This window comes from Rhipicephalus microplus, chromosome 1 (assembly GCF_043290135.1).
Source record: "Rhipicephalus microplus isolate Deutch F79 chromosome 1, USDA_Rmic, whole genome shotgun sequence".
Lineage (NCBI taxonomy): Eukaryota > Metazoa > Arthropoda > Arachnida > Ixodida > Ixodidae > Rhipicephalus > Rhipicephalus microplus.
Window position 1 is genome coordinate 254,216,163 of NC_134700.1, and position 72,089 is coordinate 254,288,251.

At 44.4% G+C, this 72,089-nt stretch overlaps 2 protein-coding genes across 2 annotated transcripts in view; both read right to left on the reverse strand.

Annotated features, from left to right (window-relative positions):
* Positions 1 to 16,652: 16,652 nt before the first annotated feature.
* On the reverse strand, positions 16,653 to 37,295 carry LOC119186795 (motile sperm domain-containing protein 2). The gene is made up of 8 exons (XM_037435206.2): positions 36,944 to 37,295; positions 27,142 to 27,288; positions 23,657 to 23,743; positions 22,467 to 22,621; positions 19,669 to 19,729; positions 18,582 to 18,620; positions 18,059 to 18,183; positions 16,653 to 17,100 (listed from the first exon to the last, which is right to left on the reverse strand). The coding sequence occupies exons 1-8, from the start codon at positions 37,059 to 37,061 to the stop codon at positions 17,041 to 17,043; spliced, it is 792 nt and encodes a 263-aa protein (XP_037291103.1). The 5' UTR covers positions 37,062 to 37,295; the 3' UTR covers positions 16,653 to 17,040.
* Positions 37,296 to 70,622: 33,327 nt separating this feature from the next.
* The window catches only part of LOC142814590 (uncharacterized), a 5,733-nt gene continuing 4,266 nt past the window's right edge, over positions 70,623 to 72,089 (reverse strand). Inside the window, exon 3 of the mRNA XM_075893608.1 lies at positions 70,623 to 71,315. Within this exon, the coding sequence (XP_075749723.1) occupies positions 71,034 to 71,315 (282 nt within the window). The 3' untranslated portion in view covers positions 70,623 to 71,033. The remainder of the gene's footprint in view (positions 71,316 to 72,089) is intronic.

Below are 72,089 nucleotides of genomic sequence, written 5' to 3' on the forward strand. Positions count from 1 at the left end.
TACCCTTTACTTCTAAATATCTGGCGGCGGCTAAGGCCACCAAGCCGTAATACTTAGTGAACCAAAAACTAGATTTACTTATGTTGAGGAGGTGTAGCACCACCGAGCGAGTGCCACGACACGTGCCATGGCCTCCGAGATTGATCTCGTAGCCATGCACGTACAACATAGCGCTGACGTCACCAAAGAACTAGCGCGAACACCAGGCGCCATAGAGCGACGGGGAGACGAAGCACACACTGCTAGCGCCAAGGTAGCGTTGACTCTGCGGGAGTGACGTCAGCCCTTCCCTCACCGTTCATCAAGGTGTACACAATGAGTCAAATGATAGGTCAACTGTTCGAAATGCGCCAACGAATCCAAGCACCGTCCTTCTAGCTCTATTGAGAACCTAGCTATACACTACCAGGGGTCCGATTAGGCCCTCAGTTAGTATAAATCAAGTATTAGTTGAGTAACCCTACGCTTAGGTACAACGTACCTACTAAACGTCGTTTTTTAGGCCTTCAATTAGGGCGAACCAATTTATTCGCTTCTATTGATTCTACGCGCACCTATTACCATTCAATTAACTTGACTTAATTGTCCGATTGGTTGATTAGCTGACGCTCTTGTATTATGCGTATCATGCATCCCTCAGCGCCTCCTTTTCATTTTGTTATAGTTGTGTTTGCTTATTCATTTTTTCTTGGACTTTAAGGAATAACAGACTCAGTTGTGAATCAGCTGAGGTGCTCCGCGAAGAACTCAATTTATTGGTTCTAGAGCCATAAAAGAGGGTCGCATGGCTTGAAACGCGCGACCCAGATGACGTTTGGCTGCGATCTTTTAGCTCGGTTACGTAAAGGCCCGACGGACGACGCTCAACCCCAAAACGAGTCCTGAAGAGCATTGATTGATTTGTGGAGTTTAACGTCCCAAAACCACCATATTATTATGAGAGACGCCGTAGTGGAGGGCTCCGGAAATTTTGACCACCTGGGGTTCTTTAACGTGCACCTAAATCTGAGTGCACGGGCCTACAACATTTCCGCCTCCATCGGAAATGCAGCCGCCACAGCCGGGATTTGATCCCGCGACCTGCGGGTCAGCAGCCGAGTACCTTAGCCACTAGACCACCGTGGCGGGGCGGTCCTGAAGAGCAGAGCTCTATAGATCTGACAGTGTTATGGTAGGTGTGGCTCTGGTCCATCTACATTGTCAATGCAAATAGCAACGGCTGGATGTTACGTGACAGAAGCTTGGTCTTCCTGAAACCCGTCACGCAGACTGGAGAAATGCTAATCATATTTAAACAAGAGACACTGCTTTTGGCCTAGAGTATCCGAGCGAAGAAAAGAACCACCGGGTCTGCGTGGGACGCACAGCAAAGCTGGAAGAGCGGCCTCTCAGAGCCTTTCTTAAACACTCTTTGGGTAGCTGCTGCAAGCACACTTGCAGGGTACCCGCTACGCCATAAATCATTTTGTATAGTAGGCACGCATTCACTATGCCATTCTTCGTCATTCTTTGGAGAAGCGTGGTAACGCTGCACACTTGCAAGGAGCTCAGTAAAATTTTTTCGCTCTGTGGCTGATGACGATGAAGAATTATGCTGGAAGCTCTTGTAGTCCCCACAATCCCCTACACGAGATATGCGCCACAGTTTTATGATGGTTGTGTTGTATTTATACGAATTAAGCTGACTTGCTTCTGCCAATTCTTTGGGTGGAAAAAAGTTTTCACTCAGAGAAACTCCACTCTATCTTAAACTTATCACTGATTGAAGTGAAAGTTTCATTATTTTGGAGTTTCCTATTTTGACTAGGTCACAATCGGAAAGGTTTTATTGCGCTGGAAACGTCCTATGAGGTTAAGTTGAATATTATCAACCAGACATGCGCGAACATGAGTGACTGGTGCCACTGAATAAGCCAGTGACTCGCACAGATTAGAAATACACGAGAAAGAAGGTTCTAGTTCCGTAATGTTCCCGTTTAAATTGTCTGTTCAGGCATTAAGCAAAACATATGTAAATAACGCCCTTGGTATAGTATCGATCGCGACTAAGCAACATGCGGTATAGAGCTTCTCCGGGTCGGAGAAAGCCCCTTAAATGTGCGTGGGTAAATAACGCCCTTGGTATAGTATCGATCGCGACTAAGCAACATGCGGTATAGAGCTTCTCCGGGTCGGAGAAAGCCCCTTAAATGTGCGTGGGTCACGTAAAAGTGCGTAGGCCGGGTCGAAGGCGCGAAGTATATCCGTCTGAAAATATCACGCCGGAAGAACCGCTAGGTGCCGCTTGAAGGCGTGTAGGTGGATCCAAGTATAGGTAGGCGTCATCTGCAGATAGCTCAGTTCAAACCAACAGCTGTATGTGATACCAAACACTATTTACGAAACTGTTTAAAAATACATATTGAGTGCACTTCGGCTTATCCCCAAGGCAGTTATGCCAGAAGAAATAAATCATACATAAGTTTGTTTGTGTACAAGTCTGTTTATGTACAAGTCTATTTATGTCTGTTTATGTACCCGAGTCTGTTTATGTAGACCACGGCGTAAAACCTGCAGATATAACGTCGACTTGTACTTCAGGCAAACTCTGCCTTGAAGAGATAGCGCATGATATTTATTGGCTGTTTTTTTTTGAACTTCTCAAATATATTTACGTTGTCGGACATCTTTAGAGCCATTGCATTTTGCCATAGAGTATGTGAGACTACACATGTACCTATAGTGTTTTCTTCACTGATCCTCCAGTCTCTACGCGCTGCTGCAACAGACCCCGTATAAGTTTACAGTTGCGTCGCACTTCTTTGTGTATGCAGTTCACATCGCCATTATTCCTTGAAAGACTTCCATACATCGCCGCGTCCTCGCGAGTTTAGTACCTGTGTTTACGCGTCGTATTGTGCATTAACGGCCTGGCTTATGGCATTTCTTGTGAACATTGCTGCCTTGCAAAACAAATACATTTTGAACAAGATGAAAGTACAGTTAAGTGTAGTCATTGAATGTTTTAGTTGCCACCCATTTAATTGATTACTTCCATGAGGCGGCGCTTCAAGCGTTATGCTACACCAGAGCAGTTCATCTATAGCTTGCTTTTGTGTGTTAGGAAAAGTGTTTAACGATTTAGAGCACTTGGTACTCTACTATGGGAGAGCTTAAATTAGTCCCGTGGGCAGAGATAGCTGCTGTCACATATGGCTTCTCTCAATGTGGTTTTGGGACGTTGAACGTCAATAATTATTATTACTTGTAAAGCTAGGACCAACTAAATGCAACAGCTTTTTTTTTTCTTCGGCACTTCATGTATACACTTTCACTTGATCGGTTCTCATAGCATCGACCTAGAATATATGCAAGTGAATAAATGAGTGTGCCTTTTATTTTTATTCGATTTCACGACACAGCACTTCAATATTGAAGGTGGGCATGGGAGCAGCGTTCGTGAAACCATGCCGAAAATTCTTCTCTACGCCGCGCAGGTTTTGCTGACCGTCTTTTTCGTCTGGCCATTTCGTCCTACGCGCATCGATCCTGGGCAGGCCTTTCAAGCCTCAACTGGCGATGACGTGCTGGATATCTACAATCGTGGCTGCGACGGTATCAACCTTCGACTAAGCAACTCGACGTTCACCCGGAACACGGCCAAAGTGACGGCGGCAGCACTGTGGCGCACGGATATAAACAAGCCACGCAGCACACTTGCCTTTAGTGGGCATGGGAGCAGCGTTCGTGAAACCATGCCGAAAATTCTTCTCTACGCCCCGCAGGTGCGTAATCAATTCTCACTTTTCGCACAGCGATCTAACAATCGTTTTTTGATACTGCTCCCATGCCCACAAGTGCTTTGTGAAACATTGCTCGATTGCGTTGATGTCGCGCTGTTGCTGCTTCTGTCAGGCGACATAGACTAACCCTGGTCCTTCTAAACCCCGAAACCAATCCACAGCTCCCGACGAACCTCAGGATGCGAACTCGGAGCAAATGAACACAATGCTTCAGATACTCAAAGACATCAACGAACGGACAATCGCATTAACTAAGGGGCAAGCGGATCTTCAAACAGATATCAGAGAAATCAAGTCCGGCCAGCAGGCAATAGAAACAAAGCTGGTTGACATTTTCGGCCGTCTTGAATGCTTAGAATCAAAGTCGGAAGTGATAGAGCAGATGAGTGGTGACCTGGCGGCTGTCAGCGACGCTGCAGAACGCTTGATGTCGCAGCAGGACGTCTTGCAATCTCGCCTGGACGACCTAGAGGACAGGTCACGGAGAAGTAACCTGCTCGTTCATGGCATCCCGGACTCGCGGGAATCGTGGCAAGACACAGAGGAGAAGACGCTAGCTGCACTATCAAGTGCGACAGGAAAAGCCATTACTGGAAACGATGTCGATCGCGTTCACCGCATAGGCACCTTTTCCAGCTCCAAAACTCGTCCGGTCATCATTAAATTTCGCAGCTTCAAGATGAAGGAAGCGATTCTTTCCGACCGCGCTGTTTTAAAAACTAAAGACATTGCGGTATCGGAAGATTACTCAGTCGCAACTAGGCAGGCTTGAAAGAAACTTGTAGAATTCGGCAAAGGCCAACCCCCACTCTCCCCAATTCCAATTGCGCTATAACAAACTAATAATAGATGACCGGTGCTTCATGTACGATACCGTGTCTGACAGCATAAAAGAAATAAAACGGGCGCCACCTACTGCGCCACTTCCCAATGCCACGTCCGCCGCACCACTTTTGGCGAGTGCGTCTGCGTTGTCCGGCAGGCCTACCAGCTAGGAACACGCGAGGGGAGCTAGAGCACCGATGCCATGTGTCTCCGTAATTCTAGCAAATACTCGCAGTGTAACAAGCAAACGGGAATCCCTTAACTCTGTCATTAACACCGTTAGCGCAGACATCGTAGCACTCACTGAAACATGGTTGCACACACACATTCGTGATAGTGAAATCTTCGACGTGTCCTGTTTTAACATTTATCACTGCGATCGCACCTTGCGTCAAGGCGGTGGCGTATTACTTGCTGTCAAAAAGTCTTATCCATCTCACTTAATTCACGTTCACACTGATTTAGAATCTGTATGGTCTTGCGTTGACATTGGGCACCGGAAATTTGTTATGGGCGTTTGTTACCGTCCACCTTCATATCCCCCAACGTTTGTGTCTGAACTACACGATGCGCTGAATATTGTTTCTACACGACACCCCACTGCTCCTATATTCCTTATGGGTGATTTTAACTTCCCACATATTTCTTGGTCCTCGGAAACCCCCGCATCCAAACCACCTTCATCTCAAACAACAGAATTTCTCAATCTTTGTTCATTATTTTCTTTTTCCCAGCTCGTTTCTGAACCGACTAGAACCACGCAAGAGACCGCGAACATACTAGATTTGATATTAACTACGCACGCTAATTTTGCTTCCCCGATTTCATACTTACCCGGTCTGAGCGACCACTCGCTCCTTTCATTTAATATAAACGTTCCACTAAGCAAGGCTACGACCTCAACTAAGCAAATTCGCGACTACTCAAGAGCAGACTATGAAACTATTAACAACGAACTAGCTTGCTTTCTGGACATTTTCTTGTTGCATTTTGATACGCGTACCGTTCAAGAAAACTGGAACCTATTTAAAAATAAAGTTCAAGAACTAACTGATAAATACATCCCTCTGCGCACAATAAATTCTAACCCGGAGGCGCCTTGGTACAACAAGCACTTAAACAGGCTGTCTAATCGAAAAAAGCGCTGCTATCGTCTGGCTAAAAAATCCCCGAGTGATTACCGATGGAACGCATACACAACCGCCAACAAAGCATACATTGCAGCAGTAAAACTTGCCAAATCACACTTTCTTCAGCGCACCCTTCCTTCTATGCTTATTAACGACCCTAAAAAATTTTGGCGTGTGATCACTCCTTCTAAAACGAATAGTATTACATTGACTGGGCCAGATGGTTCCATTATACCCAGTAGCGAATGTTCTTCCCTACTCAATGCAGTTTTTTGCCAGAACTTTGTTGTTTCTTCTAACCCCTCAATACCTGAACTTCAGAACTGTAATTATCTCTCCATGGACCCCATTGTTACTGACCCAGGTGGTGTAAGTAAAATAATCCAGTCACTGAAACCCTCATCAAGCCCCGGTGTTGACCTTATTAATACGAAGTTCTTAAAAAGTACTGTTGTGTATTCCTCTATTATTTTGTGCAAAATATTCCAGCAGACCCTCGACACGAGCATCCTGCCGGCAGATTGGGAAGTCGGGAAGGTGGTGCCACTCCATAAGTCTGGTGACAAACACACGCCTAACAATTTCTGACCCATATCACTAACAAGCATTCCATGCAAAATTCTCGAACATGTAATTTTTTCCCATCTGGTCAAATTTCTTGAATTTAACTCTTTCTTCTCACCCACGCAACATGGTTTTCGAAAGAAGTTCTCGTGCGAGACCCAATTGCTTTCATTAACCCACAAGCTACACTTAATTTTAGATCGCCGTTCATCCGCTGATTGTATTTTCCTCGACTTCTCCAAAGCTTTTGACAAAGTGTCTCACAAACTACTCCTTTACAAACTAAGCAAGTTAAATCTAGATCCTAAGTTGTTTGCATGGATTGAGTATTTCATTTCTAATCGTTTCCAGTTCGTCACAGCCAATAACTATGACTCTTCACCCAGTTCTGTTCATTCCGGCGTTCCCCAGGGCTCTGTCTTGGGACCACTTTTGTTTTTGATATACGTTAATGACCTACCTAGCTGTGTTCTCTCTAATATTCACTTGTTTGCAGATGACTGTGTTATTTTTCGAGAAATTAACAACGATAACGACGTTACGGCACTGCAATCGGACATTAATGCAATTTCTAACTGGTGTGAGCAATGGTTAATGGAACTTAATACAACTAAATGCAAAGTCTTACGCATTTCAAGAACAGCCCTTTCGACGGGTTCCTATTACCTTAACAACACACTTCTTGAACCTGTGACGTCGTACCGATACCTGGGAATTCACATAACAACTGATCTTACCTGATCGCTTCATATTAATACCGTTATTAATAATGCTAATCGCCTGCTTGGCTACCTTCGCCGCAACTTCTTTTCAGCACCTACCTCTTTAAAAACACTTTTGTATAAATCATTGGTTCGTTCTAAACTCGAATATGCATCATCCATTTGGGACCCGAGCCATGACTATCTGGTGACATCACTTGAGCTCGTGCAGAACAACGCAGCACGTTTCATTCTCGGTAATTTCACCCGTGCGGCAAGTGTCACGTCCATGAAAAACTTGCTTCAATTACCCACTCTAACTTCGCGCCGCAAACACTCTCGCCTCTGTCTCTTTCACAAAATTTACTACCATAATTCGCCCCTATTCAATGAGTTAATTACTCCTCCTTCATATATTTCTTCTCGTATGGATCACCGACACAAAGTAGGAACAATACCATGCAACACCAATGCCTTCTTTCAGTCATTTATTCCTCGGACGTCACAAGATTGGAACCGCCTTCCCGGACTGACCGCCGCAATCGAAGACAACCATCAGTTTCGTGCAGCACTAGCTAACATTGTATGATTAGGGCCCATGTATGTTTGTACTTATCTGCTTACTACTTTTGTTGCTGCTTTTTAGTTTTTTGTATAACCTTGTAACCCACTCCCCTCTGAAATGCCTGTAGGCCATGAGGGTACAAATAAATAAATAAATAAATAAATAAATAAATAAATAAATAAATAAATAAATAAATATTTACTTTGTAAGCAACCCTGTAAAACGCTGTGCCAAAACACGACGCTTAGTACGGGAAAGATCGCATTGAACTTTTCGCTTGTTGCTTTTTTTTTCGCTTGCAGGGTTCAATTTGTTTTTTGTTTTTTTGCCTTGTCACTCCAATGTCGTTAGGCAGAACATGGTGCTTGTTGCGCAACCCGGTCTTGGCGCAGAACCTGTGCTGCAACTGCGCACAAAAGCGAGCAGCCACTGACGGCCGCCTTGTATACGTAATACCTCACTGCCCTCTGTCGGTCCCAGCCAATTGACTTCGGTGACCGCTGTTCAAACGAAGAGTCTTCCTTGTCGCTCAGTAGGGCATGCTCCTTGCCTATACCAGTCACTTATTTCCGGTCCACCGCATTCGGGAGCAATCAAAGCACAGTAGATTCGCGACCGCGCGCATGCATGGTGGCATTTGCACATGTGCACGTCACCTGCGAACTCATTATACCGCGACCGGCCAACACGCAACGAGGGTCCCCCGGTACAGCGCAGTCAGCTTTCTTTCACGCTTCGTTCCCCGTTTGTTTACTCTAGGTGATGCGTGCGAATTTTCCTTGTCTGCCGCAGCTTCGGTGCTCGTCTGGCTTGGCTGTCGAGTTGATGAAGCTTTGACGTGGCGACCCCCTCGCTAATGCGGGCGTTTCCGGACAATTTGCTTGCGGGTGTGTCACGTAAAATTATGCGCGTACGCTGTAGAAAAAGAAAAAAAGAAAAATGGCTTCGCATTAGCGAGATGGTAGTGACGTTCGTTAATGTTAGCGATCAAATACAGCAGTCAGTGAAGTAGGTGTACTAGGTACTGTCGGTAGCTTACGATTGTAAAATAACAGCGCAGGTAGCGAGCTGTGGAATGGAAAAAAAAATCTCCCAGGGTTTTTTCAGCATACTCATAAGACCATTCGAAAGCGAAATCTATCTCTTTTTCCATCTGAGTCAAGGGAGAGAGAGAAATAATTTAAAGGAAGAGACAGGGAGGTTAGCCTAGACGAACTGGTTTGCTACCCTGTATGAGGGTGGGGAAAAGGGATGGAAATAGGATAGCTATAGAAAGATATAAAATAAATTAGAAAAAAAAACACATGCACACACATTCTGGGAGTTGCAATCACAGTCGTTTGGACAGGCCGGTTGAACGCAAGAAGCGCATGAGCGCCTTCACAGCCTTCTTCTGCGACATAAAGTCCTGTCGGCAGCGCAGGAGTCTTTCTTCCGAAAGAGGCTGGTTGTCCAGTTCATCTAATGCATTGCAGAGTGACTGTCTCTGCGAGCAGTATTGTGGGCAATCACACAGAATGTGCCAAGTTGTTTCATCACTGCCACAATGGTCGCAGGCAGCAGTGTCAGCCATTCCTATGCGGAACGCGTACGCATTGGTAAATGCGACGCCCAACCATAATCTGCACAGCATAGTAGCGTCTCGTCGGCGTAATTCCGGAGGAATTCGAAGACTGATAGTTGGGTCTAAAGTACCTAACCGTGCATGGAAGAAATGTGACTCGTTCCATTGTGACGTGGTGTGCTTGCGAGCAAGCATGCGCAGTTTCCGTGCAGCGTCAGTTCTGGAAAGCGGAATTGATATTTCATCGCTTTCAGTATGGGCAAAACGGGCAGCTTGATCGGCCCGTTCATTGCCAATTATTCCACAATGACTTGGCAGCCATTGAAAGGCTATTTCATGTCCTTCCTCAATGAATTGGTGAGTCTTTTCTGCAATCTCAAATACCAGCTGTTCGTACGGGCCGGGGCTTAAAGGAAATAGAAGGGATTGCAGTGCCGCCTTTGAGTCACTGAAAATTGTCCATTTTTGTGGCTGTTGATCGCTGATAAATTGCAATGCGGCACCAAGAGCTGTGAGCTCTGCTTCCGTTGATGTCGTAAGGTGGGAGGTCTTGAATTTTCTTGCCGTGTCTATTATCGGTATAACAAATGATGCCGTTGAACTCTTCTGTAAAACTGAGCCGTCGGTGTATACGTGTATACAGCCTTGATACGTCTCGTATAACAAGAGCAGAGCAAGCTGTCTAAGAGCAGGTGACGACATATCTGCTTTTTTCTTGATGCCAGGTATAGTTAGCCTGATATTAGCCTGAGTCAGGCACCACGGAGGAGTCAAACGCCTGGCGGCGGGTGTGAAGCATGTTGGCAAAGAATCGCGGTATGTGGTGACCGTTTGGCAAAATGACGAACGTGGTCTGTCTGCTGGTAAAGAGGCTAGGTGGTGGCAGGGTGTCCGAGCAATATGCCTTATATGTGTCCGGAGTGCCTCAACGTCGATATGTGTCGTGATGAGGTGGTCACCGGCGATAGCTATAGTAGCCATTGTTGACGCACTATGAGGCAAGCCGAGGCACATCCGGAGTGCCTGGGATTGAACACTCTGTAGCGTTCGAAGGCTTGTTTTGCTTGCATTGGTCAATGCCGGTAAACTATACCGCATGAAACCGAGAAAAAGTACTCTGCACAGCTGTAGCATTGCACTGGGAGACATTCCCCAAGTCTTCCCTGCGAAGAACTTCAGTATATTACAGATGTTCATTAACCGTTTCTTCATGTACGAAACGTGATCGCTCCATGATAGATTCCTGTCAATTATGACGCCCAAAAACTTGTGCGATCGAACGTATGGTACAGTTTGACCATTGATGCTTATAGCTTACTTACCCATAGGCTTTCGTGTAAAAGCTACGAGGGCGCATTTTTCGGAAGAAATTTCCAAGCCTCGATGTCGGAGGTAGTGTAATGTTTCAGTGGCAGCTTTTTGAATTCTTCCTCGTAACTGCAGGCGTGTTACAGCCGATGCCCAAATGCAGATGTCATCTGCGTACATTGATAGCCTGACCGTGCTTGGCAGATGCTCAGTGAGAGCAATTAACGTAAGATTGAACAGCACAGGGCTGAGTACGCCACCCTGGGGGACGCCACGGTGGCTGTAATGTGGAGAGGTTGGACCGTCTTCAGTGCTCACAAAGAAGGATCGCATTGACAAATAACTACGTATCCTGCGATACATCCGACCACCTACTCCTATATCTTCGAGAGCGGTGAGAACAGCTTCATGCGTAACGTTGTCATACGCCCCTTTGACGTCTAGGAACAAAGATGCGCAGAGACGCTTACGGCCTTTCTCGTGTTAGACATAAGTGACCCGGTCGACTACGTTGTCAATCGATGCTCGACCACGCCGAAATCCTGCCATGGCATCTGGGTAGATGTTGTTACACTCCAAGAACCACTCCAGGCGTCCCAGGATCATCCTCTCCATAACTTTGCCTACACAACTGGCCAATGCGATCGGATGATAAGATGAGAGGTCCAACGGTGACTTGCCTGGCTTCAGAAGTGGAACTAGGCGGCTTGTCTTCCAGCTTGGCGGGAGCGTTCCATCTTGCCAGGATTTGTTGTACAACTCCAAAAGGAGGATTCTCACGCGTTCACCCAGATGACACAAGGCCCTATAAGAAATTCTATCGGGCCCTGGTGCCGACGTGCGTCCACACAAAGCTAGTGCTGCTCTGAGCTCCACGATGGAAAAAGGCATATCCATGCGGAAATCCAGTGTTTGTGGACAGTTAATCGAGGGCAATAGGCTATTGGGCACTGCGAGTGGCTCAGATACTCTGGCACAGAAGTCTTCTGCCACGTCAATGCTGCGTCTCCGTTCAGAAAGTGCGAGAGCCCTGAATGGTGACCACTGAGTGGGTCTTGTGCGGAGACCTCGTACCGTCTTCCACAATTGGGATAAAGGTTTTCGTAGGTCAAGTGACTCACAAAAAGCAGTCCAACGTTGTGACTCGAGTTTATTTATCTGGTGCTGAATCTTCTTTTGTATACGTCGAGCAATACGTAAGTCTTCTATTGCCTCCGTGCGTCGGTATCTTCGTCCAGCACGCCGTCGGATTGCTCGAAGTCGTTCTAGCTCGATGTCAAATTCCGTTACTTTGGGAGAGCAGGTGAGGGTACACGTAGTATCGTGTATTGTGCTTTTAATTATCTCCTCTATGTCGAGGGTTATGTTTGCTTCAAATTGCTCTTCCATGCGAGACTGGAATTTCAACCAGTCCACTCTCTGAACACTGTCGCATATCTTAGCATGGGACAATCCTTCGATTTTGACGTAAGTGGAAATGTGGTCACTTCCATGCGTTTCTATGTCTGGAAACCACTCAGCATGCCTGACGAGGCCTCGTGAGACAAAGGCCAGGTCAAGGCAGCTGCTATACCTTGAACCACGTAGGAAAGTTGGACTGCCTTCATTTAGCAAGAAAAGTTGGTTGTCGGAGACGAAGGACACCAGCTTTCTCCCTTTCACATTGGTCTTCGAACTTCCCCAGATTGTGTGACGGGCGTTGAAATCGCCACTTTTAATGCATGGGTGAGAAGTTGCTGACAGGATACCTTGTAGTCTTGTATGGTCAAAACGACTTGACGGAGAGAGGTAGGCACCCACAACCGTGATGGTAAGTCTCCATTTGATCTGAGTCTATGTATTGAATCTCCCTTCCCACCTCCGAAAGGTTTCTGCGCCTAAAGTGGTTCAGCACTGCCTCCGTTATTGAAGGCATTGCAATCTGTCTGCACTTCACCTGGTTCTGCATTGCCCCCGAGATGGGCGGCTCACCTCTAGCCAAGCGACGATGTCGTGTGATGGCGCCATCACGTGACCTCACGTTACGTCACGACAACATATTGAGACGTCATCACGTTAATGCTGATTCTTCGCAACGTTTGTGCGAGCGCCCCTGACTTGGGATGTCGGCCGCCAATTTCCGCCTTTGATGAGGCGCCTAAGGTTTTCACTTTAATAACGGCATTTCACACTAAGACATGGGCGGAAAACAGTATGGGTCAGAGAGGGAGAAACGAAGGTAAGTGGCACTCGCCAGTACTAAGAGGAAGTTATTCAGGTAACGCATATAGATGGCCTTTGAGAGCAAGATAATGAGCTATAAGCGAAGGAAGGCATTCCCCCTAAGGTGAGGGATTCGATACACTCACGAGAAGTTTCAAGGTGAGGGAAGTGCCGTATCTCAATTGTAAACCATGTGAATCCGTTGCATCTTTTGCGGTACAATTTAGTGCTGTCTCGCTTTGTTGTAGTTATTGTTGGCATTGGCATTAACCTTTATCATTGTGCTCTCTCATTTTCTCGTTTTCACAATACATACGTCATTCGTTATGTAGCTGTGTTCGATGTAGCTGTGTATGTTTTGTGTCGGCGTAAAGTTATCAACATTTTCATTCATTTTTGCATAAGTTAAGTAAAGTTGCATCTTCATGTTCCTTAGTTTTTCGTACACCCCCTTCTGCATTATAGCTTGTATAAGGGCAGTAGGTAATAAATATGTAATAATAATAATAATAATAATAATAATAATAATAATAATAATAATAATAATAATAATAATAATAATAATAATCAGCCTGACTACGTCCACTGCAGGACAAAGGCATCTACCATGTTCCGCCAGGTATCCCGGTCCTGTGCTTGCTGCTGCCAATTTATACCCGCAAACTTCTTAATCTATTAAGGTATCAAATAGATTAATAATAATAATGAATGAATGAATGAACTTTATTTAAAGTCCGGCAGTTTCCACCGGGCGAGGTGGGGAAGGAGGGGATTAACCCCTGTTCCTTCCCACCCTCCATTGATTATGATCCCCGTGCTGACCGATTTGTGAATCTGGGGTGATTTTTCTGTCTTGCATAACAAGTCGGCCACTAATGAAGTATCTAGACAAATAAAAAATAGACAAACAAGAACACCAACACTGTCGTTCGCCCTTTTCCTCCCTCCCCCCCCCCATTTATTTCGTCTATGCTCTTTATTAGAAGCCAACATGTCAATGAGTCATTGTCAATTCTTGTACTATTGCCTTGTTGAGTAGATCCCACACAGGGAAGCGTAGCACACCGGAAAACGGCTTATATACGCAGCCACGTATAACGTATGTCTCCCCCCCCCCCACCCCCTTGATGCGCTCTTTTCCGGTTGAGCTCCCTGAGAAATTACTCAGCGTAACCAGAAAGGGCAGAATTCCGCCTGGCTAGCCATACTTGTATCATCACCACCACCGCTGCAACCGGTACTGTAATAAGCTCACTGCGATAAATGTGCGCCGAGCGCGTGATTACTTTATCAAAATTAAGGATTTTAGGCCAATTGTCCGAATGTTTCTCTCGTCGACTCGGCCAGCCTCTCGTTCAGTAAGGTCGGTTGCGGACTATCTTGTCAGTATAGTGCAGCAGTGTTTACTTGGCTTACTCCATTGCTGTAGGACCGTGTGCTCAGATTTCGGTACACGTTAAAGAACCCCAGGTGGTCGAAATTTCCGGAGTCCTCCGCTACGGCGTCTCTCATAATCATATGGTGATTTCAGGACGTTAAACCCCACCTATCAATCAATTGGCTGACCCCAGGAAAGGCGCAATAAAAAGTGGCCCGATGTAGAACACGCTGACATGTTAGATTTAAGCGCGTCAGTTGGAAGACCGAGTGACAGACGTCATCAATGAACCCGCTTTAAACTAACCCGCCAAAAATGGCAATGTGCTTTTGATAAAGGCAGGTCCTCGTATTGGCCGGCCGTGTTCGAGGCACTTTATCTCTGTTCATTTGAACTATATTCAGATTGTGTTTCCATTCAGCAGCTCCCACGTTTACATTGGATGTCTGGGAGCTAGAAGGCTTCAGAGATAATGTGTCGCGCGCGCTTGTTATCCAAGGACGCCATATTAAAACCGTGGGAATCTGCTGTTCTTTTTGTAGGCGCAGCGTTCTCTTGTATTTGCGTAAGCTTTTTTTTTTTTACCGCAGTATTGCATATTCGGGTGAGTTCGTCACGCAAGACGGTAAGGGATAATGCCTGTCACTTGAGGCCAGGCCAGCCATTGGGCTGCATGCAATGACGTAAGCAGCAGCTGCTGCTGCCAGCTAAAAATGACAGAAATGCTCTTCCTGTTCGGAGCAAGGGGAAGACGTGGGTGATGCCTCTCCTGATGACGCAACTGGTGGCTCACACGAGACACCCACAAATACAGTAGTCGTTTTACCGGGCGTATAACATGACGTGTTGCCTCGTGTGACATCTTTACGTTCGTTCACGTGAAAATGTCCGGACATTATATGACAAGCGACGGACTGTATATCTGCTTCCTCGTTTTTCTTCTCTTCACGCTTTTTTTCAAGCATTTTTTTTTTTCGTGAAGCGTCGTCTGGCATGACAGTTGACAGACATTACCGGGGAAAGGGCGATTTCCACGCCGGAATGGATCATATACTTGTGCCGCATATAAAGTGTACGCTAACGTAGTCACATCTGTTTGCACGGCTGTTTCGCGCAAAGAACAAAACAAATAAACGGAATAAACTAAAAAGACGCGTTATTTAAAATCTGGACATCTGGAACAACCCTATACGTGAAGCCTTCAGTTGATTTATATTTCGTGCATCGCCGCTTCGTTCATTATTGCATAACTATGCGTCTCTGCATTATCGATGTTTTCATTTCGTGCGCTGCTTTCAGCGATGGCGTTATCTCGAAGTCACGACTTTTTTTTTTCTTTAATTGTGGGAGGTTGCTCTCCAAGACTCAGCTTTATGCTACATGGTTGTGAGCTGCCACACTCAACAAATAATGAACATTTGCAAGTCGCCGAAGATTTAAGACATCGACACAATTAAGACAGGTACAATGCACGAGTAAAAAGTTTTTTTTTTATTTTCTGATATGAAAGTATATCTTTTATACACAATCACAACTTCAGGAGCCCACTGCCACCTATTTTGACATAATGAATGTCTGCATATCGATTAAAATTTCCAACAGCAAAACAACAATGTGGTTCACATAAGACGGAATGCTTGTACGAAAGGCTTTTTTTTTTTACAGAAGAACGCTGCAGTGCAAAAGTCAATTTCGGGAATAATGAGTTCAGGAAATTCAGAAAATATATAATATATTTACATAGAATCATACACTTAAGCATACTCGACTCACTGTCGTTTGATGCTGCTGTAATCTAAAATAAAGGGGTAGATTATGCCAGCTGTTTCTGTTAAATATTTTAGGTAGCAAACTTATTTTTACATTTTAATAAAAAAAACATTCATTTTAAATGTTGAAGCAACAATACAGTGCTTGCAATATATTACTATACAGCGTTTGCACTCGATTGGTATTTATTTCATGCCAATAAGTTTTCATCAACTTCAATGCTTTTCAATTTGTCGAAACTCAGTCGCTATCAAGTTGAAGTAGCCATTCCCGACAGAAAAATTAGAAGTACGTATAAGTCGCGTTTAATACATGCGCGCAAGCAAAAAAAAATAATATAGAAGAAGCAGCTACGGCTAGCTATTGTTTCTCGATTCATGTTTTTTTTCCTTCGGATGGCAGTCTATAGTCTTTATCACAGCGCTGAGCGTTGCACGTGTAGTGCTCCGTGTTAACATATTTTGAGATTTCACGAAATCTTAGAAACGTCTATAACAAAACGAGGTCATCCTGCTTTTTTCCCCATAAAGCCCACGCTTTAGAAAGTCGACGTAAACATATGCACAGTAAAAAAGAAAGAAAAAAACCATCTAATATTCAACGCTTGACAGAAAACAGCGAAATTTCCAGCCGTTGATCATATCAAAGAGAGTAAGCATGACGTAGCAGTAGCAAGAGAAGATGAGTCCAAGACGGCTGCTTCATTTCGGTAAAAGGTACACGCAGTCCAATAGTAGCTTTTTTTTCTTTCTTTCTTTTTTTTTTCAAAGCAGCATTGCGTTGCCATTTAAGGTGGAGATTTATATATATATATATATATATATATATATATATATATATATATATATATATATATATATATATTCTTGGCGCTGGAACCACTCCCAGAATCGAAACGGCAGTAAATGTGGGATTGATAAATTTATAGTTTTAAGAATGAACAACAGGAAGTATATTTCTATATTGTTCAGCAGCAACCTACTTTTCGTCAGAGGTGACCTTTCTGTACACTGTTTTCGTTTGAGCAGTTTCAATAATACATCGTATAAATGACCCCCCCCCCCCCTCCCTTTTTTTGTGTGTGTTCAGCAGTGCGCAAGCGAAAAGCGCCTTTGAAACCGAATCTCGTGAGAGTAGCATTTCAAAAACAAGCTCTCAGTGGCCGATGTCTTCATCTCGAGTACGGCGTCCAGCATACGCCCGCCATCGGAAGTCTCAGGTGGGACAGGTGAAATGTCGTCGGGCCATCCTTCAAGAAGAGACTCTCTCACCGAGCGGCTTGCCGGGGACGTAGCTGTACTCGTAGGAATCCTGCAGGAACACATGGACATCCCCGCTTCTTATTCGGCGCGGACAATTCTTATTCCCTTATTCATGAATCGCTAGAAACGTCTGAACGAGAGCCTTCTATTGGAAGTGGGCGGCAATAACTGCGTTCCCTAGCTTAAAACTTTCGGAATGCACGTTTCGTGTATCGTGCCTATGACCAGACCGAAACCCTTTCTTTTGGTCTCGGTCATATTGCGCACCGTTTGACCAGGCTTTGTTCATTAATTGAGCGGAGTGGAATTAGCAACATAAAAAAAATGAAACTTGGGTCAGTTGGCAGCGATTCATGCCAACGTGCGAACTAGCGTAAGGGAACAAGACCCAAAATGAAGGAACGATTCTTATCTGAAAAAAAAAAGAACCTACTTAGAAGAAAAAATACTGAATTGATGTTCGATGATGGATTGATGATGAAACACGTTAGCACTAGTTGCAAAAGTCAATTTGAAAATTTCCTAACTCCAGTGACACAACTGCGGACAGACAGTAACAACGCTTGTACTTCGTGAATGTATTTTCTTTTAATCCATCATGTTCCACAGTTTAGGTTTGTATGCCGCTCCCGATACGCTCGCATCATGCACACACCTACCCAATTTACGAGAAACGGAGTTCACCCCGTAGGAGCGCTTGATTCATAGTCAACGAGCGCAGCATAGCTGCCTTCCACACACTATGCTTTCTATAGCATCGCTTTTTGCAGTGCCTATCATCAGCCGCTATTATTCAACCATGCCATGCTTTTCAACGTCAGGCTGTTGCTGCTTAGCAGTACAAAAGTTACGTTGGGCACAAATGAAAGATATTGGCACTTAGCCAAGATAGCCTGTGGAACGATGAGAGCGCCAAAGATAACTCTAAACGACACGAAAAAAGGGAAGAGTTTTCGTATTGTTTTGTATACACCAACCGAAGCCCATGTGCCAGTTGTTATACTGACCGTTCCACCCATGTGTACTGGGAGCTCCTTGGGGTCAATGTACTCCTTGATCTCCTCCTTGCCGACCATCTTGACTCTGGCTGCGGCCTCAGGCATCATCCAGCCCTTGATGATCTTCCAGGCGGCTGATAATAAAGTACAAACATTGTAAGCCAATTATATTGCATCGAGTATGTTGGCTCGTTGGGTCTACAGCGTACGCTCCGACTGAGTGGAACAACAGCTCATGAGCTCTTATATAAGGTCCCCAATACTTACCCCAAATCTTTACTAGCGCGCACGAGCGGCAATTTCTTTACGGGGGATCTTCACCGTATGACCGAATTATGACAAGTGCGCGCCCAGAAAGCACATGCCCACCAACCACTTTTTTTTGCCATTTCGTTCCATCATTGTAAGGCGCTGATACATGCAGAGAAGTGACTACTGCGCACGCTAGCTTAAATTTTGGGCCATTTCACTGCTGTCGTTGAACAAGCGGGGATGGTTAACAGCGCATAAGATAGCAAGAGTGAACACTCACCATTAAACAACCAGGGCATGTCGTAGACGAGAACGTAGCCTGAAGAAAGAGAAGAGTTTTTGAATGCTTTAGTTTGTTGTAAAATATGACTATATTATTTTTCTCACGTGCTCATTTTTCAGACACTGTTTATTAGCTCTCGTTTTTTTTTCGTAATTTTTTTAAAATTCGTGGCTGATAGTTCATTGCTTGTTTGCTTTTGTATAATTGTCTGCAGTGAATCAGTTCTGGTAAATCCTACAGGGTAGTGGAATCAGTAAAGAAGAAAAAGAAATGAGCAACCACCCATTTGTAGCACTAAGCCACCAGCAAATCCAAACGTACCATTGGCGTCAACATCGGAAATCATCGGCCGAACAGCGGCAATCATTCGCATTAGTGCAGTGCGAAACGTCCAGCTATCAGCTTGGACAGCGGCGCTTGGGCAGTTAACTATGAAGGAGTCTTTATCTCTACGAGGGTCATATCAGCTGCTTTTTTTTATCACGGTAATCAGTACAGGATGTGCTGTTAAACTGTCACTAAAAGAAAAAAAAAATCTCCCGTGCTGATCCTAGAACACGCAGGCTCTACGTATTCTCACTTGGCACATAAGAAGCTCACTGAGCACCGTATTAAACGGCGAGCAAAAGAACGCGGTAAGAAAAAAATTTTTTTTCAATGTTTCCGCAGCACAGAATGAATTTACTAGGATCATGCAGTTTGCGCAAGGGTGTGCACAAAGCCCCCTCTGAATCTCCAACAGGTGCATGCAAATTAGGTGAAAAAAACAAAACAAACAGACAAAACACAGTAAACACGTCAAAGGAAAAGAAGGCCATTTTTTTTTTCGGCCCTTTCTCTGCATTCCGCTTTATCGCAACTTCCGTGAAAGGTTGCAAACTCAGCCCAAACGAACACTGTCCTATCCGCTCTCTTTTAGTTTTTTTTTTTTTTGAGAACGGGTGTTCCCGCGTACTTTATTGTAAATTCTGACCTTTGACCATTAAGATCAGCTCTGTATTGTGAAGGCTACTGGTGATGTAGCCGTTCTCGCAAAAGCTTTCCAGAGTTCCATATTCACTCGTGCATTCAAAGAATGACTCACCAAGGCCGAGCGGGTACCTCTTGAGAAACACATTGAAGATAAATTTGGTGAAGTCGATGTCCTGAAACGAAAAACAAGGCAAGCGGGACATCAGCTGCAAGAAGGCTCCAGCCTAGCATAATCAAGAATAACTTTCTTTTTTTCACCAGAAAAAGGTAATTGAAAGTAATATTTCAAATGTAGCACACTCTCTACCTGTACCGACTGTCAAATAGATGAAGCTTACAATCCATTGAAATACGGCTGCAGCCAAAAAAGGAAACCAATGTCTGAATTAAAAAAAAAAAAGATGATTGCGCGATCAGGTCCTCTCCGTTGGTACAATGTTCACTAAAATATATCGTTCTGTTCTTTACGTATTAACGGCATAATCCTCATGATGGATGGATAGATGAAAAACTATTATGGTTCCTCGTTGTGTGCGTTTAGCGGGCCGCTCCCACGTCGGAACAAAGAGACCTTGCCGGGCCCGATGGGCAGCCCAGAGCTGTGCTTCAAGGTCCGAGCTGCGTAGAGCTCGGTTCCACTCTTCCTTAGTGATCCTGGCCCCCGGTGCCAGTTCACAGCCCAATTACTAGGCCTAAACAATTCTCTTTGACGCACAAAATACAATGTCCGCAAGCCTTTAAATATTTTGAACACAGTGAATGCGCAATACAACTTATCGCTATGTCGTACGCTTGTGGGGAACGCTCGTGTCTTGTTACTTTCGTGGTTCGTAAATTATATTACTTGTAAATCACTATGGTCCATTTGTGAGGCACTTACGGCGTGCCTTAATAACTACCGCAGCCGGAGATGGTGTTAGCGTGATCGTTTCACAAATAGCAGTTGATTGAGAGGAAGCGCGCCGCGTTAATTGATTCACTTTTTTAAGTGGACATTAGCTTAATATTCACCTTATGATTTCACTTGACACACACGTATGCGCAAGCTGTTAGATCAAAACATTAGCCATAAAGTAAAGCGCACTGTGATGTAATTTACATGTACGTACCACACAGCGCATGAAGCTCATTCTTCTTTTGATAAAAGATTATTTAACGGAAAGAAAAGAGGTGCAAAAAGAAAAAAAAAACAAAATTCAGGGGCGTGAATTGAACGCCATAATTGCTGGCTTTATGTGATCCAAGATTAGTTTACTCATGACTCACAGCTTAGTCTACGCGTTCTTATCGCAACCATTTAGAAGTTCGAAGCCACAACATAAGCGTTCCGTATGCACGAAATCTCGCTCCCTCTACAGTCTCACGAAAAGCGGAAACGCAAAGGCGCTGAGGTTTCTTATAGGTCTATGAGCGCCTGTGACACGGGAGTTATTGATGCAGAAGAGAGCGAGCGTTCCAAAGCCTTGGAAATCAATGTCTGCTCCGAAGGACAGTCGACTACCGCCTTCGACGTGCAAGGGCACACCATTGTGATACGCGAGCGTTACAACCTATAGCCTCCCTACTTGACGAGGAAATTAAAGTTGTGACAGTCACACACAGAGGCAGCCGCCCCTTGCGCGAGCGTCAGCGTTGTTCAGCTGAACTTTAAGTCCAAGCAGAACTAACTTTAAGCAGCACTCGTCTGACAACATTTGGCGAAGTACTGCTATAACATTTGATTTGGTTGTTTCTCTTGTGCTTTATAACGAGCCTTGCTATCTCGCGTTTTCGTTTTTTGCATATTGAGATGTCCTTGCAGCGTAAGATCACACGTACACCTCAAGGAGGGATGTTGTCTCCTCCATCTAAAAGGCCTCCAGGGCCGGCTTTGTACTTGTCTTTGAAACGGATTAGGATCTGCATGATATGCACATGTGCTTCAATGTCATCGGAGGGTGACTTCTTTCCCGAGCGTATTGCACTGGATAAGAACACTGCTGACATATCACCACTACGTATCCACCAATGATGTGAGAAAGGATTACGACGCCAGTTACTTCACGCTACTATTTCTAATGAGTCACTGCAGCCGTATTCATAGTGGGCCCCTCATGGAAAAAATCGATACCTAGTAATTACTGCATGGACGGGACTCCTGGTGTAGGTGCACAGAATAATGGGAGGTCTCTTTATTTATTTAAACAATGGTACAGTGGATGTCACTAGTATTATAGTTGCGTCTAGCTACTGCTGCTTTTTTTCTGTTTTTTTTCTTTTGCGTGATAAGTGACAGGAGAAATTCTTGCAATTTCTGCAAGAAATTACGCTGTTATCGGAACTCTTTCTACGCGAATGTCAAGCAATGTGCACTTTAAACAATAAGAGTGAAGAAAGTGTGATCAAGTGTGCTTTTTGCGTTTCACTGCGCACGACTTAAATCACCTTGTCTCTGTCTGCCACAGTGCTCACTTATGCTTCTACCGAGCGAGCCTTCTACTGGCTGCGTTCATTTCTTAAGATGCATCAAGGTGTTATCGGTAAGTTAAACTCCTACGATATACCTGGACGATTTAGAGTGGTTTTCGCTGAATCAGAGCACATGTTGCTATGTTATTGAAGTGGAAGCTGCTAAGCATGACATGATATGTTAAGCGCTACACACGATCGTGACGGTACTTGTGCTGTGCGTGTGAGACAACAGGAAAGTTCGAGTTGCGTCACGTGGTGTGCGGTGGTCATCGTAGCAGCCCAGAATGGTCTAGCCGCGACCCCGCCTTTGCCAAACTAGGCGTTGGTCTTAAAACTGGGCAGTCAGTTCAAAAAGAAAGTGGCATCCTAGTGTGCGAGCTGCAACATTTGTTGTCTTACATTGGCACAGCAAAGATTGGTTAAGCATGGGTCAGTAGTTTTCGAGTGAAACCTGCATACCATGTTGCTAAGGCCCGCTCCACTGCAGTCGAACACCATGGTGATCTTTTTGGCGCCGTGTTCGTTGTACAGCTTTTCCAGAAAGAACAGGAACACCCGCTTCACCTCAAGCACGTCGGCCTGACCCTTCGTGTAGTTCTTGCATCGCAGCACCACTGGTGGGATAAGAAAATGCAAGGTGTATCAAGACGTCGCTCAGTCAAACAGGTACCATATATACTCCAACGTACCATAAGCATGAAGGGAGAGCATACTGGTTATTTTAGAGACGAACCGCGGGATGAATTATCCGCGCCAAGCTGTATATACTGCGCGCCTACTCTAAATACGTTATTTTCGCGCTCATGTGTTATAACTTATTAACACTTTTAGGAATCATTTCGCCATATTGACAAGATACCTTTAAATTGTTTTAGCTGTTCTGTTCCAAGCACTGAGGTGCTTTGGTCCGTAACACACTTGTGAAGCAAACCTGTAAAACACTTAAATACAAAGTGGATCAAAACTAGGACAGAAAAAGATTCACGCAGGACGACCGGTTCATCTGAAAATTTTACTCTGGAAACGTGACATTAAAGTAGAAAACAACAAAAAAATCTGAACTCACCAATCAATCAATCAATCAATCAATCAATCAATCAATCAATAACATCACCATTCTGCCATCAATGCAAGCTACACGTGCCAAGCTATACGCCTCGCGTACGTGGCCTTTAAAGAAGCGAATCTATTTTGTTACGACAATTGACGGCACACACACGTATCTATACCTCCGTTTGTATATACCAGGCCTCACGGATCTCACCGATCGAAGGGCGCACTGGGAAGGCGCATAGATTAGCATGTGTAGCTCGCATTAACGGTCGAATGGTGACGTCACTGTAAGCTTCGATCTTGTTCAATTGTTTCTTCACTTTATACGTCACGTGTCCAGAGTAAAATTATCAGTTGAAGTCGTTTGGTAGTCCCGTTTGCATTTTTCTGTGTCCTTGTTTTGTGACAATACATCATGCATTTAAGTCTAAACCAACTAACCCAAATTTGAGTTTTAACTGTAAAGCACACTCTGTCGTCGAATGTGAAGTTTAGAATTATCAACATCTTTGTTAGTATACTTGCATATGACACCTACATATTGTAACTAAGTGGTAAGAATGAGTTTGAGCTCAGTTTTGTGGATGAATACTCACACACGTGACATCCGAGCTTGTCCTTGCCGTAAGGGTAGATTGCATTCTGCTCAAAATACTCCTTAGGTATCGACTCCTCCTTGATATCTGCAAAAGGGAATCATTTTTATGATCATTCATGCTCATTTGTGCGACACATGGGATTAATTCTCAAACGAATCATTAATAGCCCCATTTCCCCATTGCCCACTCCAAAAACAATACGATAAGAAATAAAAAAAAATGTTTCTACATTTTTTTCAGACATAATTGTGGATTCATGTTTCGTCTTTCAAAATCATGTTTGCATTTATAGATGTTCGTACAGGGTTGACCACATCTTAGGTGAACACCTCGTTGGTACTTAATCCGGTAAAGCTAGAACGTTTACTACACTTCACGAAGAAAACGTTTGTTATATTACGTCAAGCACCCTTATAATTTTTCGAATTATGTATGAAAGCAAGCTTTTATGAAGCCTCGAATAATATCGGAGTGCTCACCTTATATTTGAATGACCCTGCACGTGTTTGTTGCATGACGGTACGATCGACGTGAATGCGTCATGACATTCATTCATCTGTTTCGTCTGTTCTCTTTGTTTGCGTCTTTCGGTGCTGTTAAACATGAGCGTAATCAAACATGCTCCATTTTTCGTCTTTATGTGCGTGTTCTTGCGCTGGTTTGATTGCATTTGTTATTAATTACCAGTTATCGATACTTGCCATTGCTTGCGGTATGTGTGTTTTGCTTGAAGCTATGAGTAGACATAGACCTTCGAGTCGAGCGCTGACAGAAGAGCACAACCAATAACAAAGAGTAGTGGAATAAACCAAAGCAACATTGTTATTTATTTCGAGCTGAATGTTTGAGTTAACCTCAACCACTTCATCGAAGAGCACGTCACACATGAGTGTTACACATGGCATCAATATGGGATCTCATCTCTGGTACTACCGGCGCCAACCCCGAACCACTTGCGGTGTCGATTTGTTGCCCACTGCAAAGCCTATTACTGTTAGGGGCGTTTTTTTTTTTTTCGTGCATCGTTGCGCGCGTTGAGCAACAAAACTGGCTAGAAATAATTTGATCAGAAGGCTGCGCCAGTTACACTCACTCCACCATACCCTGTAATCTTTGCAGATTGCGCTAGCCCCTGTTTACGGTAGCCATTTTTCATCGAATCCAGTGAAACCTTGGGTAGTCGTGCACTTCTGCTTTCTGCTTGCCGCCGTCGTGGCAGGTGTAACAGAAATCAGTAACAGCTCCGAATAATCTTGCAGAAAGATCAAGCACCGCCTGTTGGTCTTCGCATCGAGGGTCGGCGCTAAACGTGAATTACTTACGAAGTATATCACTTTTTTTCCTCACTTTTAATCGCAGCATAGGCGATCTGGCCGATGTTATCGGTCGGCTCGACAAGTTGTCCTTCAGCACTCTTGGCCGAGCACAGTGAACCCAGTGGGGGACGCAGCCTTGAAAGCGTGCGTCCGTTTCGCTTCATCCCGTGCTTTAACAACACCGGCGATCTCCGATGCAGGATAATTCTCTTCCATCATTCGAAGCGGAAAAAAATATGGCGAAGTAACGTTTCCCGATATTAATCACCACAAAATGAAAAAAAAAAGAATAAGAGGGGCTCGCCTTCAATGTACTTGTGCAGTGCGGAATAAAAATGACTATGCTTGGTCATGCTGCGCTTGATCGCGTCAGGTATTAACCGTTGGAGGCCGTATACTTTCCTCGTTCAAGGTCAGTTCTACTAAGTGCAATCTAGAGGCACGTGCTCCGGTAAAAGGAGCGGACGAGTCGGCGGGCCATGGCAAGGCCGTTCTACGTACGTTTCTCGACGAGCTCTGACGCAGTATAGCTCCGTGCGCTGTTCGTTGTAAGGTGTGTGCGCCCAACTATTGCGAAGCGCGTCACGTTTTTACGCGCATGCGGTGGTTCCTCGGCCATTGGCAGGAATCTAAATGAGCACCATAAAAGATAAGACCACAAGGAAAGCGCTACCCGTAAAAGAATACCTAACCGCGGATGAAAAAAAAAAACAGAAAAAAAACAGGGATGGGGCAAAGCTTGCAGGGAAAGGGCTTCAGCTGCAACCTGGGAGAGCCGAAGCGTATGCAGTGCTCTTCTTCTTTCCCACATGCTCGGTTTCAGTTCCCTACGGCCTGTAGGGAAGGCTGTTTCAGCTATTTGTTGGGCTGACTGTTTGCCTTCTTCCCTTTTAGGGCAGCGGTATACGAGTAGTGAGTTTTACGCAAATGTTGTGACACATACCTGTTTTATTTTTTATGATGGCCCTGGACTATACGACACACTGTGACGACATTAGACGCCAACAAGACGATACCCTATGTGAGGTGCTTCACCACGTCATGACCGCACCAAAATTGCGTCACAAATTTTGTGTGTCGTAATGACGCTATGATGACGTCACAACGTGACTTTAACTTAATAACGAACTGTGATTACTCGACACACCGTGACGACAGGAAACGCCAACATGCCTTGCACCCATGGTACTCCGCACCGAAAGAAACAAAAAAAAAAAAAAGAGAATGTGTGCAATTCGCTTAGAAGCGATACGTTGATACACCTATTTTATGTTTGCAAACAGCGGCCGGCGCCGTAGACAAGCTCCGCTCAGCCCAAAGCTCACCACGACTCTTTATGATCACGTGAGAACTGACGCAGCACAGGCTCTCAAGTATGTCCTTAGCAAAAAAAATGTTTAACGATTTCGAGTACTTTGTACTCAACTATGGGAAAGCACTGAGCCGTCTCGCTAAAAACCAAAATTCCCTAGATGTCAATTTAGAATAAGTGGTGAACGATTTAGAGTACTCGGTACTCTACTATGGGAGAGCTTAAAGCCGTCCCTATGCTATTCGCGCAATACTCACTGCGAGCTCACAGAAATTCGACCCTCATATGTGCGCCTGTGACACGCGTATCTGTACGTGCCGTTTGCCAATAATAATTGCTGTATCGGCCGTGGGCTTGTCAGCGATCAGCCGTTTCCGATATGACAATCGGGTCTTTCATCGAGGTGACTTGCCACTTCACGAAGCCACATTTTATGCTTGTCTTGATCGCATTGCCGTCGTTGATTATTGTCTGTAACAACTAAAGTGTGCAGGGCTGCTAAGCACGTGGAAAAGAGTGTTGTTTCCGGCATGGAGAAAGGAAGCAGTTAGAAGGGAGCGTTGCGCAACGATAAAGAAAGAAAGAGAGAGAGAGATAGAGAAAGAAAGAAAGAAAGAAAGAAAAAAAGAAAGAAAGAAAGAAAAAAAGAAAGAAAGAAAGAAAGCCGCATGAACGACACGCACACACCAAATTTTTTTGCACCCCTTTTCCCGAAAAGCCGAAATCTCCTGAATATTTACAAGAACGCCCCCTCTCAAACCTTCTTCCACCATGCCCGCTTACACATAAGTTTTTTGGCTTGTTATTGGGACAGATTAGAACAATATAAGTAAGAAAAGAGACGATAGTTTTACCTTGAATCTTGACATATCGCCTCCAGCGGAGATGGTAAGCGGCGACTTTGTGCGCCAAGTCCATGTCGAGCCGCACGTGAGCGATTATCTTCCGACAGAAATCATCGCTCTCCTTTATCTTCTTCACGTCTTCGTCGTAGTACACATCTGCGAACAAAGTGAAATGCCCGTTGAAGTGATCGAAAAGGGATATTTAGCCACACGAACTGAAGCAACATTGTGGTTGCAAGAACACAACTGTTTATACTGGCCACAAACAAACAGCTTTAGTGGAATGTTCATAGCGCATTCAGACTGCGCAGCGTCTCAACAAGATATTGATGAATGGTCCCGGAAAACCGAAAACAAGAAAAAAAGGCATAAAAGCTCGCCCCCCCCACCAAAAAAAAATGTGAGAAAACAGGTTTAATTTAAATAAGGCTGACTGTACATGAATTAATTTAGATTGTCATCATCACCTGAACATGTAACTTGTGCATTTCTTGACACTGAATGTGTACATGTGCAAGTCTAATAGGCTAATATTAGCTTCACATGTTATCAGATGTCCGGAACAAGTTCCACAACCATTAATTTGAAATGGGTGTAGGTTTTACTAAATTTAAAGAAAATGTACGCTATGCGTGTCCTCCACGCAGGAGCCCGACAATTCGTCCTCTTCACTGAGCCTCACGGTCAGGCCCTGTTCCGGCCGTCAGGTGGTAAGCTGCATACAAGTCTCCTGGCATCTTTTTCTTGTAACAACTATTCCCTTCCCTCTCCCCCTACACCATCACAGTGTAGTGACCACAAGACTCGACTCTTACAGACAGGTGTAATGCAAGTGCAACGTACTGTAGTCCTCGGTGTCTTGTGCTTCTGCCCTTTGCGCCACCTTAGAAACGAACCTTACCCACTCACTCAGTCGCACATCATTCGCAATCGTGTTTTTTTTGTTAGTGTACCTTTCTTTCACCGATTAAAGCTGCCTAGATGAGCACTGACAATGCAGGCGCAGGCGAACGTCGGTATAAGTCAGTCATATGCATTGGATTTTGTAGACGGCAATCGAAATATTATACTAGTACGTACACCACTGAGCAATAGTATACGGGCCCTTGCTGTCCGTAAACTGTTTCCCGCCCACGCTCTCTATATAGAGGCGAGCCATTTGCTGTCGAGTGGATTTCTCGGACGAATTCTTCCAGAGCAATGCATTCGAAAGCGGTTCCGTCCGAGCTATGATCTCGACAGCCGTCAGCAGGCCGCTGGACGGCGTAGATGGCTATTTCGGCCCCCTCGATTCGCGGAGCGCACATGAAGGTAATTCTCTATTTCGGTGCGCACTATGGTGGTCCGTATGCTTTGCTCACGGGTGCACATCAGTCAGACCAATGATACGCATGTATGAAGCAATTCACATTTTTCACGACGCCACTGCGGCGCCACTGTGACCACGGTGCCTGTAGAGTAACTGTACACATGGTCCCGTAGAGAAAATATACAGTTACTCTGGTTGCCTGCGCCCTTCCCCTAGCGGAAAACTGGCGAAACACCTCCTGCTCTTGGAGTCCTTCGTTATAGTAATAGCAGTTCTCCAAGGCCCTACCAAAACTCTAATAAAATGGCAGGGGGCAGCAGAAAAAGAGAGACGGAAAGGTTGAGTTTTCACAACGCTCTGACCACCCTCATGCAGCATATCCATGAAAAGTATGTTCGTACCAGTAATAAATACACTGAATATTCAATTGTATTTTCACACAAGATGATGTTTACGAATAAAAAAAAAACTGCAGCGAGGAGCGTGTGGGATGCTACACCTCGCATGTATACATAACGGTTAACATCTAGATAGGGCGTTGTCACAGGCTTCTAATCGAAAGACAATGAAAGTGATAACGTTGCGGTGAACAATAATCGAAATATATCTAACTATTCAAAGGCTATGTCAGTTGCCAGACGCTCACTGAGAAGTTATCTCTAGCGTTCTTTCTTTACCGTATTGTCTAAATGTAAGAACTTCAAAGTGCATTACATATATTTAGCTAGATAATAATGAAGCTCGGTATATGGTCTTTTCTATTTGATTGTGTGGGCATTATCAGCCACTGGAAGGTGCGTAGCCATGGTAGGGGGTGGGGGCGTGCTTTAGCCTTCTCTCCGGAAATTTTGGTGGAGCAGGTCGTTTACCGGAAATGATAAAAGTAGGCGTTTTTCTTAAGCCTTCCGCAAGTGGGCCCCTTCTGCCTCTCCTCCTCCTGAAAATTATGCCTGGCTATGGGCCTGGCCGGTGGCATGATGATTAGCGAAGCAGTTAACGCTGTGGAGAACTACCGTTTATGCAAACGCCTGGCTGGACCACCAGTGAGGGGGGGGGGGGTGTAATGTGCGATGAAAATACGCGTTCCTGAGAATCGGCGAGTCGTGAAATTGATGCAATAATACCACGGATGCTCGGACGACCTGTTTATACGTGGGAAAGGAAGTTGTAATGCTGCACACTTGAACGTTTGTCCTTGTTCGAGATCCCCGAGAGATTTTTTTTTTCCTCGTGTGCGAGGTCGGAAAAGCACGATTGGACAGTGTCCAGAAGACGGAGTTCATGCACAGTTTGAAGTAGTTCCATCCTGCTGGGCGGTTGTAGCGTACGCTTGTACGCGACGTGATACCAATACGTGTATTGAAGTGGTGCATGCAGCCAGATTTCACTAGGCCACCCTTAACACCAGCGCGTGCCAAAATGCCGTTCACACTATGGACGAGAGAAATGCTGCTAGGTGAATCGTGCTAGTCGTCACGTACAGCGCAAGGGCAACAAACACAAGAAAAAAAAAACGAGACAACCTGTAAACGGCAGTATTCATTACTGGCGAGTTAATTTGACAACTGATATTGCGTAAATCTTCATGAGATAATTACCCCGCGATCGTACAGTGGACTACACCTCGGACTCCTTGCTTTATAAGTTTTATAATGGCGATATCACTGGTAATGCAAATGAATGAAAACTACCCTTCTGCAAAAAATAAGAAGCTTTCAAAAAATAAACATGCAAAAACGTGGTGATAACTTCATTTATGACGATTTGGACTCGTTCTCACTCGTTCTTATGACGATTAGCATTGCCTGGTGTCGCGCACAGGGATTAAAGGGCACAGGAGAGACTCAATAGCTGTGCTTTGCTTTATTCTACAATTAGTTGCGTGCCCGCGAATCTGGATCCATTTGTTTGTGTCGCCATGCTGCAGCCGCTCTGCGAGCCCGAAACCCTGGACTGCGTTGCCGCGCAACCTCGCTTCGAGCAGTAGCGTCTTCATTCATAATGAAGTGTAGTAAAGTTAATTCTTAGTAGCGCCTGCAGGGGAGACAGAGTAGTTATTTTCCCGCTCACTCGGGAGTCCTTCTGATCTTGACCTCTCGTTGCCTATAGCAAGAAAGCCCCGCCGCGGTGGGCTAGTAGCTAAGGTACTCGGCTGCTGACCCGCAGGTCGCGGGTTCAAATCCCGGCTGCGGCGGCTGCATTTCCGATGGAGGCGGAAATGTTGAGGCCCGTGTGCTCAGATTTGGGTGCACGTTAAAGAACCCCAGGTGGTCAAAATTTCCGGAGCCCTCCACTACGGCGTCTCTCATAATCATATGGTGGTTTTGGGACGTTAAACCCCACAAATCAATCAAATCAATCAAAGCCTATAGCAAGGAATCCGAGGGGTAGATGCTCTCTAATAATTCATAAAGGGGGACGCTAAAAATGCGGCCACGTATTTTTATCCAGCTGGACTATTGATGTATTTTTCTAATGAGCGCATATATGGCTACCCCTGTTTTTTTTTTTTGTCGAAAATGGTGATCGAGCAGTTCAAATGTTGCATTCAAAGAACGGTTTACCGTATACCAACGACATGGTCGTTGTGGCAAGTACGTCACCACTCCATTCTCGTTTTCGCTTCCATTGCGGAGTGTTTTATTTCGGATTAGACATAAAGAGCAGCAGGAAGGGGGGGGGGGGGGTGATGAAACTTAGCTCTTTTGATGAAGATACCAGCGGACGCCTATGATCCCTATACTCTTTGTTTAGAGGCCGGGAGCAGTTGCTGCTTTTTCTTACAACGGCAATCTATCCCCTTAGTCTTCGAAAACAAAACTTTCCCTCACTTGCAACTTGCGTCACAGCAAGGTCTGCATTCCCACAAAAGCGTGCGAACTTAATTAATTTGCAATTAAATGTCAGACAAGGGCGATAATTAGCAATGGCATATGTGAAAGTGGCCACGCTGAATGGCAACAGAGCGTTTGCACAACGCTCTGTTGCCGCACAAGAGCGTTTGCAAATGACACCATTTGAAGGCCTTTCTCACTTTTCAATACGAAAAAATATTATTTCAAGCTTTTCAAGGGTCAGGTGAGGTGGTAACTTGAACATCGACAGCGTCAGGGAGGCTTAGCCCATCTTCTAGGTGCCGTGAAATACGGCAGGTTCTCATTTTACCAGTTTTAGTAACTGTTATTACATCTGTTTTATTTCTGAGTGTTTAGGGCAACAAAAATTACTGAGACCTCGTTAAAGTTTATTTTTAATACCCATGTGATAATATGTATTGATTGATTTGTGGGGTTTAACGTCCCAAAACCACCATTTGATTATGAGAGACGCCGTAGTGGAGGGCTCCGGAAATTTCGACCACCTGGGGCTCTTTAACGTGCACCCAAATCTGAGTACACGGGCCTACAACATTTCCGCCTCCATCGGAAATGCAGCCGCCGCAGCCGGGAATCGAACCCGCGACCTGCGTGATAATATGTAATGAGGCGTTTTATAAGTGAGTGGTCGCACTCGGTTCAAAGACAGCAATGTGCAGCATTTGAAGGAATGAACAATAGAAATAGGTGGAAATTAAGGTCTCATTATCTGATACAGAATTTTCACAGAGATGCAGTAAACAATTATTATTACTGCTCATTAAATGAGCAACCAGGATGCCACGAGTGAATTCAAGAGTTGCTTGCACTGGGCTGCAGCTCTAAAATTTTTGGAGTGCAGTATCATACGTATGCATACTACGCGAAAATAGACATCAAAGTAAAAAAAAAGATAGTTCTTTGTTACCTGCAAAGCAATCTAATTAAGTATTTCCTCAGTCAAATGCGTCAGTAGAGCAGAACTATAGGCCTTGAAATTCTAAAACTGCTGCGGAGCTGCGTTTAACTTAAGGTCGGCCTGGCAATCATCGCAGTGTTTAAACAGTTGCCCGTGCGTGAACAGGGTCGTGACATATTTTCCGCTAGCTTCCACAATGTACGGCACGCAAGCACGGTCCGTCGCGCACCTTGGAGTATTGTTTAGTAACAGAAAGCCGCAGCCAAACTTCACGCCCCAGCTTTTTGGCCAAGGACTCACCACTTCAACGAGTATAAGGGAATCACTGGCTGCAGCTACGTACGTGATGGACACCCAGTAATTTCTTTGTTTCGTTTGTATCTCAAGAGCTGTCGTAGCAGGCTGGGGGAAGTCAGTCAAGCGTCATTTTCAACAACGCGGGCAAATTCGACGACTCGCAAACAGTCGTACCAGCTTGAATAGGTGTGTCCGTATGTCTTTACGTACCATAGAAGCCCGCTCATACAGAAGCACACAAAAAGGAAAAAAGAATAGCGGAGCCATCGCGGTGACGTTTCGTCAACCTTGTCCCTATTTGAGAGCGGCTGTCGCTCCGCTCTCCCTGACCCGAAACGTCTCCCAACTCGCATTCGCACACACTGGGGAGACAACTAACGCACGCCAAATTACAGCAGAGGGAGACGCCTCACGCCGGACTGAGAGAGCGCCCTTTAAATGACATCTTGCGGCGTATAAACACGCGTTATGCGCACGTACTGCTTGGACGAGGAACGCTTTCTCGGAACACTTTGCCGGCCTTGGCTCTTTCCAGGACCTGCACGTCCGTTTATCTTGATAACACGCGTGGATGTGCATTGCGAAGGGCTACCTGAGATGCCGGGATTGGTTGAATGACTTGATTTTTTTTTTTCATTTGCTTTCTTTTTCTTGCGAGACAAACTGTGTCTTTTAGAAGTGCTGCGGTGGCTTCAGTTGGAATATATGTATATATATATATATATATATATATATATATATATATATATATATATATATATATATATATATATATATATATATATATATATATATATATATATATATATATATATATTTGCATTTGCATACAGATTTCAATTTTCTGAGGACGAATACATGTAGGGCAATCTGGAGGGCTCCTAAATATGAGGCTAAGCTACCGCAAAAGATTGCTAGCTGAACGCAAACCAGTGCGCTTAGCCGGTCACTGACGAGAATGTGGCTGTTCACAACATTTCAGTGATGCGTTGATTCTACCGAAGGACGGAGTATCGCATTTGCGAGACATTTTGAAGGCTTTCGCCTCCTAAAACAGGGGGTGGTGCGTCAGTACGTCGTTGGTGCTGGTGCGTGCATATTGTCCCTCTACTGGGTGGGAAGGGACGACAATGCAACTGAACATTTATCTCGTGGAAGAGCATGGCTGTAGGCCGCTGTTTGGAATTAGATGGAGAATGAGTTGTTGAGTAAGGAGCGTCCTTATATTAAACTAGTGTCTGCTCTTGTTAATTGATCGTATGCGTTAGGTGGCATTCGTCTTCAGCAAATGTTCAGAGAGTCGCTCTCGCACAAAATTTCCGACTGTGTCTGCACCACTCAAAACAGGCCACTTATACAAGCATAATTCGCGAAAATGCGCTACATTGTAGCACATTTATCAGGTGCTGGTATGTTCGTTCTTCCTTGTGAGAATAATTAGGAACTCTTAATGAGTTTATGTGGACATGCTCTGCATAATTCCTGACAGTGTGAGCATCGAAGAGCAATGTTTGCAGCTGCTTCTTGGGCTCCGATTCATTTGTTAAGTACATGCGATGAGTATGCTGTACTGGCCATGACTTTGTTCACAAATGTCTCTTGCTGGCGAGTCACTTGTCGCTTAACAGAACTGGCGGAGTAGCTTGTAATAGTGTCTGTTTATTTACCGTCTCTTTTTTTATTTTTACAAGAATGTAATCAATGCATCAGTGCTCTGCTAGTAGAGCCTTCACCCAATTTTTTTCTTTAACGTAGAGACTGAGGTTCACAAGATTTGGCTACCAACTGAAGTGCGGAGGCACTCCACGAATACTCAAGTTCATCTGCTTGCGTGGTGGCCATATACGAGTGGCTTCGTACCTCTCGTACGTGCCAGTGTGTTTCGATGTGCACGAAAACTCCGCATTGATTCCCCGGTCTCGTGATCTCTTTAACTTTTCACTAATGTCGTTTGCCACTGCATCTTCACATCTAAAAAAAGAAATTTGGCCCTACAACATTTATTTTTGTAAGCAGCACATTGAGGTTCACACACCTCAGCTGAAATGACGGGTGAAAGAGCTTTGACAAAGCTGGCTGTGGGTACAGCTGCGTCAAATGGCTATAGTTCATTTGCTTAGCGCTGCAAATGTCGCAAGCGTAGTTGGTAACAATTCACGTTACACGGGAAGTACATCATACAGTTTGTCGGAGTAAGCTCTTTCTTATTGCCTTTTTTAATGCATGAAGGGCAGCAGACGAAGAATAGGGAAAAGGATGAAGTTAGGCTATAGGGTGCCTCCTGCTCCTTATAATGCCGAAACATACACATGCAGATTACGAGACTTGGTCGAAATTTATTATTCCGCTACATCGTTAAGTAGAGGCTGGGTTGCGAAAACCTAAATGCGATGGATGCTTTTGCGCCCCAGTCGTAGTTAAATGACACGCTGTCACAACGTTTCCCGTTCAGGAGGTTTCTGTCCTCAAACGTAGTGAGGCTCACGTATTGAAGTAGTGAGGAGGCTGGTGAACATGAGGTCAAGACAATGATTTGCACCGGCACGTTAGGCACAATGCACAACGTACGGCACACTTCCAAATACTGACTCATCGCACTTCTGACAGGAGGATGCTGAAAGAGAATGATCATCTTGTATGTGTTCGAAAAGTGTGCATGGTTATTGGTATAGCGAGCCCAATACGGGTTCAGGGTTACGCAGTATTGCGTCCCCTGTAAAACAATTAATCCCATCAAAATGACGGTGAACGTTGTTTCGCTTGTACACCGCTGTTGCGAATCGAACCTTCATATCTACAAGGTAAGATATACCACTATAGAATGTACTTACTCCTATCACCTGCGGCGCTAAATGTGACTCACTCCAATTTTATCGTCGGGATAGTTATATCATTTCCTTGTAGGAAGAAAAAAAGATTCAACAGTTGTACAAACACATTCATCCTGACAGCATTGAACACGCAAGTGTTAGGGAAAAAGAAAGCGAAAGGAAGTTAACACGAATAACTCCGGACAAGAAGAGACAAGTTGGATTATGCTTGTAGCTGCGGGAAAAGTGCCACATGAATAGGTACGTATACATGGCGGTAAGCCAGCTGTCAAACGCCTCTTCCCGACTTCAGGTTGACGTACGTTCATGATGACTTATTTCGCTGCTTTTACTTTCTGTTTACGGTGCAGTTTAAGCAACCACTCCGCGTATACCGCTGCCATATGCTTGTTCGGAACGACGTAAAAACGAGTATCTCAACGACGATATGCCACGAACACGATATAATTCATTATTCAGTGTGCACTGCACCATGAGGTAATGCAGGATAATTCCTCTTAAGGAAAACCGAATCTCCGTCGGTTTGCTCATGTCTTCAATATCTGACACGTATTTTATCTTAGGACTTTCCGGCAAAATACATCAAAGAGGTTTTGGTAGAACGTTCTCAGTAGGATGCCATCGTCGTGGTCATTACAACATGCAACAGTCAGGGCAATATCTGAGTTTCATAGTTACCAACTCCGACTTGTTTTGGCTGTTCTAAAGCTGCCATCGCCAAGCCACGCTGTTCCTCAAAAGTCATTCGCAAGATTATAAAAATTCCTTCTACGCATCCAAAGTTTTAATCCCATGCCTCTACACAGTCTCTTTTCTATATCTTCACCCCCAAAATTGCATTTCTTCTTGATGTGCCTGCGTCTTCAAACGCTCACGTTTAAAAATTGAAGACTACAGTACGTAACACATTCTAGCATGACTGTTTTTGTGAACGAACGTGCTGCATTGTATCTGGCTGTAGTTACGCGTCACATAATTTCTGTTCTTTATCTCGTTTATCTTTATTTATGGCTGTTAGTTTATTTTTTCTTATCATCCACTTGTTGAATACATTGATATATCATTCCTCTTCAAATATACCTCAGCGAATCCGAATTCCGCAAGGGTTATTTATGCGTATCGGCTTGACTTCCTAATGGGCACTGATAAATGACAAGGCACAGCCTGTCACATGAAACATCGACACATGAAATAGCATGCAATTCTCCATTTGTTGTTGCTCTTGACGTCAAATTAATGGCTCATACCCAATACCAAGCATCGGTGATGGGTGGACTGTTACATTACGTTTTCTCGGTTAACACCAATAGACTGCTACGAATTAAAGAATATAACTTTAATTTTAAATGATCAGTATTGAAATATTTGCAGCTCGCAGAATTTATCAAGACATTCTTTTAGTTTCTGCGAGAGATTAGTTCTTGTCGGTTCATTTCTTTCTCTCCAACTGCATGTAGCTGCATATCAGTTATAAGTCATTTAGCTTTTAGGAGTGCAGCACCTTGCGACGACCTCCGAAAAGAAACATGTTTCAAAAGGATGGTGCAGAACACGCACCTGTACAACAAATACCAGCGCTTAGATCAACGCTTGCGCTCACCGTCTTCCTCGTTCCAGGTGTCCAAAAAGTGTTGACGCAGCTCGCGAATCTGTTCCGGCGTCACCTGGGCCCAGTTCTTCTCTTCTCCGAACACGTCGTTCTCCAGCATGTACGGCATGGCTGTTCGATTCACAAGATCACCCACGGAAGCGAGAAACGGTCCACGGCAAGTGTGTGAGCCGGGTGAAGACGATGTGTCCAAGTCCGCGTGCCGGTTGGATCTCCGAATGACCACTACTCCGATACCTGGTCTCTCAGCACAACCTGCGTTCCGCGCACTCTGACACTTGGCGAACTGCAACGGTGGTTGGGCGGGCTTTCCCTTTCGTACATGCGACGCGCTGCCGCTCGAGTAATCCTCCTCGTTTTCTTTTTTTTTTCTTTTTGCGTCGGGACTCTCACCGCCTTTGATTTGTGTCTTTCATCTTTATTACTTCTCGCCCGTGGCTGCCTTTGTACGCGCAGTGGCAACCTTGGACCTCCTTTCTCTACGCGCCGTAATAATAACGCCGCGAGCGAGGGCTCTGTAGCGTCACCGTCGACCACCAGACTTCCGCTACGGAAGGCCTCGCCCTCCTTTCCCGTCTTGCCGTCTACCCTTCCCCTCTTTATGATAGCTGTGCGTAAGGCTGGCTACCGTCACGCGTATAGCGCCACCAAACCGATACACAGGAGCTCCTCTGCCTCTCAAGTGTCGGAGGAGCGAAGCATCGGCGCACCGACGTCATGTCCGTTGCGTGGCGAGCGATCGCAACGTGTGTCAGCGAAGCGATCGGAATCGGGAGTCGTACACGGTGCAGAAATAGCCAGAAGGCATATTGTGAGAAAGCGCTTGTAAAGAGCGGTCCGGGGGCCTGCTGCAGCCGTCGCGAGCGAGTCGTTTGTAGGAATCAGAGGACGAGCGACCCCGGCGTGGAACGAAGGTTAACCGGTTCGAAGGGGGGCGTTCGCTTTGACCCTCACGGTCTCGCCGACTTGATGAGTAGTGACGGAGAGTGAGTTTAAACAAAAGACAAGGAGCGAGACGAAAAAGGCCCCCTCAGGGACTTTTCCGATCTACACTGACGCCTAAAAGCCAGGCCACGCAACTCGAGAAGTTGTGTTTTCCAAACGTCCAGAGGGGGCTTTTGCGCTCGATGGTGCGTGACTGTTTCGCAAACTTTTTTTCTGTCGGTGTATGTTTCATGGGGTGGGTGAAATATAAATCGCTGGGCGTCCGCAACAAGGGACGAAGGGCAGCGGTTCGGTAGGGAGATACACGGATAAGGCTCCGTCTTTACCTCCGACTCGATGCCATGGATTTTATCTCTTTATCACGTGTCGGCATCGCACAGGCACATATATTTTCTCTCTCTCTCTCTCTCTCTCTCTCTCTCTCTCTCTCTCTCTTTCTTTCTTTCTTTCGCTTGGTGGTTTCACGTTGACGCAAGATCATGAGTTCTATTTGCATATACTTGTTGATGTAAGATTACGAATGAAATGTGCCCGTGCAGCGAAACTTGCGTCTGAGGAAAAGGCACACTGCTAACACTGAAATAGCGTGGTGGTTTTATTTTCCTAGCACATAAGCGTAATCTAACTTGCCTCAAGCTTTTCGGGCATTATTTTTAGGCGTTAAGGACGCCGTCTTGCGTTGCAGTCCTTGGAAAGGCGAGGTCAACCTCACAGTTTGTTGATAAATTGTCTCCAGCAAGACTGACGAGGGGTGTGAGTTATCCTGGAAGAGGCATATGATTTTACGAGATTAGTAGCTCCACCACATGTTCCTACTACTTTCTTTTGTTTGTACTCACCGCGAGCACCAGCTATTTCATCATAAGAGCGTTTAATTAAGTTTGTACTTGTCAATAAGCTATTGTTTTCTTCCTTATTAAGCGCCCTCGAACGCTTGACGTACACAACTGTAATTGGAGTGACCGACAATGCTGCATGTGAGGTCATAGACCATATTCTACGTCGCCTCCCTCCCCGCGATTGGCCTCTTAAATACGAACACTTTCTGATACGTCACGATGATTTGATAATCGGTGGCTGTCCACGCAGATGCCAGAGCACCGTCCTCATCGCTCGTCGGCCCATGAAAGACTTGAAGTTAAAGCCCTTTTGTCCTGTTTAAAATTAAGTTCTTTAGGAAATCGTTGCTCGTTCGGCGAACTCGAAAACTATCATCATCATGAAGTGGTATATCCCACAGAACTTGTGTGAACTCTCGCCGCTGAAGGCAACGGTTAGGCCAACAAATGGTGGTCATTTTCTTTGGGGCGACTCGCTCGCTGGATTTCGTGCCGACCGGTTGTGCCCCCGTGATCTTCGACGACAGCGCAGCTCTGGCCGACTGGCTCGCCCTACTCCATCTTCTGGCGCCGACAAGAGCTCTCGCCGAGTGGTGCCCCGTCCTCAGACTCCTGCGACCGTGTCCATCTTTCTTATCTTCTCCTTACTTCCGTATGTGGCTGTCCCTGCGCCTCGCTCTCTCCTTCCGCTCCCTCTATCTCTATACCTTTTAATCCTATCCTTTTAATCCCTCCTTCCCACCACCCCTCGTGAGCTAGTTTTGAGGTGCTCTCCCCTTGAGAGACAGTTACAGGGCTCACTTTTATCTTTTTTTCATTGAAGAATCACCTACTTTCCTTTGGTGCTACTAAAAAAGGGCTTTGTAAAAAAAAGAAAATTAATAAAATGTCGAGCTTATAGGCATAAATTCAATTTTTGCTCAACCGTATTGGCATAAGAGGGTCTGTTTTTCCATTTCCTTTATTTATTCTATTTTTCATCCATGTTTTACCAATGTGTTCTTGGTTTTTTTATACATTCATATCTTAATGCATTCGGTTTTTTATACAATCATATCTTGGTGCATTCGGCTGTTAAAACAATTTTATTTCGAGAATAAGATACCGTACATTTGATGGCCGATCCCCCGGGGTGAGTTGCGCCAGCACTTTATGGACCAACCAACCGACCAAATGGCTGCTAAGCGGCAGATGCGAGTCTAAGACCCCCAAAACGATATAATACTGGGGAACAGGAGAGGCAGCAGCGGCTGCAAGGAGACGCCGAAGCGATGGGAGGCTTATGCCAACTAGAGAGTTGCGAGTGCTTGGTTTTAGCGCAAGGTTCTGTCTCTGCAGTTTGGACATTCATGAAGTGTCTGTGACTGTCTGGTGTTTAACTGTAAGCTCTGCACTGAGAATCAACGTAGAAAAAAATCTAGCAACCCCTAATTAAACCCTAGAAATGACCTATAGAAGCAACCTAGTAACGACCTGCGCCACCCAGCGGTTGCGGGAAGACCCCGAAGCGATGGAGGAACTACGTCGTCGACGACGTGCCCGTAGATTTATGAGAGGCGCGAACGCTTGGTTTCAGTGCGAGTTTTTGTCTCTGGAGTTTGGGCAGCCTTGTCGTGTCTGTAAGCGACTGTAGTTTAACTCGCGGACTTCTCTGCGCTGAGAACCAACGTAGAAAGAAGCTAGCACCGCCTACCTAGCAACAACCCATAAAAGCAGCCTAGAGCCTGAATAACTCAGCTCAGGCCTAAAAGTAACGTGAGAGCAACCAGAGTAGTCTTAATGATTGTTCACTCTCGTTGTGTCGAGCCTTGCGCAGCCTTCTGCCAGCTTCGCCAATTTCCTTAGGACTATTGGCCTCAGACCCTCACTCTCTGACTATTACAGACGGAAACGGACCCTAAATCTGAGCTCTGTTCACGCCATTTATCCCGGGGTGTTCCTCAGTGACGCTTTCCATGCATGCTAAAACGAATCCGCGCTTGTACACATGCTCTGAGAGTGTAAGGCAATGCACACCAAACTACTACGGCCAGGTGGGAGGCGGCCCTCCGCAGCTCCCTCCTGTACGACGAACTCTGGGCCGTCCAGCATGCAGGTCCGCGGAATGACTGACAGGCTTGGCCTGGCGGTCCCGACGTGGGAGTCGCCCACTGCGCGCTAACATGCGTATTGCCATACACCAATAAAGTTTTGCACCCACTCCAAACTGGCCTGTACGAACGCCTTCGACAATTGTGTAGTGCAGCTGATACACACGTGTCAGTGCATTTATCGCTCATTTCCTGCTTTCTTTCTCCTTCACCTTTTTCTCATAGTTTTGCACCCACTCCAAACTGGCCTGTACGAACGCCTTCGACAATTGTGTAGTGCAGCTGATACACACGTGTCAGTGCATTTATCGCTCATTTCCTGCTTTCTTTCTCCTTCACCTTTTTGTCATATTAAGAGCGAAAATGCTCACGTTTACTGTGATTTGTCTGTTGGAAACATAAATGATGATTATCTTGAACCTTCACGCCCTCTCCAGATTCTCTTCTACATCTTCGTCCATTTCTGCTTCGCGCCCAGAACACATTGGTGTCTTGTGTTAGGAGCGAAGCCCCTATAGCTGTAAGTCGTGCGTCCCCGATGTATGCAATAGTAGTAGTAGTATTAGTGGTAAGTAGCCACCTCTCGTTTAGTCCTTGGAATGTTCGCTAGTTGGCAGTTCTTGTGTATGAATATATGATGAAAAGATATGAGATGGTGATACTTGAAGTGTTCAACAGACAGACGGACGGACGGACGGACAGACGGACGGACGGACAGACGGACAGACGGACCGACAGACAGACAGACAGACAGACAGACGAACGAACGGACACACGGACGCATGCACAGACGGACGGACGCATGGGCGGATGGAAGCAACAATGAACGCACAGATGGAAGCACGGACGGACTGGTGGACGCAACACCCCACTCATTGTCATTCACTCTGTGGATATCCTGTTATTTTTTCAGCTAGCTTCATGTATATTTACTTGCATTGGTCGCCTTCTGCTTCCACTTTTAGAAAGTGTCCGAGTTCTTGTATACATGTATACATAAATGCGTGGGTACATAAGCTCGTGTACAAATAAACATGATCATTTTTTGAAGCCAGTATGCCATGGCAAGCCCTCTGCTCAGTAAGCCATCAAACATCCAGTTCGAAAATTAGGAGTACAAAAAAGAACAAAACCTTGAATTACAATGAAGTTTAGTTTGTTTATGAAGTAAACAAACTATGGAGTACGTTATCCATGCACTTCATACATGCTTGACTTAGTCGCCAGCTGTATCGTTGATGTTGCTTTGAAAATTTTATTGTAGTTTCTCTACACGTGCAATCCACTTTGAAGAAAGGACAAGCGGTTACAATGCGTCGTTGCACTATATCTTCATCTAGAAGGGTAAATATATACCAGAGAGCAACGCATGGGTTGTTCAAAATATGCTTCAACCACCACCCCCATGCTGTTCGTTTCGTGCAGTGATCAGAACCACAGAGAACCTTTTCTCAACAACAATGGTATTATCATATGAGGCCACGACCTAGAATAGAAAGGCGATGGATAGATTATAGTAGCGGAGATAATCGTTGAAACGGGATATTGCGAAAGCGTTTATTAGGTCCTCATTAAATCTATGTAGGGCAAACCCCTACAGCAACTGTTCTGTGTTGATCTTAACCTTTCTCAGGAAGGACAAAAAATGCTGGTCTTTCATCCTTCACTTGCGTGCTTATTGAGCAGCAAAGGTGCGTGGAAAGCCTACACACGAGCTGCGTGTGAGCAAATTTCCGTAATAATAGATAAGCCCGTTGATTTAGGTTGTCTAAAGCTGTAGGGGCCGAGCGATTCTGATGATAAGGATAAAAACAGATGGCTGTATGAGTCAGTACTTGCTGACCAAAGGTTTTCTGCTTTCATCGCTAAAATGCGGCAGGAAGTTGAGTGTGTATGTAGAGGGCATGCCTTCCGCACTGTCGTGAGCGATTCAAGGTCGTCGCGTCGCAGCTCCGACAAGCTGGGAAACTTACGGCTCCCGGCGGTGGAGCTCGTGAGAAAACGAACACGGAACGACGGCGTGTAAAGGGAAGCCATCGTCGTTTTCTCGAAGGCGTCCGTTAGAGGAAGTGAAGCCCTGTGAGAATGCATATAGATTAGTCATCACGGCCAGGCTTGTTGAGGTCGGGACGTACCCTAACTCCGCGCTATTGCACAATATATATGTCCCGAAATGCAGCCAACTAATACATGCTCCTTCTGGGCTCACATAGCTAACTTGGAACACATGCTCTAGCGGCGCTCCACGTTACCCTGTCGCGAAAGCATCACGCCGTCGAAATGGGAGGCTGCTATTACCTGCTCCGGAATCTAACAACAGTTATGTTCAGTCCAACGGGCCCACGACGCAGTAGAGAGACTCGGTTTCTCTGTTCCAACGTGGGAGTGGTGACCCACGTGCTAAAGCGTGTTCCGAAGGACCCAATTGAGTTCATCCATCCATTCATCACGGCTAGGCGAAACACCTCTCTTCTGCCCGTTACTTATGTTGTTCTTAAAAGAGAAAAGAAGATAAAAGTGAGCCCCGTAACTGTCTACATCGGAGTAAGACACCTCAACAGTAGCTCACAAGGGATGGGGGTAAGGAGGGATTAAAAGAATTGGATTAAATGTATAGAGATAGAGAGGGGGAAGGAGAGAGCGTGGCGCAGCGACAGTGGCACACACAAGCAAGGAGAATACAAGAAAGATGGACACGGTCGCATGAGTCTGAGTACGGGGCACCACTCAGCGAGAGCTCTTGTTGGCGGCAAGAGATGGCGAAGGGCGAGCCAGTCAGCCAGAGCTGCGCTGTCGTCGAAGATTGCGGGGCACAACCGGTCGACACGAAATCCAGGAGCGAGTCCATTACTTCAAACGAACGGCAATTGGTTAAGCTTGCACACTAAGTTCTAGGAGGCTGTAACACCCTATGTTTGACCGTAATCTAGTCATGATCTGCATTTTCTGCTGAATGTTCCCTGGTGTCGCTTTCACCAATTTTTTTTTTTGCTTTCCAAGGACTTCAAGCGTTCACCTGAGGCACCGCCATTATAATCTATGGAGAGTGGGAAGGGACAGGGGTAAATCCCCTCTTCCCCCACCTCACCCGGTGAAAACTGCCGGCTTTTAAATAAAGTTTATTCATTAATTCATTCATTCCTAATCGGCATGGAAGACACTGCTGCTTGCAACCATTGCGATGAAACGATAGAGCACGTTCATCTGTGATGGCCCTCGGTATACAGCGCGGAAAGACTCCCGCTAGCTGCTGCGTTGGCCCGCCTTGACGACAGACCCTTGTCAGAACAGTCAGTGCTAGAATGCCGACACGATCTGTCTTCGCACAGAAAATCGGTAAAAGCCCTATTGAACTTTTTGCGCAACAGTGGTCTATTGAATAGGCTATAACACCCCCCCCCCCTCACTCTTGTTTTTTTTTTCATGTACTTTTCTCTGTTTCCTTTCTCATATTTATTCCCCTTTCCCTCTTCCGTTAGTGCAGGGTACGTAACCGGATGTTCTAATTATGGTTGACCTCCCTGCGTTTCACTCAATTTATTCGGAGCGCACCAAGATCAATGCCCTAATCAGAATACTTTTCAAGCTGGCCCTCGGCATTCCCGTTCGAATGCACGCGGAAGACCTCATGAAGCTGGTAATCTACAACACATTCGAAGAAATTGTCGAAGCCCAAGAGTTTTCAAATTAACAGATTGTCCGGCACCCCAGCGAGTAGGGCCATACTCGACATGTTGGGATGCAAACCAGCGGTCGTCGGTGCTGATGCTGTGAAGCCGCCAATAAGGTAAGGTCCAATATTTCCCTACAGTGGATGCCGCGCAATAAGCATGCAACCAACAACGAAGCAATAAGATGAACAAGGGGTAAAGTTCTGCAACCCAGTGCCCGCTTGGACAAGGAACGAGCCCGCTTCCTAGATGCCACTTCGTATGCTCAAAAAGAAACGTTATCGTCAGTGGTCGTTGACTGCGATTACGAAGTAATCAGCTGCGCTATCACCCGCACTTATAGCTTCAGCGTTGCAGAGCGAGTTTTTATTGCTCTTTCATTGGCGGATGGTGTACATGGCACAATTTATTCAGACTCCGAGTCTGCTATCGAGATATTTCAGATGTCTATGATGGCTCCCCAGGTCTCACAGATCATTAAAAAAGTTAAAAAACCTCAAAATCACTCTTTGGTCTGGTTTTTTGGACACCTTGATTCCATTGAGGGTGCTTTGATCAATCCGAACAAGGAGGCGCACTCGGCAGCACGAGGTTTGAGTGACCGTGTGCCGGGTCACACGTCACCTCCTGGGAGATCCGAGCCTCACTGCACGTACAACGAGATGTTATGGTTGTTGTTGTTCACCTATTGATCGTGGCGCATACCCACTATGGGGGATTGGCCAAGAATCGAGTGGTTTTAAAAATGATTGTTTAGATTTAGAATAATGGAGATATAATAAAAAATTACCGATAACCTAGGAAAGTGTGGTGCTTGATGTAATGCATACAATTATTTACATAAACAAATTTATTCTTAGAATATAGCAATAATCTGATTTTTATACGTATATAATTTTGTGGACATGTTAGCATAATTAAACAGGTTAATTAGTCAGCCTATTAGTTTCGTATGCAAGCACTGTTTGAGATCTCCCCGTTTCTTCTCGTGCTTGTTGGCACTTCTTCCTCTTCGTCGACTGTGGGCTGGCTCGATCACAAATACCACTATTTCTCAAGAAGAGTGCTGCCCCTGCATCACTCCTCGCTGTGAAGGGCTCAAGCCAAGGAGTTTAACTTTTTAACCTTCTTGTCCCAAGCTGTCACTCTCGACTGCTCCAAACCAGAACCTACCCGAGCCCTGTGGCCCTGCATACAATATATCCCGAATGGTTCTCATGCCCTGATTGCCCCCTGTGTGGTGGTTATGTGGACTTTGAGCATGTCCTGTGGGGCTGTGCCTTTTCCAGTCCTCCTTTCCACCAAAAGAAAATTAAGAAGCTCATTAAAGCTAAAACTGCTGCTTTCATTAAGGCTAAAACTGTGACCCGTCATCGGTCGCGTGCAATTATTTAGCGATGCACTGCCGAGGCTGCGGCTGCTCTCCACATTTTGAAGGCAGCACTGTCCTAGCCAGGCATGGCGAACAAATTGCTCGAGAGATTTTAGAGGCAGCCGAAATTCAGAGGCTGGGGTGCAAATGTGTAAGTAGGTCCTTTATTCCTTTTCTAAATAAAGAAATAAGCTACCTACGGCGCATGCCTCTTTAGAATAGTTCGAATCTGTGCTTTACACTATTCTTATATTTCATTTTAGTTTTTAACATTTTAGATCTTTTTTTATATTTCGCAACTTGTCTGGTTTGAACGTGTTTGTCCCGGTTGGTTTTAAGATGAAGTATATCTTTTTTTTTACATCTTTCATATCGGGGCGTACATTGTGGCGTAACAATTTTATACGGTGCGGTTACCTTCGGTTGTTGGTCCTTGCGGCAAGCAGTCGTCACGTGGTGTTCATCGCTTCTTATCATCACGTTTTCTTTCTGTTGTTTCGATGCATGCCTACAAAAAGGCCCTGCGTTCGAAATAATAAATTAGTTGCGAGTTCAGCGCTCTGTGTGTGTGTGTTTCCTTTATGAATGTTGTCTTCTTTTTTTTGCGCTGGCAAATCTAATTTACTCATTAACGTCCAGGACCCAAACTTTCAGACCCTGGCCGCCCAGAGGGCCCGCGCAAGCGCGGTCAGGGTTAACCTGACCGTCCCCGAGTGGGCCTAGCCAGGTGACGTCGAGTTGAACTTGCGCCTATTGTGGACCAAATAAAGTTGTTTCATTCAATCCCTCTCTTTGTTAAGGAGGGTACTCCTTGTGGGCACGGAAATAAGCGGGCGAAATTTTAGCGCGTTTTGATCGACCACGTAATTTATGGCTTTTTATAAACACACGAGCACACTCGCGAGCCTTAACGTAACAAGCTGCTTGCTGTACGAGCGTGTGCGTTCCGGTGCACTATTTTGTTGCGTCATCGGCTGCGCGTCCAATCGGATTATTTCAGATTTTTTTTCGCAAGGAAATATTCTTTTGCACTCGTTTTTTCATATGTGTAGGCACTACAGACCCTTTTAACGTGATAGCGTTAAAGAACTCGTTTCGCAGAAATTCCCACGTCGGCGTTTGTGTCGTTGGTTGTGAGCGAGAAATCATCATCTTAAGCATCCCCGCAATATCGAGAACGATGCGATTAAATGAAATATTGAAAAATGTGGGTGATAGTGGGCATCGAGTCAGGGTCGTTTGGGTCCGAGTGGGGATCTAACCCGGGTCGTTGGCGTGCCAAGCGGATGTTCTAGCACACGCACACGCGTCTTTGTGTGAATACAGTTAATTGAACTTCCTCTGCTTGGAAATGCAGTGAAAGTAGCGTTCGTGCTTTACAAACACACGCATGCCTGTATTACATGGGAGATGATTGGGAGATGATTTAGACTCCAACCAAAAGAAACGTCGGATTTCTTCAAAACTTTTGGTTGGAGTATAAATCATCTCCCAGTTTCATACCCAACCGGACAGATTTCTTTCGAATGTTAACATTCAAGTCCTGTATACATGCATCACATTGTAACTTGTATTGCCGTAATAATGCTTGGTACAAACGCACATTGCCAGGAACGTGAGAACATGTGAGTAACATAATGGCTTCGCGAATTAAAGCCGGACACCCACTACAAATGGAACACATGCTATTTCGCCTATTTACTTAAGCTCATGGGTGCATAGCAGGTTCGAAAAGGTTTCATGCGCTAAGTTTTTGAAGTGGAAGAGAATATTGCTATCACGTTCAAGCCCTAAACGCGAAGCTTTAGGGTCCCCTAATTTTTGATTCTATTTCTCGCTTGTAGTAGACAATTGTTGGCTGACCATGTCATGATCCCTTGAAATGCCTCCGGTTCACTATATGATGCGCAGTATCTCCGCACTCAAAGGCCCACTGGCACATTCAGTCTCTTGTCTTGTCTTGTCGCCTAGAAGATCTTGGCGCATACCCACAAGGGGGATTGGCCACACTGTACCTTATAGTCTCTGATATACCGACACAATCTTTCTTTTTTTCTTCGTTGTTTTCTTGCACCTACAGATTTACTTAATGCCCACCTCATGTACTTTGTATTGGCGCCCCCCTTTCACATTAGTTACCATTGTCTTTTTTTTTCTCTTTAGCGCAAGAATATTGTAGGACAAGAAAACATATACACGAGCGAATACTATTTACTCCGCATCAGTGCGCTTGAGTTGTGCTGCTTTTGTTTTGTTCAATCATCGCTTTGCCGCAGACCACTCGACTTCATGGACCGATGGCAGTTTAGTTCTATTAATAGAATTAGGTACATAGGATCTTTTGACCTGTTGGGCTTGAGAACCATGAAATGATAGTATCTTTACAGTGAACAATTCACGGACGAGTCAAATGTTCATTTCTGTTTGTCTCAATTTGCTCTCCCCCCTCTCTTCCCCCTCTCTTCCCCTCTTTTCCTTCCTCTTTTCCCCCCTCCTTTTTTTTAAAGATTATTCAGGCGGCATCATGTGTTTCGATATAGCAAAATTAGTAAACTCAGTTTATGTCCCGTGTACAATGCTTATTTAACAACGCGGATAATGATGACGTGAAAATGATTTAACAACGTGGACATGACAATACTGACCACGTGAACATTGTGGCAAGTTTATTAAAACCTGGAGGTTACGTTGACGAGATGCTTTATGTCAGTTATCTGTATATTCACGGTAGTCTTTATTTGTATCTTGCTGCTTATCACGTTGTAATACTTTTCCGGTGCTGTTAATGTAGATCAAAAATAAACCATTCAACCTAACAGAACGAGTGACTCCTAACCACTCTCATTTCTGAAGGTGAGCCTCTTTTCACAGATTTGCAATCAACCTACGGGCATGTATATATCGATAAGATGCTTGCGACCTCCTTATATTGTTCTACATGTGTTCCTTTCCTAACAAGCGCCACTTTGTCTTAATCAAGGCTGGTCCTTGGAAGGCTGTGCTGACAGCAGTTGGGCTACCTTGGGTGTAGCCTATTATTTCAGCTACATGAAGCGGTGCAGAACAGTGAGCTGCGCACAATCAAGCATTAGGGTCAAGCCTATTGAAAATATCAAAAACTAGCGCCTTTCTACACGTTGGCCACTGACCATGAACTATTTGCCTTCACCCTGTACAACAATAATCAATCAATCAATCAATCAATCAATCAGTAAATTATTTAACGTGCCCTGGAACAACTATGAGGTCTTAGTGCTGGCACACGTCAAAATAAAACAATAAAAATATACGATGCAACACAATCTACAGGAAAAATATAATAAAAGTTAAATTAAAAAACAAGAACTCACAGACAAAAAGAAATTATCTCATAATGGGAAGACTAAAATAAAAATACAACACGATAATCATGAAATTGCAGTGAAAAGTATAGGGGAATATACACAACTAATTGGAAGGCTTCCTAAAAAACGGAAAAGGAAAGAATCTGTAAACTGTGAAAGAAATACCTTCAGACAGTGCAAAGCTCAGATAAAAACAATGACAGTGAACTGTAAAAAACATCAAGATCATGAAAGTTAACGTTCTATAGACTTTGTATTTTGTTAACGGTAGAGTGTTGAAGGATGTTGGCAGGTACATGTCGATTCTCTCTGGTTAACTTACGTGGAATCCAAAATTTTACGATTATCAGCAGCAAACGGCAGAATATCATACCGTGAACTAGTTTGTAAAGAAATAAGAGGTCAGCGCAATTTCGTCGGCAGTGAAGTGATGGTAACGATAATAATCTGCCCGTGTTGGAACGAGATCTAGAGTCGTTTCTAGCTAAATGATGGTTGTAAATGCTCAAATTTTTTCTGGACTCACTCAATGGCGTCACTGCCAGAATTAGTGATGCCATTCTAGATCACAGATGCATACTCCAGTTGACGAAAACATATTGCGGTGTACAATTTCTGGAAGGCTGTAGCAGAACTGCATTCACGAGAGATTCTGCAAACACAACCGGGAGAACGAAGGCCTCGCGTGTCAGTACGATTAGTGTGAGCAGAAAATTGAGCATGCTATCAAAAAGAACACCAAGATCCCTGAACTCATGAACCTAACATAACGACACGGTACTGACAGAGTATGGAAATGATACGATGGATGTTTTGCGAGATATACTTATGAACTTGGTCTTTGAGGTATTCAGGGAACGATTATTATTGTCACACTATTCAGAGAAATAGCACAAATCTGACTGCAGAAAGCGACTGTCTTTAATTGATAAAATTTTTCATAAATATTTTGATGTCATCAGCATATAATAGAAAAGAAGAATAAGAAGTTGCAAAATAAACATCGTTAGCATAAACTAAAAATAAGAGTGGGCCTAATACCGACCCCTGAGAAACCCTACTAGTAACTTTGTACAAGGAAGACGTTTGGCCATTTACGGCAGCATAACATGATCTATTGAGTAGATAGTTGTGCAAGAGATTCACAAGAGACGAGTCAACATCAAAGTTTGCAAGTTTAACCAAAATGGCTGACTATACGTGAAAAGCCTTCCTCGGCTCACGGTAGACTATGTCAACATCTCCTCTTTGAAAGATAGGTGGGGCAATTTACGTCTTGAAACTTGCAAGACTTGTCGTAGTTGAGTGGCCAGGGAGAAACCCGTGTTGATTAGGAATCATTGAATTTTCCACGCTAACATACAATATGTTGTCAAGAGCAAGCTCAAAAATCTGTGTTGTAGCACACAGTAGAGATATAGGCCTGTAATTAGAAACATCATTTTTGCAGCCCGACCTGACTACTGAGAAAACGCGTGCATATTTTCACCTGCTGGAAAATGTGGAAGCGTTTAGACATTTATTAAATATTGTAGTCAGTACTGGGGCAAATATACTACCACAACCCTTTAGCATGGTGGAAGGGATGTCATCTGGTCTACACAATAAGGATGGATTTAAGTGCTTAATGCATTAACAGATGAGCTTTTCATTTAACGACAGACCACTAGATGCGCTAATTTCCTTTTGATGTCTTATCTGAGTCCTAGAATCCGGTACCTTATAAACTGATGAAAATGAGTGGCGAAACAGACAGCAACGGCATGCACATCGACACCATCCGGGTCGCCCCGCCGCGGTGGTCTAGTGACTAAGGTACTCGGCTGCTGACCCGCAGGACGCGGGTTCGAATCCCGGCTGCGGCGGCTGCATTTCCGATGGAGGCGGAAATGTTGTAGGCCCGTGTGCTCAGATTTGGGTGCACGTTAAAGAACCCCAGGTGGTCGAAATTTCCGGAGCCCTCCACTACGGCGTCTCTCATAATCATATAGTGGTTTTGGGACGTTAAACCCCACATATCAATCAAATCATCACCATCCGGGTCCAGTAGCCGCAGAGACTCCTCGCTTATGCTTGACCGTTTATGTACAGGCTTCCAAAACTAAGCTGGTCTGTCAGAAGCGTTTTTTTCTAATACGGCGTTATATAAACGACGGTCCAGTTTGTATTGTCGTTTAGAGAGAGTTCGGGAAAAACTGCACTCTTCCTTTCGCTTGCTGAATGAATAACATTTATCCTTCTTGTGTGCGCGATAATAATAATAATAATAATAATAATAATAATAATAATAATAATAATAATAATAATAATAATAATAATTAACGGTCCTTTATATTTGTTCAAAATGGTCCAAGTTGGGGTCGACCAGTTCCGCGTTTTCGGTTATTTACGCATCGACAAATCTGCCCAGTGCAACTTCTTCCCAACGCAACTCACTGGTTTCGTGACTATGGAAACAATGCTTTTACTTCTGCGAAGGGTCACATCGGCACTCATCGTCGCGACTGCCGGTGCGCACACCGTTTCAACGGGTCCAGACTGACGGCGTAGCGTTGGACCCAAATGGCTTGCAAAACTATTCAAGAACAATTGATAAAAAAGAAGAAAAGGTCAGTGACATATGTGTTAGCACACCCTCAGTCGCGTTACTGAATCATGAAATCGATTTCCTCGCCGGACTCTAGCACTAATGGTATTTCAAGTTTGACCTGTGCCCGATGTCGTTACAGCCTCACGATCACGCTATCTGCGTTCGTTCTTTCTTTTCACTCGGATTGTATATAGACGCTTTTTACCGACGTAATGTCAGTTACAAGTCGGGGCTATTTTCCATTACCTGTCGTGTCCCTTGTTTTCGTTACTCGCTGTAAAAAAACATTCTTAATTCTGAATGGCTGACAGTTGAACTTGTCGGTTGAGGATCGTAATGTGTTGGACAGCGCAAAACAAGACTGAGACTAAAATTAGAAATGACGACATACAGCGTACAAAGGAAAAGTCAATGACAGACAGTTGGCTCTGTGTGTCATCGTCTTTTGCTTTATAGTGTCTGTCTTGTTTGTGTAAAGTAACGCTTACGTTCTTTAGCCCCGCCGCGGTGGTCTAGTGGCTAAGGTACTCGGCTGCTGACCCGCAGGTCGCGGATTCGAATCCCGGCTGCGGCGGCTGCATTTCCGATGGAGGCGGAAATGCTGTAGGCCCGTGTGCTCAGATTTGGGTGCAGGTTAAAGAACCCCAGGTGGTCGAAATTTCCGGAGCCCTCCACTACGGCGTCTCTCATAATCATATGGTGGTTTTGGGACGTTAATCCCCATATATCTATCTACGCTTACGTTCTTTACTGGCCCGAGCTTTCACTATTATAGAAGCTACTTGTGTTGCAAGCCATATGAGCAAGAAATGGCAAACGTAAAGCTCGAGGTTGTCAAGCTACGAAGCTTGTTACTGCTCTCCATTAGAGCGCCACGACCTTCACATTTGATAACGTGATGCGTCGATGTAGACAAAGGTCGTCATCATCACGTCGTTTCACTACGCGCTAGTGGTGCTAAGTGTGCGCGTCTCCCTCCGAGAGTGTCATTTTATTTCGCTAGCATAAAAAGCTTCCATTTTCGTTCTCGATGTTCTTTGTGTCTGCCAGCCACCCCAAAGGCGTGTCCGTGCAGATCGACGTCACCGTCAACAAGTGAGTCGAAATAAACATGATTCTGGCGGGTCGGCGCCACTAAAATACCCTCATCTGAGGCTCCGAGAATAGCAGCTCCGAAGACAAGTCGAGCCTCTGTATTTCTCTCCAACGTACCTTTCCAGATAACAACGAGAGTCGGGAGCACTGTTCAGCAATGACGTGAGGCCACCAGGGCGAGGGACGCAAAAGAGCGACGGTGAAAGACGAGAACGAGGTTGAGGGGGTCACGGACGTCACAACCGGACCGAAGGACGACCGGCGGCGCATTCAACCGTTGAACACGTATAATGATTCGTGACACCACGTGATCAGAACGCAAGTGACACGTCATGGCTGCTCCTCTTCGCTGGTTTTTTTCGTTGCCTCGTCACCATTTGTCTCTTACTCTCTCTCAGCAACGTGACGGGAAGGTAAATAGAGAGGGTATTCTTTCTACCGCTGCCTAAAGGTTGCCGTAATAGAGACCATTAAACTGAAAACATCAGTTTCATTGTATGAGGAGACAAAGGGCTTAAGGCTTATTACATGTGCGTGGAGCATTTTTTTTCCTTCCATTGTTCTAGAAACATTTAAATTCTAAGTGACGCTCACACTCCTACTTGCTTTATTTGTTATATATATATATAGTAATTATTGTTTATGCCACATCACGTTTTGTGTTCACAACTTAAGGTAACATATTTATCTACTCCCTACAATACCAGTAGTTTCCATGTTTTTTTGGTACTACCTCAAGGGCATGTACAGCCTCGGCCATGTCTGTGTAGAGCACGCGAACAGGTGGTTTTTGCTCTGCGGGGCGAAACCTTGGGGCAGTATCAGGCTCCGACGTGGTCAGCCTGACAACTAGGCGGTGCACACTCTTGATACACCACTTCAGAAACCGAAACTGCCTCAAGGTTTCGTTTCACAGAGAAAAACCCGGCTGCTCCAGTGCTCTACACAGACGTAGTCACGGCTGTACATACGAGGGTTTTCCTCTTAAAATTGAGATTGGATACATTTGTTTCAAAATCAAGAAATAATAAAACAATGGCCCAGAGATTTGAATGGGACTTTTCTCCCCGGTAGTTGCATTAACGCTTGTGTGTGATGGGACATTAATGATAAATATTACCGTACACACGAAGTGTATAGCGTGGCGACACAGTGTTCCAACGCAAGGGGAGACCAGAGCTTATCTGGCGCTGAGAAGACATAAATATTTAATGAAGGTTGTCTCTGTAGATAACGCAAAGTACGAAAACGCTCCCTACCAGTCACGTGTGGTACGCTCTGTTTCTCGTTCTTGAGAGCAAATTATTCACAACTCGTTTCTTTTAACTCATGACTTTCCTTCACTGGCTTTTGTTTTCCGTTGCACCGATATTACAGTGCGTGACCGAGCTGTACAGGAAGTAGACGTGAATATCTTAGCAATCAACTGGATAGACTTAGCCGCTACCTCAATGTCACTAATCGAGGAAACGGTCAGGCGAGGAGACAATCTCTCTACTGCTATTCACTGCACTATCTGAGAAAATGTTGAAGGCAGTTTGATTGTGAAAGATTATAATTAAGATTGTAAGCAAATATCTGAGGAACCTGCGGTGCGAAAATACGATTACCTTGATCAGAAACTTTGGAGACGAACAGCAGCGAAGTATGGAGGCCTTTGACCACATTAGTGTAAAGAGTGGTTATGAAAATTAGTATGCAAAAGATGAAAGTGACGTTCAATAGACCTTCAAAGAGAACTGGCATTCGTTATTGAAGCTTACATTCTAAATCAGCGAAGCAATATGCTTAACTAGGTTCATTATCTTTTACGTTTATATGCTTACGTACGTCTATATGTTCATCTGGGTTGCACTGTGACATTTTAACCAAGAGAAGGTAGTGATGATGGCGATTGCACAATCATGACTATTAAGACTGAAGTCGACAGCCCAGCAAAGTCGTAAAGCGGGTAAAGTAATATGGTCGCGCAAAAACATATTCGAACATGGTTAATTTGTTTTATAGTTTTCCTTTGTAGTTATTTACAGACAGATTAACTGAGGATAAGTAGCGGGAAAAATACAACATATTAAATAAATACAATGGAAATACCCAGGCCAAATTACAAATATTCATTCTTTTATTTACTTCTTATCGTTCTTTATTAAAAACAATTTCAATGATTAGGCGACTTCCATCAGTTACTTTAGCAACACGCCTAGGGCACCTTGTACAAATAGAGGCAGAAATAGCGAAAACAAAATAGAAAGTCTACATTAGAAAGACGATCAAATAAATGGAATCACTACAGAATGGTACATGTGTACATGTGCTGTAAAATCGGCTTGAGACTTTACCAGCAGTACCACAACTTCGAATAAGCTCTCGCGAACATTCGAACATTGCTTTATATGAAAATTAGAGAAAGAAAACAATTTTGTGTTCTCCATTATCAGATAAGGCCATTAGGTACAAGAAGGATTTTGGATCGATGTTTTAACGAGCAACTGGGCTTGATACACGCACAGGTGATACAAAAGGTATATGAAACCTGCACTGGTGTAAGTATGGGCTTACTCGAATTAATTGTTGAGAGGCCGCATTCATGAGACTTCCCTTTAGTAAGTGCGTTTTATCGTGGGTAATTTGGTTTCGATAATGGCATGACCCACGTCGTGATTCTGTGAAATATTCTTTTAGGAAAATTCTTAGCGTAATAAGCTTTTGTGAGTACCGGCCCCTAAGCTCCGAGAAAGTTCAATAATAGTTTTCAGAGACAACAAGTTATGACAACATTTGGCTTATTGTCTCGTTAATTTAGTTTATTAGATCAAGTAGTACCACACATAGCAACAGTCAAATCACTCCATCGGATCCTCGAAATGACCAACGTACCATGCTAGCCAAATAAAGGAGATGAAACACTCAGAAGCAGGCTGGTAGGCCGTAGTGAGGGAGGTGGATTTATGAAAGACAAATAATTTATTGTGGGCTCCCACCGACAAACAGATGGAGGGAGGTATTTTACAAAGGACAAATAATAAAGACACGGGTCTCTAAAACCGTCAAAAATTGCCACCCCCCGGAAATGTTCCTGGCTGCAGGCCTGTTCAGAAGTGTAACAGAAATGAATGGAATAGAAAACACGCACAAATGTGTGCTGTGACAACTGCAGAAGCAAAGTAACAGCTATATAATGTAAAAAAAAAAACGGCCGCACAGAGCAGCGAAAAACTCAATGTTGGATTTAAGTAAACATATTTATTTATTTATTTATTTATTTATTTATTTATTTATTTATTTATTTATTTATTTATTTATTTATTAAGTAAACGTATGCACTAAGGTTCGCCTAATTTAAAAACTGTGCCTATACTTTTTGTTCTGTCTGCAACTTTGGGTGTGTAGTCAGGTTGTAAGTATGAAGTTTTTGAGAAATGCGCACTTCTGGCTTTAAATTGGGGCTGAAGACCATCGGACATTCTCGTTATTTTTTCTATAGCAGGACAAATTAGGTGCCTTTATGGTAATTTCTATTTTCAGCTTTTTACAGTTATATACTCCTTCGCAGTGCGCACAGTTGCGTGCGCCAGATGTCCCGTGCGCATTGATATATTTATTCGTACTGTAACTTCTCAAGTGAAGGGGCAACGTTGAGTGGAGGGGCGTTCTAGAATACGGGGGTAAGTCATAACTACACCCAAGTGGTACTCCTCTGCGATGTGTACGTCAAACCAGAAATTTTAGCTCGAAATCTGTTGTCGCCATCGTAAAAACATGAGGAACAATAAGATTAACTGAAGACCATTCGGTGGAAGAAAGAAAACAAAAATGAGAAGGTATGGAGTTTAACCAGACACACGCCCAGATTACTGACCTACTGTGCGAGTGTGGGAAAGCGGATTGGAAAGACGAGGAAATCAATCAATAAATACGTTGACACGTACGTGTCGGTGGCACTGTGGGATAGTCGAAGACGCTCATACAGGCCCGCCATACTTAAAAGGCAATGTGGTAACTGCCTTATCGTCCCACGAGTGATGGGGACGGTGCTCCAGCCGCATCTGCACGGAGAGGGGCTGATCGTATAATCGTCGCAACGCGTTTCAGGGTTTGTAATGGGCGAAAGCAGGCCCTTAGTGTTGTAAGATAAGCCACAAAATGCCTACCATAAACACCTATTTTAAAAGTTGATTGTAACGAATAAAATAAACACACACGCCGCCCTTTTTTGTCTTTTTTTGCAGCAAGCGTTTATATATTTAAGGTTCCGTCACAAGTAATGCGTGCTGAAGGCGCACCTGCAGATGTCTGTGCACGTTAGGGAACACCAGATGGTCATAATTTTCGGAGCCCCTCACATGCGGCGTCCCTCATAATTATATCGGAACTTTGGAAATGGTTAAACCCCAGATACCATATTAACTGCTTCCGGGTTAGTGTAGTGGTGCTATAGATTTTGTATGAATCACGTAATATATGGCCTAGAGGGCCCGGAAAATCCCAGTGCTAGCAAATGTACGAGTGCTCAGTCGGTGTGATGTGGTGAAACAGTGTACCGTCGACGTGAGTGTTTTTTTTTTTTTTTTGCAGCTTTCTGTGGATTACAGCTTTTACAACAATAGAGGTGTGAGTGGCAGATTGATTCTGCCCAGTCTTTGGTTAGGATAGATTTACCATCGCGAAAAAAAAAGATGGAACATCTAAAACGGACACACACACACACACACACGCACACACGCACACACGAACACACGCGCACGCACGTGCACACACACACACACACACACACGCGCGCACGCGCACACACACACACACACACACACACACACACACACACACACACACACACACACACACACACGGTTTTGACTCTGTGTGTGTCTTTCCTAGACGATCCTCTTTTTTTGCATTGGTAAATTTGATGATTGATATGTAAGGTTTAACGTCCCAAAACCACTATATGATTATGACAGACGCAGTAGTGGAGGGCTCCGGAAATTTCGACCACATGGGGTTCATAACGTGTACCCAAATCTGAGCACACGGGCCTACAACATTTCCGCCTCCATCGGAAATACAGACGCCGCAGCCGGGATTCGATCCCGCGACCTGCGGGTCAGCAGCCAAGTACTTTAGCCACTTGACCACCGTGGCGGGGTGCACTGGTAAATTTATCTTAATTATGAACCAACTCGCCCAAGCAGCATTTTTGGCTAGTCAGAGGTGCTACAGAATTAAAAAGAGAAAAAAAAAAAACCCAGCCAGTTCCACGCTATGAAAACCAGCCGAGAGCAGAGCAGTATAAGCACGCGAGTGTATGTGATCGGCTGGCGAGATCACCTAAACCTGGTGCTAGATTTGAAACCCGCTATTAGACTTCATTGGGCAAAGTGAGATCACGTGACCTACCACCTGACGCAGTGGCATTTTAACGAAAGCTTATTGTACCAGGATTTGGCGTCAGTGAAACTGGACACCTGCCATTTGTGCGCTCCCTGTCATGGCCCTCTTACGAACCGAAGTGCTTGTCATTGGTTTACGCCAACAATACGTTTCTTATTAACGTACTTAATGAAAGTGAGTTTCTTTACTCGGCCTTTAACACAACATATGTAGGTTTGTACTTAACGTAATTAGAGAAAGTTTGAGTTGCTTTTGCGGTGTGTGGTACCAAGATTCACCAGAATCATCAGAATTATTTCGACCATTTTCATAGTTTCGTTTCATTAACTTGTTGATGGATTCTCCTTCTGGTCATGTGACCTTTGTGGAACAGCAACTGCCACTAGAACAACAACAACAACAGCAGCAACAACAACAACAACAACAACAACAACAACAACAACTACTACTACTACTACTACTACTACTACTACTACTACTACTACTACTACTACTACTACTACTACTACTACTACTACTACTACTACTACTACTACTACTCTGACGATGATGACATCGACGGCGGCACAGCGTAGACTATGACTGCTTAGTTATGAAAAAGAAAACGGTTCGGAGTGACGTCAGAGAACACTTTTTCGTTCCCATGTGAGCAGCATGATAGCATCACTGGGTTAAAGAGCAATAGAAGGATAAAGGTATGAGCTATAGTGTAATAAAATGCCCGAATTATCTCACTGGCCTCGACGTGAAAACGCAATTGTTTCGTACAAACGCTGCACAGTGTAATTTTCCAGGGCTATCCTTACCCATTGTATTCAAAAGACATGACACGCTGACTGCATGAACGTCTCTGACGGCCTCACTTTCGCTACAACCTTAACGTTTATGTCTTCTTATTTTGATGTCGGTGACACAACGGAATGCCCCTTTTCGACCTGATTTGGCTACAAAAAAAAAAAAGAAAACGCGGAAAACCAACGAACAAAGCTCTTCCCCGGATAAAACAAAACAATGGACACAAGACGCCGCCTCTTTAGCAAAAGAACATGCCCCACGTTTCACAGGGAAAGCTGTAATGAGATCAGAACGCAGGTCACGTGCGGCGCCGTATTTGTCCGCCGCCGCCGCCGGTGTCCGTAACCAATATCGCAAGAAATAGGAAAAGTTACAGCATGTCCATGTAATGAATGATGATGAGTGGGACGAAGCTTCGAAGGGTTTTATTGGTAAACCGCTAATCGTCCGTCCATCCATCCATCCATCCATCCATCCATCCATCCGTCCGTCCGTCCGCACCTGCTGAGTCAGTCAGAACTAGGTGGTCCCGTACCAAGTGATACGTGCATGTTGAGACCAACAACTTGAGCAGCTTCACTCTTAAAAAAAAAAAAAAAAGCTTGGTAAATGAAAGAAAACACAATGGGATTCGAACAAGCCAAGTATTCTACCACTGAGCCACGCCGGCGCTTGGAACTCATCACAAAAGTGGCCTAAGGTAGGCTTGATGTGGAGGAAAGAATCGCGTTAAATTTGGGAGTAAGAAAGTGTTTTAGAACATCAAAAGAACGACGAGGCGTCACACAATACGAATTTCGTAAAGAGTGGGTCGTTCAATGACCCATCTCACAACAAAAGCTTGGTCTTTTTCACCTACTATTTGTGGCGCATACCCACTCCAGTAATAATTCTTCATCGTCGTCAGCCGCTGCATAAAAGTATTGCACGATATTCCTAGCGAGTGTGTGGCGGATACGACGCTTCTTCGAAGAATTTAATGCGGAAAGGCAGAGATGTCAAAGGTTGATTAGAACCCAGCGCGCCTTTCCTGAAAACGTCATACGCTCGTAAAATAAAATTTCAGCCAAAGATGACGTCGGACATGTAATTAGTGGAACAGGCCAGCCGATGAAGAAAAGTCCTTGAGAAGTGGAAGCTTTGTGGGTTTGGCGCAAAACCAATTGGCAAACAGTTCCTTCGTTGGCCACCGCTAGTGGCTCCAGCTGTCGGTGTAAAGAGCAAAAAACTAATGGCGCTGTTTTTGAAAACGCTTTCGCGTTACCCCTTTGGTATAACAAAATGCTTCAGTAAACTGTAAATATTGCTAGTTATGATTATTTACAGCGCATCGACAACGCCTTACTAACACTCTCAATGCAGCAGCCATGTCAACAATGGTGGTTTTGTTGGTGCGACGTGGCGCCAAATGAATCGAGCACAAAATAGACAAAAGCTTTCTGAGAGGTTCCTCAAAGAAAAGCTCGTATTTTCTCAGGTTGCGACCTTTAGTGTATGAAACAGGGCTTCATCACCAATGATTTCTAGTCCAACGTTCTACAGATTTCGATGACTGCCAAGCTATTGTGGGGAATTAAGACGTCGCACATGAAACAGCGCTGATGGATGTTGCCGACGATAATATTTGCTGTATTTTACTATCTTAAATTTTTGTTCTTTCAAATTTTTACTTTTGCGTTGCCTACAGCTGTAACTGTACCTTCATCAAAGTACTTTATCGTGTCGTGTATATGTGGCCGTGATAAACAAAATTCCGCATTCATTATCTGTTGGAATTACCGACATTGTCACACGCTAACATTGTCACGTGTTCTTTATTCACAATAGGCACCGCATCTACATCAAGGGCCATATTTAGAAGACTTTTTTTTTTTGTAAGTACGCTTCCCCATTGGTCGACCGCTCTCTCTCGAATGATACGTCCTGCATTGGAGTTGGCTGAAATATCGTCTTAGGCAAAAATTTTGGCGTAAGACGTTTTCGTGAGTATAGGCTTAAGTGGCAACTGTTTGTTGGAGCTGATGTAGGCCACTCATGATGTTGAAAACACACAGCGGGACTGTGAGAGAGAGAGATGCAGGGACTTTGACCAGAGAAAAGCCCGGTTTGCTACCCTGTGATAAGGGAATGAGAAATACAATCAAGATAAAAGTATTGCGCATCGGGCCCACGTGACATGTAACAAATGCAGTCAAATAATTGTAGTCGTCCTTCGTCCCTTTGTCACATCACTCGCCCCACCTTTGGTGTGGAGGGGGGGGGGGGGTGCTTAAACATCTGCCTCGCTTATGATATAGTGAGCGTGGGTGATGTGCTTCATTAGTTTTGTGCTTGTAATTGAATCAACGTGAACCTCCGTCGCTGAAAAAAAAAAAGACAGCTACCAACTCGACGTTAGGGGCGTATCTCGTGATGTGGGAGCACGAACGATGCTCTCAGCGATTGGTCTGTTGATGTACATCTGGAAAAGAGTAAGGATGTCGTGACATCGGTAACTCCACCTCTATTGCTGCTTGAAGCACCTGCTCCGTTACTGACGACATAGCGCTCAGCGGTTATTAATGAAGGTCGACCAATGCCGTGATTTGTTTACGTTCTGGGCTTGTCCTCAAGTGCCTGTTTGTTTTGAGTGGAGCAAACATTCTGCTTCTCAGGTACACCGTTCCCAGATGGGAAATACAAATACAGGGAACTTAGTATTTATTAACCCAGATGGAAGATCCACGGTGTCGCCTAATGAACCAACGCTGTTTCCTGTGTGTTTCTTTCTGTCTCCTCGTTTTTGCGCTGATTCGTGAAGACGAAGGCGTACGTACCAACAAGTTCGAACCCACACACTTTCAAAAGCTAACGAAGACACTGCGTTTAACACTGATAAACCCCTTCTTTAGGGAGACGAACGTGCCGCCTCACTATGTATTCTAAAAGAAGACTGATGTTATTTATTGCTGGTGTTCCTCCAATAGCGCTTCACATTTTCTGCGATTAATTATAACTGAAATGAAACGGGTTAGATGGATGTGGTATCACTCTTATAAATAGTATACAACAGTAACGGAGCGCAACGAAAGAAATAGCTTTCTCGCTTTGTGATTGCGTTCAATATGCAGGTTCAATATGTTGCGAGATCTCGTACAAATACGTGACTGTGTAACACCAATTTTCGCGTCAATGCGCACAGTTGTTGCGGTTGACAACTGAAGGTCGTTGTTTAGCCGCAAAAGGAATTTCGTCTACGTTATCATGGGTACTTTTCAACAATGTCAGCCGGAACATGAACAAGGCAGCTATGTGAAACCCACGACAGCAGTCACAAAGGGAATAGTACGTTATGTCACTAAAGATGCCGTACTGCATGAGTGCAACTGTCGGCATCAATGCGTCTTTACGAAAAGAAGGGGCTTACGTAACTTTACGTTTGATCAGTTTAGATGGTGACATGTAGGTAAAGTAACTGCCATGAATGCGTTTGCGTAACGTCTCGCCTGCCGAAATCATCACTCCAAGTTCTATAGGCAAGGTTGTCTCCCATCCTCCCACGCTAACGTGAGGGATTACTTTCCCCTAATGAGAGGCTAATCCTCACAAGTAGGATGGCTCTCTCTTTGGGTATAGTCAAACGGTCTGAGTACGCCCATAGGAACATTTGCGCACCCAAAAGACTGCGCTATACTTTTGGCGCTTAGATACCGCTTGCGGTCACATTGTACGGCCATTGGTTTGCTTCTCCAGATGTCCGATGTTGAATATGTAACACTCGTCGGATCAGAGGCCTACCGCAGAAGTAGTTGTGGAAAAGTTTGTCAAGTCAGTATGCACCTGAAGCAAGTCACACTGTTTCATGTCCACCTAAATATTTCTAAGAAGGAAACAGACTTTATGCTGCCACTCGAGAGTTTGGGACAGCCGGTCACATTTTTCTGTTCATTACGTGGCAACGCCGCAAGCTTAATGATTCGCAGTTTTCACAAAGAAGCATGCAGTACTGTAGGGCTCAGTTCCTGAAGAAGTGACGTAAACAGCCGCATGAATAGCGGAAAAAAAATAATACCGTGCCTGTGCCAGAATCAAAGCATTATGCACTAGTTAATGTTATCTGTTGTTTCCGGTCGCTGAAGCCTTCCGCACTGCATCGTATCACATGTAGGTCATATAAAAGGGCGAAATGTCACTGTCTATACTTTGATTGATACGTGAACCTCAGAAAATTGGTGAGTTGGGCTAGTTTGAATGGATGCACAATCATAAACCACGCGAAAAAAAAAAACAAAAAAAAAACGAGAGACGAAATTAAGGGGGAAACTACACAGGACAACCGCTGACTGCCAACTGAAACATTTATTGCGCAAAAGCCACTCTTAAATGAAAACACTGCATTCCACGTATACGTGAGGGACCAATCTGAAAACAAGTTGCAAAAAAAAAAACAACAATTGATAACTATCCGCGTAATCTCAGATAGTCGAGCTCTTTTTTAAGTAAGGCTATCGAGACCTGAGCGACGCATGCATCGGACAGATCACTGATATGGGCAGCTCCTACAATTTCCCCCTGTGTTCGCTTCCCGTAACGATACAAAATTGCGGTGTTGCCAAACAGAGAAACACATCCACAGTCGCGACTGCGTATATAGTGACAAGTGCACGATCTATAGCATGACCTTTTAGAAAGTTATTGTGCTCACGCAGGCGAAAGTTTACCGCCTGGTGTACCGGTCAACCTTCTTCGAATGTTAACCGGTGGGTCGGTAGCATGCCGCAGACGCAGGGAAGTGCCGTTCAAGTCAGACACATCATTAAGTATATGTTTTGATGTACGTATGTGGTGTCCCATTCTCTCATGGGACCGCGTTAATACTGGGCAGGCGGGGTGCTGAGTGATTACATACATACATACATACATACATACATACATACATACATACATACATACATACATACATACATACATACATACATACATACATACATACATACATACATACATACATACATACATACATGCATGCATACATACATACATACATACATACATACATACATACATACATACATACATACATACATACATACATACATACATACATACATACAAACATACATACATACATACATACATACATACATACATACATACATACATGCATGCATGCATGCATGCATGCATACATGCATGCATACACACACAAAGAGATACATACATACACACACATGCATGCATACATACATACATACACATACATACATACATACGGCAGTGAGCACTATCGAAAGATAAGACAGAGCAGATTTTCGTAACGATATATCAGCATTTTGTGTACCTTAAGTTAATTGTTGCGCATCTCTATTAATGGGCCAGAACTAAACAAAGACGGTGTGTGTAAGCCTCAACCTAATTTCTACTCGGGAAGTGGTGTATCTAGTTTCTTTTTGACGAGACAAGTGACAGAAAAAGCTTGCCCCAAAACGCGTCGTGCACTTTCGTCCAGAGAGACGCACTCCCGGAGGTGCCTTTTAAGCCCCTCCACTGGGCCTGCAAGCTCACTTGTTAGGGTGTCTCTCATCCTGGATTCTTTTCTTCTTGGCGAAAAAATTTCTCAGTTGAGGAGAGCGTCGGACCAGCATGGAGCGGCTAGCATTCAGGAGTTTGCTTGTACAAGCACCCCCACCGCCGAGCAGCGCTGTAATAAATCAGAGCGCGATGGCGGCTTGCAGTATGTTTGTTTGTTGACCCACCCGGGGTGCCTCGAGCCGATCCCTGTTAAAACACGGCAGCGACCTTCCCGGGACGTTTGGATAAATCGCACTGAGGGGGAAAGTGGGAGGGGGCGAATTGGTGGGCGTTACTAGGGTGGCATTTTTAATAAAGAGCATCGCTTGTGCCGCTGTCACTTCGTTGCCCGATTTCCATTTTCGGGGCTTTTCTTTTGCCTTCGTCTTCTTTTAATCTGGTAAAAAACACTGACTGGGGCGGGGCTGGGCGCGTCTTGAAGAAAGGAAAAGAAGAAGCGTGTACGACACCAAATCGAGTGAAAAAAATTGAGACACACACAAAAAAATCGACTGATGTTTTCATAAGGCAGTGACGGTACACTTAAACCCAGCCAGCAGCCTCAACACACACGCTAAGAAAAAAAGACGAATGACGATTGTTATTTTAAGCATTCTTACAGTAATGTACGTACCTACGTCTTGCTATGCAGATGCATGAGAAGCGATGACGCGGCTTATACCTCGTGATCATCGCAAGTCGACTATAAGCTCACAAAAAAGATCGCACAAATAACGGCTTACTAGCTTTTCTAAATGTTCTCTGCTGCTGTACAGAGTGATTCTGAATTTGGTATCCCCAGTTTTAGATGCAAGAACTGTTGTTCCTACCTGGTTAACGAGCTGAAAAAAAAGGGGGGAGGAGCACAAGTCGACTATAGGGTCAAAGATTGTGTGTTGAGCAAATTAGGGATTCTTCCTATATTTAGTCGTACTAACGAAAACGATAGCTACGAAGACTGCCAGACATAGGCTGCCTGTGCAGCTATCTTTTGCTGTTGTTTTTACAGTTTGACAGACCCTTGAGAATGTGACTTAAGTACCCACTCCGGCAAGCTTCCTTATATAAAATACTTGCGCAACCATCGATGTGAAAATCTATAAATGTGCATAGCACTACAAATCCGGGAAGACGTGTATTTTTCTTTCCTTTACTGGAAGCGGCGGGGGCATGTGCTAAACGTGACCAGCTGCTTTTCTTTCACTTTAGAGCAGTCGCTTGTGGTTTGGAGGAAAATGGTTTGGTTAGTAGCTTGAAAACAAGGTTCTTGCATATCCGTCTGAAAAAGTCGTGTCAAATAGACTGCGCCTTTCCTTAGTGGTGTTCACGGCAATGAATCCTTTTTTGTTAATAATTTCTAAGTGCGCTTTCTTACACTGCGTATTTGAACAAGTAATGGAGCCACCTGCCATGCTTCTACGGAGACGGGGTACCAGTTAAACGTGCTGGGGCTTGTTTCTTGTGAGCGGTATATAGCAATAGAGGAGACTCGACATTTTACACGCCATTGCGTAAGCAGACCGCGCTTTAACAGGCTATTTGATATAAACGACAAGCCGCTATTAGTTCAAAACTACGTAGCAGGAAAGCTAACTTTACAATTTTCGAAACGGGACATTATAGAGTAAGTAGTAAATAGAACCAGTTACTTGTTCTCTCATATAACATGTCGCCACAGGGCAGCGTTTTGATGCTTGTCTGTCATGGTAACAGTAAGCGTGGTGTCATCGCCGTGCCAATGTCTCCGCCCAACTGTGGATACTATCGGCCCGCCACAGCATCCACCCCATCTGGCGGCTCATCGCTGTGACGAGTAACGAAAGATAAAAAAGAAAGAAGAAAATAAAGAAGGAAATAAAGAAGGAAAGAGGAAAAGACAGAAACAACGAAGAAGGGAAGAAAGAAAGAAGGAAGGAAAGGAAAAAGGAAGGAAAAAATGAAATGAAGAAGGAAAGAAAGAAAGAAAAGGAGAAAGAATGACAAAAAAAGAAGGAAAGAAAGAAGCAAAGAAGGAAGGAAAGTAATAAAGGAAGAAGGAAAGAAAGAACGAAGGAAAGAAATAAAGAAGGAAAAAATGAAAAAAAAAGAAAGAAGGAAAGAATAAAAGAAAGAAAGAAGATGGAAGAAAAAGGAAATAAAGAATGAAAAAGAAAGAAAGAACGAAAGAAAGAAGGAATCGTACGGTTTCAAGAGAGTTGGAGTGCTGTTACGAGTGAAACTGCAAAAAACAAAAAGAAGAAGAAAAGGATGAAAAAGGAATTCCCTTTTGCTTACAGTCATAAGCACTCACGCGAAAGCCGGCGCTACGGTATATTCATAGGTGATCTTCATTTGATCAAATTTTCGGTTGGAGTGATCTGTCTTGTTGTGCACCAAGCAAGTAACAGTTGCAATTTGTAAACGCTTGAGGTAACTACTATGTAACCATCCATTTTTCTTTATTCCCCTGTAGCTCTTTTCTTCTTCAAATTCGATGTTTCCAAGTGATGGACCTCTTTTTCCAATGATGCACCTTTTTTCTTGTTCCTCTTTTTAAAAATTAGTATGCAAATGCATTTGTAGCTGTGCATGTTGTGAGATCTTGCAATGGTACGGCGAGCTTGTCAGGCCGTCGGAATTCAGATTTTTATTCTCCGCTCCTTTATCTGTTTATGAAATAGACAACAATAAATTTAATCAACTGATCAATTATTCCAAGGGGAGGTGCGCGCGTTCAATTTGGTTTCAGTAACCAGATAAAAACTGTCTTTAATAAATGTTACATAGTTATCACCAACTTGTGGAGGCAGCACTTGACACAGGTGGAAACGCAGCTACCTTTTCTTCTTGTCGCGCACACATACACAAAAACACACACACACACAACACACACGCACACCCACAAACACACAAACGCACGCACACAAAAACACACACAAACACTATCACACACAACACACGTACACACATACAACACACACAACACACATACAACATACACACAACACACACACACACATCCACACACAAAACACACACAACACACACATATACAACGCACACACAAACGCACATACACGCACAACGCACACACATACGCACACAAACAAGAACACACACAACACACACATGCACAAACACACACAAACAAACATACAACACGCAACATACACACAAACACACAGACACGTACGCACACACATACAACACACACAACAGACACACACATAGAACACAATCACACAAACACGCACACGCAACACACACACACAACACACACACGAACACACACGTACCCAACACAAACACACACATATACAACACACACGAACACACACACACAACACTTATACAACACACACAGTACACACATTCACACGCAAATACACACACAAACACACACAAACACACATATACAGGCACAAATACATGCACACGCACATACAAATATACACAGAACACACACGCAACACAGACACAACACACACAAACACACGACACACACGCGTACACGCACACAAGCGCACACCGGTCCGAATCCCGTGAGTTGCTTCTCCCTAATCTTGCTCGTCAGGTTTTCTGTATCCTACCTTCCGCTTCTTACCGTTTGTTTTTTTATGTGGGGTTTAACGTCTCGAAACCACCGTATGATTATGAGAGACGCTGTAGTGGAAGGCTCTGAGGTTTTTGACCACCTGGGGTTCTGTAACGTGCACCCAAATCTGAGCACACGGGCCTACAACATTTTCACCTCCATCAGAAATGCAGCCACCGCAGCCGGGATTCAAGCCCGCGACCAGCGGGTCAGCAGCCGAGTACCTTAGCCACTAGACCACCGTGGCGGGGCTCTTGCGGTTTGTTGGTTTCCCCTTAAGAAAGGTCTAGACTAAGGCTTCGGTGTATGCTGAAGAGCAAGAGGCACTCGATCATTGTATGCAACATCGTGTAGTTTCAAGTTAAACTTTCTTCGACCTGGTGCTACTTTATATAGCTGGACAAGAGAACACGGCTCCAGTAATCATCGCTCTCCAGATAAAATTGCTCGTTAGTGCTGTGGCACCGGCACAAGAGCAGTATTATTTGAACTAAGTATGCCCAGCCTTTGTGTTGTATACATATATAGCAGTTGTTGTAAACGTTCGCAGAAGTTGGTGGAAATACCTTGGATGTCCTGATGGAGAAAAGAAGCCTAATTTATGAACAAGGCAGCCGACGGGCAACTGGAGATACTCAGGTACCCTTTTGTACCCTTTACTATTTGAATTTTGTCTAATTCATCACAGTATTGAAGCGCCAACAAAAAAAAAACGGTTGATCGCTTCGTTATGGTTGATTGCATACCACCTTCTGCATTCAGGCTTGTTTATTCACTCTGCATAAGTAGCTTCTGTTTATTCATTTTTTTTTTGGAAATACTATTGACCACCAGCGTCCAGTACCCCAACTGGGATACTTGCTAATAAAACCAATATGACTGCTCAAATCATGTACACAAAGAACAATTTTGTTCTAATATTGACTCATTGAAAGCTTTCAGTAAGTGAACATCCCAAAAGCTAAAGTTAGAGGGCGGGAACCTAATTCATTGCGTTGTGAGCAGCACACATTCGGTGGGCCTATGCTGCCACGCCGATGTACATGAAGCTCTAATAACAGAGAAAAGGAGGGAGAAAAAAAGAGAAAGAAAAATTGTCGCACTTTTACAAAAGAATTAGCTCGCTCAGTGCTACCTTGTTCATCGAATCGTTTCGACTTCTCATTCACATTGATGAGCTCACTGGCCGAGAACTAGTGGGGCAGCAATACTTGATGGCAGCAATAATTCTCGGTCTGGATGCCCTCATAAACACAGTTCATTGCATCGAGAGAGTTACTCAGCGGTGGCCATTAGTGCCCAGCGTGAGGAAAGCAAGGCTACGTCATTGTTTACAAATGAAGCAAATAAATGGGAAGCAAAGGACGGGGTTTACTTCGAATGCTGACATGGCGACGCACACATTTTGTCCCACCGAGCATTTGCGAAGCCTCTATATCTGCAGAAAGGGACAGAACGTTCCTGGCCTGAAAATTAGCCAGAACGCTCTGGCGCAGGGAAAACCAATCCTCACGGATACCGCACAGGCATCTCTATTTCTCTCGACGGCTGCAATATCGTGGCGTGCATGCCCCGACCGTACGCGTAACAGGGCCTTACATCACGGGTCACCACCGTGAAAGGAAATGCCGTTGTCTAGAATCCGATACGTGGCTGCTTGCGCGTCGCTGCTGAGGCAATCTGACGAGCGAATGCCTTCTTCTTGGGTTCCTAGGTTTGTGTGCAGGCTAAAGTTAGAGAAAAAAAGAAGGATCCGCGCTGTTTATCGACCGCTTCGTTGTCTCACCAAATCAGTGCACCACAGTAAATTTTTTTACACCCTTAAGGGTGTAAACTGGCTTGTCGCCAGAGGAACACCCTATGGGTGTTTTCAGATACACCCTACTGAAAGGGTGTTATGTGAACACCTTAGACGAAGGGTGTCGAGCAAAATGAAAATTGGGGTGTTAGGGTGTTTTGAACTGGAACACCCTTTTTCAAGGGTGTTGGAAAAGTGTGCACCCTCTGCTATATCGATAGGCGTGCGCTGCAGTGTTCCGCTTCAGGGCAGGGTGAAGTCAATATATATGTGCACGAATATCCATGGCTATATATCGACTTCCACAGAGCACTAACGGGTATGCACGGCACATGTATGCACGGCACATGCTAATATATATAGTACTCAAAGCAGTGCGCCTGTCTATTACAGGATGCAGAGAATACACATATTTCAGCAACTTAATTTGCAGTTAAACCTGGCATGGCTAAATCAAGGTTCAGTCTTACCAAGTTAAAAATATTGTGCATATATAAAAACAACAGTGCTATGTAGATGCGCATCGCTCTCACTTTTAAAGAAATCTGTTTTTGATGCATTCTAGAAATAAATATGGATTTGTGCAGACTAAATATCAAGAACAAGTACCACAAGGCAGTTTTTCTCTAAATTATTTACATTTATTGCAAAATTTTACACATGCTTCTTGCAATGTGCATTATATCATAATGGCCCACATAATCTAATCTGACCATAACCAAGGCAGTGTAATGTTATTTAGATTAGCAAACAAGCAGCAAAAACTATTGCACAATAGTTCTGTCTTGCAGGAATGTAATATGGTAATAACTAAAAAGTTCAATGACCATGGGTTATTTGACAGCATGTGTGCCCGGCTATGCAAAAGGAGAAACATGCACGACTTGTGAAGCGAATGCAAAATAAATTAATGCGGCACTAAAAACGGCAATAATAATCAATAAATTTTCAATCATCAATACAATCAAACATAAAAAATATGCAGTAAGGCAAATGTGCAAGAACATTACCATATGGCATTATCATATGACTATGTGGATTTTACGACAATGTTTAAGAACTTCGCAACAACAGATCTTGGTGTTGTCTTTTCGAGCTCAAGAAAAAATCTTTCGAGGACGACAAGGGTGTTGAACGCTTTACAAGCATATTGAACATTGAACAACCAGTTTGCACACATAATTGCGACAAGTCCTTCCTCTGCATTAGTCACTTGAAAACACTTTGTCTGGTCTACCATCAGCCAGAAAAACTCTGCATCTTCAAGGACGGCCCCATTATAAGATACACATGGCGTTGCTGGCATGTCGTCCTGTATAGGCAAAGTGAAAATGCATAAGACTTCACTGAGTGGCTTACTTCAAATTCTGTACAGTTTAAAAAACAGGTTTAGAGCACTTTAAAAGACACAACTTGTGTTTTAGCATTACAGATGTGATATCTATCATTAACAACAATTTCAATGTGTGCAGCATAACTATGGTTTAACTGGGAGATTAAAACAATATAATGCATCTGACAAAATGAACTCCGCTGCACGCCATTGGCAGTGTTGTTCAATGGTACTTCGCTAGCTGTTGGTGAGTAGTGAGTAATAACATAGCAAGGGCAACTTAATAAGCTGTATTTCGTAAAGTTGCAGTGTTACGATAATTGAGAGCTCCATCTTTTATTACTTTGGTCAGTAAATGTACTAGATATTGCTTATAGCATGGAGATATTTAAATACACGCCAGTCTTTCACAACACATTCTAGAAACTGTAAACCTATTGCTATAGCTCACACTGCCATCATTTATTATATTACTGTAAGCCCTCGCGGGCAGTTTCAGGGGTGGGAATGCACAATATACAATATTGAGATACAATGCATAGCATAGAGGGCAGCGGCAAGTTGGTATTCATACATTGCAATGACGAGGTGGTAGGTATTTTACAATAATAACGGCAGAGCTGGTTTAAGCTTTTCATTGCACCTGGTAGTGCAAGCAAAAATCGGCATTTCCATGAACTGGTACACGCTCTCTCGTACTATTTATGCACTGTGCACAAGAAAACTGCAATGAAACTTTTCCCCTGTCTAAGA

Coding starts and splice junctions, on each gene's coding strand:
- LOC119186795 (XM_037435206.2), bottom strand. CDS start 37,061: ATGCCGTACATGCTGGAGAACGACGTGTTCGGAGAAGAGAAGAACTGG. Junction 27,289..36,943: donor CACCTGGAACGAGGAAGACG/GTGAGCGCAAGC, acceptor CTTTGTTCGCAG/ATGTGTACTACGACGAAGAC. Junction 22,622..23,656: donor CAAGCTCGGATGTCACGTGT/GTGAGTATTCAT, acceptor TTATCCCACCAG/TGGTGCTGCGATGCAAGAAC.